Source organism: Harpegnathos saltator, unplaced genomic scaffold, assembly GCF_003227715.2.
Source record: "Harpegnathos saltator strain DR-91 unplaced genomic scaffold, Hsal_v8.6 scaffold742, whole genome shotgun sequence".
NCBI lineage: Eukaryota > Metazoa > Arthropoda > Insecta > Hymenoptera > Formicidae > Harpegnathos > Harpegnathos saltator.
The window spans coordinates 232,785-303,961 of NW_020230585.1; the positions used below are offsets into that span (position 1 = coordinate 232,785).

Below are 71,177 nucleotides of genomic sequence, written 5' to 3' on the forward strand. Positions count from 1 at the left end.
GAAGAAATAAACATCGAACAGCAGAATAGTTCAAATAAATAAATAACTGAAATAAATCAATCAACGAAATTAAGACAAGCCAATAGGCGCCAACGCCTGGAAGTTAGTCGCGCAATTATTTTTACGAGTTGGCTGGATCATCCTCCGATCTTGCCTTAGTTGGCTTGATCACTCCGATCTTGCCTTAGTTGGCCGGATCATCCTCCGATCTTGCCTTAGTTGGCCGGATCATCCTACGACCTTACCTTAGTTGGCCGGATCATCCTCTGATCTTGCTTTAGTTGGCTAGATATCTTACTTTAAAAAACTCTATAACTTCAGAACAGCTTATTCAAATTGGATAAAACCATAGTGCTTTGAAAAGGTCTGAAGAAAGACTATAAGAATATACAATATAAAATTGGGGGCTCCATTTAAAAAATCCGAGGTGACTTTGCCCTAACCTTGATGACGCCATCCAAGGTCAAATTGTTAAGATCGATAAATAGATCTTTTTCAACGCTACAACTTTGGCTGAAACATTTTTTTATAATGTGTACATTTTTCGAAATTTTCAGGGGTCTCGGGGTTTTTTCTTCACCCTGTATATACCTCCCCGTGGACGCCACCTTGTCGTGGTGGGGAGGCTTGAGTCCCTGAGAAGTACAAAGCTGTACTGGCGGGGGCTTCGGCCCCTGGCAGGTTCTGCCATGTCGGGGTGGTCTATACGGAGGGACCAGACTAAATGAGTCCAATATTCGTCTCAGGAGGGGCAGCTGCCTCCTGATGGCAAGAGCGGGACTGGGGGGGCTGCTCTGGGGTGGCCCGTTTCCGAGCGGTCCTGGGGCAGCCCCAAGTGAAAAACCCAAGAACGGGCATCCGAGCCCTGCAGCGCGGGCGTCCGGACTCGTTAGCCTAGCCTTATAGATAGGCATCCAGTCTCGGGGAAGGAAAACCTAAGGCAAAAACCCGGGCGTTCGGGCTCGTCAGCCTAGCTGAGGTACGTTTCACGTCCAATTTATGTCCGTATGTCTGATTTACGTCCGTGGACATAAATTGGATGTAACAAGGATGTCCTTATTTGGTCATCGGACCTGTAGGACGTCCGAAGTTGTGACAAACGTACGTCCTATGGACGTCTTTTGTAAAAAAAAGAGACATATAATGGACGTCCAGTGGACGTCCGTGTGCTATCTGGGATATAACACATGTGTTATATAATAGTTATGAACTAAGATCTTTATCAGTTTTCTTTTAATATGTATAGTCAAGATATGATGAGTAAAATAATTATTCGATAGAATTATAAATAAGATTATCGAATTTGAAATACCGGACGGAGCCACTCTCCCGCTTATATGTACTGTTTCCTATATTTAAAGTAAATGAAAACTGCTTATCTATTTCAAATATACTTCAACGTACAATTATAAAACTTTAAAATCAAATATCTCAGAAACTATAAGCGACCCCCATATAATTGTATTAGGAAAAGTCACTCAGAATTTCATCCTTTATAATTCCTTTATATTTCATCCTTTATATTTCAAAATGAAAAAAATCGGTAAAGTATACCCTTTTCTATACCAGGTATGTAAATATGAAACCGGAATTTTTGTATAAGAAAATACACGTTTATTGTATGAAAATGATAAAAAATATTTTATCCGAAATATTGCCCATCGCTAGCTATACATTTTTCCCACCTGTCTGACAATTTGTGGATGCCACGCCAAAAAAACTGTTGCTCTTTTGAGGCAAACCAGTCATCAAGCCATTTTCGTACATTTTCGTAAGAAGTGAAGCGCTGTTCAGCAAGTGCGTGTCCCATCGATGCAAATAAGTAGTAATCGGACGGAGCCAAGTCTGGTGAGTAAGCCGCATGAGAAAGTATTTCTCAACTAAACACTTCAATCGTTTCCTCGACCAGTTTGGCTGTGTGTGATGGTGCATTATCATGAAGCAAAATCACTTTGTGTTGCCTTTTTTGATATTCTGGTCGTTTTTCACGCAAATCTTGATTCAAATCGATCATTTGTTGTCGGTAGCGTTCAGTATGAACGGTTTTGCCAGGTTTTAGCAGCTCATAATAGATCAGACCCTTCTAATCCCACCAAACACAGAGCATTGTCTTCCGTCCATAGCGATTTGGCCTTGCAGTCGATGTCGATGGTTCGCCTGGAGTTACTCGTGATCTTTTACGCTTAGGATTCTCAAAATATATCCACTTTTCATCGCCAGTCACAATTCGATGGAGAAATGACTTTCTTTTGTACCTAGCAAGCAGCATTTCGCAAGTGGTTTTTCGGTTTTCCTGCTGTCTTTCATTCAGTTCATATGGAACCTATTTTCCCATCTTCTGGATCTTTCTCATAGCTTTCAAAGGTATGGAGACGGCTTCTCGTGTCACATTTAATTGATCCGCGAGTTGTTGTTGCGTTTGAGCGTCATCCTCATCCAACAATGCTTATAATTCGCTGTCTTCAAACTTTTTCGGTGGTCTTCCACGTTCTTCGTTTCTCACGTCAAAAATTAAAAGTTTGAATTTTCACATGTTATAATACGGAATATTTAGTTAAATACTTGTATTTTTTCTCCTGTATCGCAAATTGCACCGTGGCTAACAGAATACTACTTACAAACCGTCAAAGGAACATAGATCGAACGTCTACGTAACGTTAACAATGCACTCATCGATTCAATTCGTAGACACATGTATAAATATGTTTCTATTCCAATATGCATAATAATATCGTTTTAAGTTTCCTATTATATAAATATTTCTTGCACACTTTCCAAAAATATTGATTCTCTGTTTTTATATATCAGTTTTCCCAAATGGAAATTTTGATCCCAAAAATATAAAAATCCTAAATATTTATTGAAGGTTATAAAAAAAGCTTCGTATTACTTCGTCCTATGCCTTACATTTTTCGAAAATATATACCCAAGACTATGCGAATGTGTTGAGATCAGGTGCCCTTAACTGCCCTTTTGCAATATATTAGGTGTACAAATGAATAATCTAATTTTTTCAGCTCCATTCAAGGTTCATTTTAAAAGAAAGTAAATTAAATTGTTCAATCAAAGAATATATTGTTACAGTAGTGCCCTGACTTTTGTTAAGTTACTGACTTTTGGAAATTTAAAAATTATCAAATATCATTTAATATTGTAAGTTAAATATTGAAAAAGTTATCAAGTTTTCCTCAAATATCACAACAAATATTAAACAAATAGAAAAATGTTATAGACAACAGTTGTTCAAATTAATTAGTAGAAAACAGTGTAATAAAAATAGGGGTTCCCATTTAAATTTTTCAAGTTGATCTCCAAATGACCTTGAAGGTCATAGCCAAGGTCAAATTCAAGGTCACCATCAAGTCCGTTACTCGATTTTCTACAACTTTTGTATATTTAAAGTTTTTCATGGAAACTTGATCGTGCAAAGTTATTCGGAGGGTCCGGCATTTTTAAGACAGTCTGTATATTGATGGATTCGGCATTAAATGCTCTTTAATTTTTGTCCTTACAAAACTTAAAAATTTGCAAAGGTAATGAAGAGGAGGGAGGGGGAGGGGTAAAATATTGCATTTTGAAACATTTGAATAGACCGATAGAAAGAGTATAAAATACTGTAAAACTCGTCTGAAAGACTTTTTCATATACTTCATATTTTAAGAGATATTAAATAAAAACGAAAAAGCCCATTTTTTTCAAGTTTTGATCTCCAAATATCGAGATAAGCATATAAAAAAACGTATCTAATGTTTTTTGATGCTCTATAAAATATCCAATGCCCATCGAAATTAGTGAAGAACGGCCCCGATCCTTTCCTTGTCAGCGCGCAACAAGGCGATCATAATTAGTGATAACAAATTTCAGCCTAGCGGCTCCGCGGCCACGCGCAATAGGCCAGAATATCTCTAAATGTGGCCAAAAGTCAATATCCGCATTGATCTAAAATAAAGTTATTATTGTATTTAGAATGTTTGAAAATAGTTATAAGAGAAATGTTATGTTGATTGGATTTTGTATCTTATATATGTATTTGTTTTTGTATCAGTTTTATTAGGTGTACAAATGAATAATCCAATTTTTTCAGCTACATTCAAGATTTATTTTAAAAGAAAGTAAATTAAATTGTTCAATCAAAGTTGCTTCGGCGTTGCTTTCTATAACTTTTAGCCATCTTTCAGGCAGCTGATGAATTCCATCTCGGAAAAATGTTACGTCTTTGGACACGATAAAGTCGTCAAGCCATTTTCGGATCTTATCCACTGATTGGAAGTGTATATCGGACAAGACGTGTTGCATCGACCGGAACAAGTGATAATCGGATGGAGCAATATCTGGTGAATACGCCGAGTGCTGCAAGACGTCCCAGCCAAGACTCATTGTGGTGTCTTTTGTATTGGAAGCAAAGTGTGGCCTAGCGTTGTCATGCAACAATTTCACTGGACGTTCTCCTTTGCCAGGGCGTTTTCCAATTCTCCAATTCTTGACTCAAGCAGATTAATTGACGTTGGTAGCAGTCTGCAGTAACTGTTTCACCCGGTTCCAACAACTCATAATAAAGCACGCCCTTGATATCCCACCAAATGCAGAGAAGAACCTTCTTTCCGAAGCAATTGGGTTTTGCGACCGATTTTGATGATTCGCCGGGATTTACCCATGACTTTCTGCGTTTTGGATTGTCATAAAGTATCCATTTCTCATCGCCCGTAACGATTTTCCACAAGAAAGACTTTCGACGCTGCTTATTGAGAAGAGAAAGACACGCTGCCACTCGTTGAATTTTGTTGGTTTCAGTGAGTTCATGCAGAACCCATTTTCCTTCTTTCTGGATCTTTCCCATCTCATGTAGGCGTTTGGAAATCGTTTGCTGCGTTACTCCCAACTGTTCTGCAAGCTCTTTTTGTGTTTGTGCCGAATTCTCAGCGAGCAGTTGTTCCAAATCATCATTATCGCACTTCGGAGGGCCTCCAGGGCGTTGTTTGTCGATTAGACTGAAATTACCGTTTTTAAACCGCTTAAACCAAAATGCGCACACATCGTATGATACACACTTTCGCCGAGAAAGGAACAAATCGATTCGCACGCTCTTGCAGCATTTTTTCCTTGTTGGAATTCGTAAAGAATGCAATATCGGATAAGCACCTTATCTGTTTCCATTTTCGACTGTACTGAACTGAATATTTTTGAAGGTTATGTTGGGCCTTTCGCCAAACTATGTTCTTTTTAATAGCTATATGTCAACTGCATAATCACAAAAGAACGGGAAAATCTATTCAATTTAAAATTGATTTCACAACTGCTTAAAATAATTTGGATTATTCATTTGTACACTTAATAATAGGATGAAGTTACAAAATACATTAACACTTTTTTTCATTTTCTTTACTTCATCGTTCATATATTAAACAATTATATATTATTTTTTGAACCTTTAATTAACGAATATGATGAGCAAAGGTTAAGAATGAGAAATATATAAAATTGGAGAAAATAAAAATAAATAAAAATATATTACATTCTCTTTTATTGCATTATTACAAGTATATTAATCATAAGTACTACTCACTTCCGATTTACCATTCCCCGAAGTTCCACTTTCGAGAAAGAGCATTCTAAATTATATATGCTGCTAATGATATATATTTTAAGAAAAAGTTGCTACTTTTTGCTACTTTGGTACATAAGCAAACATATGTAAACAAGTCATCGCCTATATCTAAAGGCCCGTACTGACTTGCTGATTAACATCGCGGTGTAACAGTTTAAATTAAAAAGTCAAAAAGTAAACCAAAAAGCGGCCTGGTGGCTGCTCTCAGGTTTCTCTCTGTTCGTACACTTGATTTGCCGCTGCCGAAGAGAGCAATTCTTTCTTTCTGGCAGTATTTATACCCCAAATAGGTGTCCCTGTACATCGGAGACTATTTACCTATACGCATTTTTACATCGAGAGATGTCGCCAAATGGTCTATATCTTACAATGGCTGCATTCAGTAGACTCAACAGTTGGACAACATTACTAGATTTTCTGCTGAATGACACTGGCTGCGTTCAGTAGAACAAAATGATCAGTGAACGCTTAGTGATTATTGTCTGTGATTGGAGCATTCTTTTAGATTCTTGATAGACCCAGAAGTATTTACCAATCAGGAGCGAGAATCACTAAGCGCTCACTGATCACTTTGTTCTGCTGAACGCAGCCACTGTGCTCACTCGCTACATCTCAACAAGTTGAGAGGGCGGACACCATGTTTGGTAGCGGTTTTTACTTACGCTACCTGAGCGGAAAGTGTTACAAATCAATATGACGACGTCTAGTGAAAATAAGCTGATAGAAAAGATATATAATTATAAAGGAGAATTCTACAAGGTAATAGAAAATGCTCCATAATTGTCTTCAATCAGGTAAGTTAGGAATAATAAAATTTTACTTTGTAACGGTAACGCCTTCCCGGGGGAGGTTCGGTACGGTGCGATCGATCGCATACCGTCGCACCCGGCTCGCCGCTTCCGCGACGCTTCGCGCTCGCTGGTGCATTACTCAGGTGAAGGAAGGAAGAATGCTTGTAAGAAATGTGGACTCACGTTTCGTACGTTGAAATGTTTGGTACGCCCCGCGAGGCGACCCGTTTATTTAAAAGACGTTCTATTCTAAGTATGAGTGTATGTGGGCGGGCTCGTTGGTACGGTGTGGCGCCGACGATGCGCGTTCCTTCGTGCTCGTGATTCCCCGTTCAGCGAGGAACGGTTCCTTATCCGCGGGGTTCGAGAAGATGTCCTGCTGCCCCTTGGTGATCCGTTGTCCCCGGCTACAAGTCCTGTTGAGGACGGCTTATGCCAGTTGCTATCTAGATAGTTTGGAGATGGGTTATTCCGGGTGGCTTGCCGCGGTCAATACTGACGAACGAGCACTTTCATTTCTTCACACACCGAATGTAGAAAATTTGTCTGTGTCGGTGGCTAATTGCTGCCGACACCGACGGACGAGCACGGGTAAACTCCGCGAACAGAAACTCAGAAACTATTCTATCTCAGTGGCTAACTGCTGCCGACACAGTGGGACGGGCACTTACGACGGTGGTCCGATAAGTACTTAGCCTACAAAAGAAAAACGAAAATTTTGGAAAAGTGGCGATTTATTTCTCAACATAGTCTCCTTTTAACTCGATACACTTGACCCAGCGATACTCCAACTTCTTTAACCCGTCTGAAAAATACGTTTTCTCGAGGTCTGCAAAGTAGGCCTCCGTGGCGGCGATGACCTCTTCATTCGACTCAAATTTCTGCCCGGCGAGTGACTTTTTCAAGTTTGGAAACAAAAAGAAATCGCACGGGGCCAAATCTGGAGAATACGGTGGATGGGGCAGCAGTTCGTAGCCCAATTCGACCAATTTGACCGTGGCGAGGGCGGAGGTGTGAGCCGGTGCGTTGTCATGGTGGAAGAGCACTTTTTTCTTCGCCAAATGGGGCTGTTTTTTCTGCAATTCGGCGTCGAATCGGCCCAATAATTCGGCATAGTACAGTCCTGTGACCGTTTTGCCCTTCTCCAGGTAGTCGATGTAGATCACACCTTGTGAATCCCAGAAAACGGTGCCATCACCTTTCCGGCCGATAGGACAGTCTTCGCCTTCTTCGGAGCACGTTCGCCGGGTGAAGTCCACTGTTTCGACTGTTCCTTGGTCTCTGGTGTGTACCAGTGGATCCATGTTTCGTCGACGGTCACGAAACGACGCAGAAACTCCTTCGGATTGCGCTTAAACAGCGTCAAACACTGCTCTGAAGTGGTCTCACGGTTGCGCTTGTTGTCCGGAGTGAGCAAACGCAGCACCCATCGCGCCGACAGCTTTCTCATGCCCAAAATTTCATGCAGGATGTGACCCACGCGGTCTTTTGAGATGCCTACTGTCTCAGTTATCTCGCGCACCTTCAATCGGCGGTATGCCAATACGAGATCGTGGATTTTTGTCATGTTATCCTCCGTGGTAGCCGTTTTCGGGGCACCTGGGCGTGGCTCATCAAAAACCGACGGGTGACCACGTTGAAACTCGTTAAACCAATTTTTGACGGTCGCCATCGAAGGAGAAGAGTCACCGTACACAGCATCCAAGCGCTCTTTGATTTCGCTGCGCGATTTCCCTTCCAAAAACAAGAATCGAATCACCGACCGATATTGCTCTTCTTCCATTTTTCTAAAATCTGCGGACACGCCCGCTTCCACACGCGGTCAAAACAAAACTACGAGTCCGATTCGGCTGAAATTTCGACAGTAGCCGTCTACGAGAATGTACTATACGATAGTAAATTTCTCTTGCGATAGTGGCGCCATCGGGCGGTGAGGCTAAGTACTTATCGGACCGCCCTCGTATATTCGCGCGCAGAGATTAGAACACTATTCTAAGTCGGTGGTTAACTGCTGCCGACGCAGGCGGACGAGCACTTATATTCGCGAACAGAAATTAGAAACTACTCTGCGTCGGTGGCTAATCGCTGCCTGCGCAGACGGACGAGCACTTATATTCGCGAACAGAAATTAGAAACTATTCCATGTCGGTGGCTAACTGCTGCCGTCACAGACGGACGAGCACTTATATTCATGAACAGAAATTAGAAACTATTTTATGTCAGTAGTTTAATGCTGCCAACGCAGACGGGCGAGCGCTTATAAATCCGCGAACAAATACTTAGAAATATTCTGGGCCGGTGGCTAACTGCTATCGGCACAGACGGACGAGCACGTATAAATCCGCGAACAGATACTTCGAAATATTCTGTGCCAGTGGCTAACTACTGCCGACACAGACGGACGAGCACGTATAAATCCGCGAACAGATTCTTAGAAATATTCTGTGCTGGTGGCTAACTGCTGCCGACACAGACGGACGAGTACGGTAAATTCGCGAACAGATAGAAATATTCTATGCTAGTGGCTAACTGCTGCTGACACAGACGGACGAATACAGTAAATTCGCAAACAGATACTTAGAAATATTCTGTGCTGGTGGCTAACTGCTGCCGACACAGACGGACGAGTACGGTAAATTCGCGAACAGATACTTAGAAATATTCTGTGCTGGTGGCTAACTGCTGCCGACACAGACTGACGAGTACGGTAAATTCGCGATGCCGGTCGGTTGACGAGGCTCGGCGCCGGGTCTTGTAAAATTTACGTCCGTGGACATAAATTGGACGTAACAAGGATATCCTTATTGGACATTGGACCTGTAGGACGTCCGATGTACGTCCATAAGATGTCCTATGTCCGAAGTTGTGACAAACGTACGTCCTATGGACGTCTTTTATAAAAAAAAATGGACATATAACGGACGTCTAATGGACATCCGTGTGCTGTCTGGATAATAACTGTTTTTGATTTAAGTCAACTTATATTACTTTCTACTACTAATACATACGTCCATGATCTTAGGTTAGTTGTTAATATTTACAATAAATAAACTTATGTATATAAAAAATATTAAACTAACAATAATGACTGCTTAAATCTATAAATCAGCTTCCTTACTTAGGCTGTAAAATCAATATACAGGGTGTTTGATAACTGATCATGCAGACGAAAGTTGGAGATAGATTGGGTGTAGCCGAGAAGAAAAGTCATGTACCATAATGTCAAATTGCCAATAGTTATCGAGTTATTAATTAAAACATGTGAGCCAACGAGCGCGTAGAGAGCGGAGGGCGACCGCAGTAAGCACGTAGGTATTTGATACAGGCGGAGTCAATGAGTGACAGTAGGCGAGCGTGCGCGGCGAGAGGCAACGTAAACGACAAGAGACGCGCGACGAGGAGCGAGCGAGCGCGAACGACGAGGAGCGAGCGAGCGTGAACGACGAGGAGCGAGCGAGCGCAAGCAACAAGAGGCGAGCGAGCGTGACGAAGAGCGAGCCAGAGCGAACGACGAGGAGCGAGCGAGCTATAAGGAAAAAGCTATAAAGAAAAAGCTCGCTCGTTCCTCGTCGCGCGCGCTCGCCTCTTGTCGCTTACGTTGCCCCTCGCCGCGCGCGCTTGCCTACCGTCACTCACTGACTCCGCCTGTATCAAATGTCTACGTGCTTACTGCGGCCGCCCTCCGCTCTCTACGCGCTCGTTGGCTCACATGTTTTAATTAATAACTCGATAACTATTGGCAATTTGACATTATGGTACATGACTTTTCTTCTTGGCTACACCCAATCTATCTCCAACTTTCGTCTGCATGGTCAGCTATCAAACACCCTGTATATATTTTCAGTACTATTAGTAATAACAGAATATATAAAATTATATAAATTATATTTTATTAAAAAATTTGATTTATTGCAGATCCAAGTTTAATGGACCTCTATTTTAACGATTCCGATCAAGTTAATAAAGAGTCTGCGAACTTAATATCTGAAAACAATGAAACAATAGGTAATGTATCATGTTCTATTATTATAAAAAAATATATCTTAAAATATTCTGCAGTATCCCAAGTTCTATCTTCTCTCCCCCCTCAGTTATTTATTTCTCCATCACATCTCAAGGCCTTGATATTTACTGTCTGTACTTAAAATTTATAATTTATGTCACGTATATTATAGATTTTTAATATTGGGCAATAAATATTGGAACGCAGCCATTTTAATTATGTTACATTGCTACTTAGGAGTAATGATAAACATTAACTTTTACCACTTCATAATACTTAATAAACACGAAGTAATAGATACGTTACATTAACGTTATTATTTCTCACTTAATAGTGTAACTGTTACATAACACGTGTATTACATTGCTGAGTGAAAAATAATAACGTTAATGCAACATAACTATTACTTGGTGTTTACTGGATATATGTTATCTGAATAATGATAGAAGCTACAAAAATGTTTATTCTTACCCAAATAGCCAAACCTACGCGAGCAGATTTCAAACAGAGCCTGCTATCATAGTTTGATGGCAAATAGGCAACAAATTTAACGCAGAATCTGTTATATCAAATTATGCCACCAATCTGCGGTCAAATATGCGCCAGATCCTGCTGTCGGATATTTGACGGCAGATTTGTAGCAAAAACAGCGCAAGATTTGTAGTAATTTGACGACAGATTGGCGACAGAAACCGAGTAAATTTTGCGCGCAGACTCTGCGTGTAGTTTGGCAGCAGGACCTGTGCGGTTTCTGCCAACAATCTGCTCGCACGGCCTGCACGCAGGTCCTGTCGACAAAGCACGAGCCTAATGAGGACACAGATGGCTATGGTTTTGATCTGGAGATTTGATCGAAATTGGCGTCAATCTGCGCGCATTCTGTTAGCATTTTGCTTACTGGGTATTTATTTGCAGATGCCAACAAAGAAAATTTTTACTAGAATAATGAAAATACAAAACTTTTATTACATTTGTTTCAAGAACGTCACGAAAATTTTAGAGATCCTAAAACAAAAAAAGACCTTGTAGATTGAAATTGCAGTATAATTTAGAAAACACAACTACAAAAATGTAACAGAAGATATATTAAATAGAAAAATTAGAAATATGAAGAAAACATATCGAACAATCAAAGATAACCAAAAATTAACTGGTCGAGGAAGGATAACTTGGGAATATCTTGAAATATTTGAAGACATGTTTTTTGATGATAAAACAATCAGCACCGGACCAACATTATCATCTACACAATTACAGTAAGAAAGAAACTACAGAAAGAAAGAAATTACAATAAGGTAAGAAAATATATGAATGTAGAAGGTACTTTTAAATATAAAATATCCTGAAATTTTTTTACGAGTTGGAATTTTCAGAATTTACTAAAAATATTTTATAATTCATATAAACGATAACATATATTTCTTTACATATATATATATATATATATATATATGATATATATATACAGATAATTAAAATTTGGGAGACAAAACATATACATATATATATATACATATTTTTTTTATTCTTGCACTAATTGTTCCAAAATTTGCATAAAAGGTTAAAATGTAAAAAAAAATAATAACAATCAATTTAACAGGGTTCAAGAGAAATTGTTAAACAGAGGGCTTCAGTATCGTTTGATAATTGTGACTTGATTAATGTACCATCAAGAGATTTAAAGACACTGCAACATAATTCTATTTCTTTATCAAAAAATCGGTCTCCTTCCTTTGAAAATTATATCACACCGTCACTGTCTTCAAAAGATTCAAGACCGAAATGCTCCATATCACCTTCAGCAAACTCAATAGTTTCATCCATAGCTTCAACATCTTCATGTGATGCTTATGATTTTACATCTTTGACAGAAGGACATACTTCAAATTCTATTGATTCACTACCTTTAATGAATATTGATGACCCATAAGAAGAAGATGCAGATGGCAGATCCACCAAGATGCAAAACATATTCTATGAAAGATAGTGCTGTAAGGAATAGAGCTTTCTATAAACGCCGTTATAAAAATGAAGATATAGAGAGAGAGCATGTAAAAGAAATTACAGAATTAAAGAAAATATTTGAAAAAATAATGAAATTCAAGAAAATAGAAACAAACTTTTACAAGATTTACTCAAGAAATTGAAAACATCTAAATAGAATTTAAAAATAAAATTGATAAGGAAAAATAAGGTGAAATATAAAGATATAAAGTTAGAAAGATATAAAAATATAGTCTAAAAGTAAAAGAGAAGGTAAATTCCCAATATGGAGAGAAAATTTCTATAAAATGAAAATATATTATATTTTTTATCTCTTCTATATACAGGGTGTTAAATTTCAAACAACAGAACAAAAATCTCGAAAGCTATGGGTATTAAAAAAAACTAAAACACGTTTTCCATGATTTCGAAGGGGAAAGAGAATGGTATTATTAGTTTTTTATTTGGAGGGCATTTTCAAGGTCAGTTGAAAATCAACTTAATTTTTTTTAATGGAAAGCCCAATTTTTTATTATATCATTTTTTCTACCAATTAATTTTAACAACTTTTGTCTGAAACATTTTTTTATTTGCCTAATATTTTATGAAATATTTAAGAAAAGCTTGGTAACTTTTTCAATTTAATTTACGATATCTTGCTAACTATTCGTCGAAAGAAAAAATAGTATTAGACTTTTTCACTTTATTTACTATCAAGAATATATTACTATAATAGTGCCCTAACTTTTGTTAACTTACCGACCATGGAAATTTCAAAATTTTTAAATTAATAAAAGTTAGGATACTATTATAGTAATATATTCTTGATAGTAAATAAAGTAAAAAAGTCCAATTCTATTTTTTCTTTTGACGAATAGTTAGCGAAATATCGTGAGTTAAACGTTGAAAAAGTTACCAAGTTTTCCTTAAATATTGGGTGAAGTAAAAAGTTCTGTGCGTTTTTTCTCTTTATTTCGACGATGAAATTAACAAAGTTAGGATTATCGGATTTAGATCAAATATGCGCCATTTTGTTCGATAACTTTTGTCCATTTTGAAGGCAATTTCATAATTCCGCGATTGAAGAAGTCCTCGTCCCTATTGGTAAAAAACTCGACCAGCTCATTTTCACAAGCCTCTCTTGAGGCCAGTTTTGTACCATCAAGAAAATTTTGCAAATGCTTGAAAAGGTGATAACCCACACAGCACTGCAATATTGCAGCAATATTGAAGCAATATTATAATATCGTAGCAATATTACAAAATCACAAGATTATTATATAATATTCCAGCAATATTATCATAATATTACAGAGTGATATCAGATTACAATATCACTGGAATATTACTGCAATGTTACAATGTGACTATCGTATGGCAACATAGTGACAATATTACAACAATATTGCGCGATGATAAATCTCATTGCAATATCATAGGAATATTGCCGCTATATTCCAGCATGATAGACCACTACGTAATATTTCTGAATATCGCAGTAATACTTCAATGTGATATATCAATTTACAATATCGCAGGAATATTATAACAATGTTGCGGAGTGATATATCAGATTACAATATCAGTGAAATATTACTGCAATGTTACAACGTGACTATTATATGGCAACATAGTGACAATATTACAACAATATTGCGCGATGAAAAATCTCATTGCAATATCATAGGAATATTGCCGCTATATTCCAGCATGATAGACCGCTATGTAATATTTCTGAATATCGCAATAATACTTCAATGTGATATATCAATTTACAATATCGCAGAAATATTATAACAATGTTGCGGAGTGATATATCAGATTACAATATCACTGGAATATTACTGCAATGTTACAATGTGACTATCGTATGGCAACATAGTGACAATATTACAACAATATTGCGCGATGATAAATCTCATTGCAATATCATAGGAATATTGCCGCTATATTCCAGCATGATAGACCACTACGTAATATTTCTGAATATCGCAGTAATACTTCAATGTGATATATCAATTTACAATATCGCAGGAATATTATAACAATGTTGCGGAGTGATATATCAGATTACAATATCAGTGAAATATTACTGCAATGTTACAACGTGACTATTATATGGCAACATAGTGACAATATTACAACAATATTGCGCGATGAAAAATCTCATTGCAATATCATAGGAATATTGCCGCTATATTCCAGCATGATAGACCGCTATGTAATATTTCTGAATATCGCAATAATACTTCAATGTGATATATCAATTTACAATATCGCAGAAATATTATAACAATATTGCAGAATGATATATCAGATTACAATATCAGTGAAATATTACTGCAATGTTACAACGTGACTATTATATGGCATCATAGTGACAATATTACAACAATATTGCGCGATGAAAAATCTCATTGCAATATCATAGGAATATTGCCGCTATATTCCAGCATGATAGACCACTACGTAATATTTCTGAGTATCGCAGTAATACTTCAATATGATATATCAATCTACAATACAATATCGCAGGAATATTATAACAATGTTGCGGAGTGATATATCAGACAGATTGAATAAATCAGCATTATAAAGTGAAAAAATGTTAGAAAAATCGATATAAGATGAAATTCGTGATTTCGGCTGCAATGTTGAGTCCGCCATATTGAAAAAAAATTTAGAAAAGAAACTACCCACATATTTTTAAGGTACAAATGTTAATAACGCGATCTTTGTAGTTTCCGGTATAAAATAACAATTTTTTTTAAGAAATCAATGATTTTCATAGAAGACAGACTGAAGAAAATACGCCGTTTTGTTTAGATCTAAATGGTTAAATTGTAAAAAGCTTACCCGAAAACTCTTAAAAAAATTATTCCTGAAAAGAATTATTAGCGATTTCTTTAATATCTGTTAGCTCAAAGTTTATAGTCACGCTATTGACGGTTGCTGTACTCAGTTTCAGAATCCTTTACTGAATAAGACATAAAATTTTTTCGATTTGTGAAAAGTTCTTATTGAGAACTTCTATAAACATTATTCTTTATGCTATCATTATATTTATATTTCTATTATTGAAAATTGTCTTATATATATAGACGTTAATATTACATCTGTATTTTTATTATAAAAATGATAATGATAAGATACTGATTTTAATAAAAACTTTTTAGCAATTATGGTTTATAGTATCTTACAAATCTTATAAAATTTATGATTCTGAAGTTATGATTACCGAAAATATTTGCGTTTTGACTTAACAGATAAGCGATATATCAGACAAATATCACTGGAATATTACAATATAACTGGAATATTACTGCAATGTTACAATGTGACTATCGTATGGCAACATAGTGGCAATATTACAACATTATTGCGCGATGATATATCTCATTGCAATATCACAGGAATATTGCCGCTGTATTCCAGCATGACAGACCGCCACGTAATATTTCTGATTATCCTCGTAATACTGCAGTGTGAAACAATTTATATACAGGGTGTCCCATTTTAATGTCACATCACAAATATCTCAGAAACACTGCGTTAAATCAAAAAATGTTTGAGACAAAAGTTGTTTGGCTTGAAGGAGGACAAGAAAACGATAGCATTTTGTTTATAAATAGCGCCACTTTTGAGATATTCACTGACAATCAATTTTCATAAATGGAAATCCGAATTTTTTGTTATATTTTCTTTTTCTATCAATTAATTTGAACAATTTGCCTGAAACATTTTTTTATTTGGTTAATATTTTTATTTGGTTAATATTTTTTGAAATATTTAAGGAAAACTTGGTAACTTCTAACTTACGATATCTCGCTAACTATTCGTCGAAAGAAAAAATAGTATTAGACTTTTTTACTTACTATCAAGAATATATTATTATAATAGTGCCCTAACTTTTGTTAACTTATCGACCTTTGGAAATTTCAAAATTATTAAATTAACAAAAGTTAGGGCACTATTAATATATTCTTGATATTAAATAAAGTAAAAAAGTCTAATACTATTTTTTTGTCGACGAATAGTTAGCGAGATATCGTAAGATAAATGTTGAAAAAGTTACCAAGTTTTCCTTAAATATCTCAAAAAATATTAAGCAAATAAAAAATGTTTCAAACAAAAGTTGTTCAAATTAATTGGTAGAAAAAGGAGACATAATAAAAAGTTGGGATTTTCATTTATGAAAATTGATGGTCAGTGAATATCTTGAAAGTGGTACCATCTATTAACAAAATGCTATCGCTGTCTTATGTCCCCCTTCAAGTCAAACAACTTTTGTCTGAAATATTTTTTTATTTAACGCAGTGTTTCTAAAGCGTGGTCTACAATGGCCGTAAGCAATAAGAAGAAAGCGTGAACAGTAAGAAATGGACCAACTACAGTTGATTATTTTTGTCATAATCGACTGTGGTTGGTTTATTTCTTACCACTTACGCTTACTTCTTACTGCTAACTGCCATTGTAGACCACGCTTGAGATATTTTTGCGAGATTTATGCCTAGAACATTAAGTATTTTTGCAATATTGCTGTGATATTTATGCAATATTTCAGTAATATTCCTGCAATATTGCGGCAACATTTAAGAAATATTGTAGCAACATTCCTGCACGATTGCAGTAATATTTCGGCAATATTTTGCAATTTTATGCAGTATTGTGGCTATATTTCATAGGTATTCCTGCAAGATTGTGGCGATATTTCAACAACATTGTGGCAATAGTCCTGTGATATTGTGACAATATTCCTACAACATCATAACAATATTCCCGCGATATTTCTGCGAGACTTATGCCTAGGACATTAAATATTTCTGCAATATTGTTGTCATATTTATGCAATATTTTAGTAATATTCCTGCAACATTTCTGTAATATTCCTGCAATATTGCGGTGTTATGTGGGAATCGCTTGGAGCCAGGTCTGGGCTATACGGGTGCGATATAACCTCCCATCCAAGCTCTCGGAGCTTCTGGCGCGTCGTCAAAGATGTGTGCGGCCTGGCATTGTCTTGATGGAACACAACACCCTTCCTATTGGCCAATTCTGGCCGCTTCTCGTCGATCGCCTGCTTCAATCTGGTCAGTTGTTGACAGTGTAGGTCCGAATTGAGTAATTGGCCCGATGGGAGCAGCTCATAGTGGATGATTCCCTTCCAATCCTACCAAACACACAGTAAAATCTTGTTGGCCGTTAATCCGGGCTTGGCGATCGTTTGGACCGGCTCACCGCGCTTGGACCACGATCTTTTTCGCCTGTTGTTCTCGTATGTGACCCATTTTTCATCGCCAGTCACCATCCGCTTAAAAAATGGGTCAATTTCGTTACGCTTCAGCAAAGAATCGCAGGCATGAATTCGGTCCAAAAGGTTCTTTTGCGTCAATTCGTGTGGCACCCATACATCGAGCTTCTTCTTAAGACCAGCTTTATGCAAATGGTTCCAAACGGTTTTCTGGCTAATCTTCAGTTCCTGGGCAATGGAATAAGTGCTCGCATGCCGGTCCGACTCGACGATTTCCATGATTTTATCGACATTTTCGACGATTGGCCTACCAGAGCGTGTCTCATCTTCGACGTCCATATTACCAGAACGGAAACGTTGGAACCACCGCTTTGCTGTTGCATTCGATACTATATTGAGTCCATAAACGGCACAAACTTTTTTGGCCGCCTGCTCCGCTTTTTCCCTTTGGTTGTAGTGGTACTGAAGAATGTATCGAATTTCCTCTTTTTTTACCTCCATTTTGGAACGTTCTAACACACAACTGGCTTCACCAAACACAAAACTGTCAAAGAACTTTTTTTAAAGCGTTATGTCACCTTTAAGTCGCAGTATAGAATGACCAGATGCGACGTATACATCGTGAGATACGACCTCACTAAAGCCATCTAGCGGAAAACGCTCAAAACTTTTTACTTAACCCAATATTTCAAAAAATATTAGGCAAATAAAACAATGTTTCAGATAAAAATTGTTAAAATTAATTGGTAGAAAAAGAAGATATAATAAAAAATTGGGCTTTCTATTTTAAAAAATTAGGTTGACCCTCTACTGATCTTGAAAATGCCATCCAAATAAAAAACTGATAATGCCATTCTCTTTTCTTTTTGAAATCATAGAAGACGTGTTTTAGCCTTTTTTAATATTTTTCATAGTTTTCGAGATATTTTACCTGTTACATATGAAATTTAGCATCCTGTATTTGCGTAGTTACTTAGCTCGTAAAGACGTTTGAATTATATGTTTGTTTTATTTAATGAGCTTTCTAATTTTTGTCTTTTTCCTAAAAAATAATTATATATCGATGTTGGACACTTCTATGTATAGAAAACCAAAGTGAAATGTGAAGATAAAAAATATGAAAAATATTAAAATGTATAGTTAAAAAAGACAAAAAATATTGAGTATTTTTATACTCAAAATAAAATAAAATGGAGAAAAAGTACTAACACAAAATAGAGGAAAAGTGTAAATGTGAGATAGAGGAAATTCTTGACGAAAGTATATGTAGTTCCTAATATAGAGAGATATAATTTTTTTCTGGCTTATATATATATCTGTGCAATTATTTTGTTTATGTAAATTTTTGAATATTATTTTGTTTTATTTAAGGAGCTATTGATTTTTTGTTTCTTTAAAAAATTATATCTCTTTATCTCTTATGGATATTATTTTCTTATGTAGAGAAAACCAAAGTACAATATATAAATATAGAGTTCTGTTTATTAAAAATAAAAATATATATACATGTGTTAATATTATAAATATATTTAATAAAGTTTTATTATATATTTGATATTTCCAGTCTTTTACATCTTTATATGTATACACTTGCACTTCTTACTATACATTACGAGATAACTTACGCATAATTTGTTCGCGCTTTTGTATGGCAATTATCTGTGGACGTTCTTCGTTTTCTATATATATGTTTAAATTTTCTTCATTAGATATTTCTTCAATCACGTCATTGATATTATATTCATCCATCTCGTTTTGCATAAAATTGTGTGCAATACACAACATGCTGCAATTATTTTTTTTCCTAGATCCATATCCTTAATATCCAAATATTTCAAACGTCGAAATCTTCCTTTTAAAAGTCCAAATGTTCGCTCGATTACTGAACGAATTGAACTAAGTCTGGTATTGTATTGGGTGAGTGCAAAAGTTCGTGCGGAGTTTCAATAGATGGAGTTATAAGCGTCGTAAAGTGTTGTCATTAATACTTCCATCTACATATTATATAACGTTGGAAAGGTGACGTCTTTAGCTGTTATTAAAAAAAAAATCATTTGTTTTCATACAAACTGCTTCGAGAAATATTACTTTAAAAATAAGTATCGATAAGGTGCATTTACGGCATATTATGCTTTACGAGTTTCGGAAGGGAATAAACGTTGCCGCAGCCGTAAAAAACATTCAGGATGTTTATCAGGATGAAGCACCAGCTAAACGAACTGTGGAAAAATGGTTTGCTAAATTTCGGCGCGGAGAATTTAACCTTGAAGACGAGCCACGCTCTGGTCGACCTTCTGACATTGATGACGATGTTTTGCGTACTTTAGTGCTCAATAATCCGTGAATTTCAACAGAAGAAGTTGTTACAGCACTAAACGTTGACCGATCAACCGCTTTTCGGCGTTTAAAAAAGATGGGATTCGATTTGAAGCTCGATATATGGGTGCCCCATTTGCTGACCGAGAAGAACAAAATCAAGCGAATTTCTGCAGCCGTTTCTTTACTCGGGCGGCTCAATAACGAGTCGTTTTTGGATCGACTAGTGACGGGCGATGAGAAATGGGTCCTCTACAACAATGTTCAGCGCAAACGGACATGGAAACAATCAGGTGAGCATGGTGACGCAATGCCAAAGGCCAGTTTGCACCCGATGAAGGTGATGCTCTCTGTTTGGTGGGATTGCAAGGGCATAATCTATTTCGAGCTTCTCCCCGCTGGCGAAACGATTGATTCGGACAAGTACTGTCGCCAATTAACCAATCTGAATCGAGAAATAAAAGAGAAACGTCCGATTTTGTCAAATCGCAAGGGAGTCGTCTTTCATCACGACAACGCCAGATCACACGTTTCGAAAAAGACGCTGCGCAAACTGAAGATCCTGAAATGGGATGTCTTAACGCATCCACCGTATTCTCCTGATATCGCACCATCTGACTATCACTTGTTCCGGTCATTGCAAAATTATTTAAATGGAAAAAACTTTGACTCTTTGGAGGCCTTAAAAAACGGCGTCTCTTCGTTCTTCGAATCTAAACCGCGCAGTTTTTATGATCGAGGCATCCGTATGCTGCCAGAACGTTGGGAAAAGATTATAGAAAACGATGGAGAATATATCATTGATTGAATAAAGATTTTTGTTTGCTTAATCACTGTGTGACTTTTACTCACAAACTCCGCACGGACTTTTGCACTCACCCAATATAATGACTGAGCAACTGTTAAATGTCCTGTCTCTAAATGGTGTCATTAAATTGATCATTAACGGGTATGCAGAATCCCCAATGATGTGTTCATCGGTCAGCAATAATGGATTTCTTTCATTTATAATACGTTGATAAATTGTACTATTTCTAAATACGCGAGCATCGTGCATTCTTCCAGATAAACCAATAAAGCAATCAATAAATTTTCTGCGATGATCACAAATACCTATAATGAAAAGTAATCATTTTCGCACAAACTGGTTCTCTAAATTAGTAAGTTAATACATTTTATACGTTCAGTAAAGATGTACTTTGCAATATAATTGAATGGAAACTTTTTCTGTTGTAATAGTCATGTGCATTGTTTTTTAGTTGTTTGCATGGAATGTGACAACCATCAACTGCTCCTATTACTCCCGGAAACCCAAATGACTTCTGCTCGAATATCTGCCACATAAAACACATTGACTAATGTAAATAAAGACACAAGAATCACAAATTATTATGATTAAGTTTAATTTTAACTTTTTTTTATCCTTTCAACTTATTGCTAATAGTGATTTTAAGTATAATAATAATAATAATTGTTTACTTACATCTACATATGTGTTTTTGTAAATATGATTTGGCCATTGTATGTACACTGGCATCAAGTCAACAAGTACATCAACGATTTCTTTAAAAATATGATGTGCTGAACTTATAAGTATATTAAATCTATCTCCTGCTGCTAGAAAAGTTACTGGTCTGCTTAATAACCATATTGTCAATAATACTTTTTTTTGGAGAGGTGCATATTCATTTGCATATCTTGCAAGATGTTGTCCAATAACATTTGACAAATTCTATTAAATAAAAATAGAAGTACAAAATATAATTGATTAATCACTCCTACAAATAGTTATTCTCTAGATACATATAGCTATTCTCTAGAAAATTAAGTTTAGATATAAACTCATATTTGATATTAAATTGTACAAAATTCATTAACTAATTTTTATAATTGTTTCATGTATATAGTTGCTTACTTTGCAAGTTGCTCTGTTTATTCTGAACATTTCTTTAAACTGGTCCTATAAATCTAAGAATTGTTGCCTCAAAATAATGCAAATTACGACGTTTTATTCGGGCACGACATTTTTTTAAATTAAGGTTGATATTAGGTCTTATTAATGATTGTATAATGTTGTTTAAATTATGCATGGGTATTCCACCATCTTCCGCAAATAATAACATTAATTTAACAGCTATTGATTCCATTTTATCTGTATATACCTAAAACTTTAATTTTTAATAACTTTATTATCTATACATTATCCGCACATAGATTATATATTGTCAGATTATATATATTTTTCACTGTATTATTATAATTTACGTGTAAATGTACAATTCTGCTGTTAATCCTAACCTTATTCACTTTTCAACACATTGGAAGTAGCCATCTTTGGCTGCGTTCCGAAATTCACTGTCAGTACTGAAAATACATAGTTTGTGTCACGTATACCATAGAATTTCAGTGCTAGCAGTGAATATCGGAACGCAGCCATTATAAGTAGCGATATCGCAAACGGATCATTGGCCGCGTTCAGTAGAACAAAGTGATCAGAGAGCGCTTAGTGATTATTATCTGTGATTAGAGCATTCTTTTAGATTCTTCATAGACTCAGAAATATTTACCAATCAGGAGCGAGATTCAGTGATAAATCTAGTAATGTTGTCCAACTGTTGAGTCTGCTGAACGCGGCCATTGGGTGCATTCAGTACTACAACCGTTCACTGAGCGCTCAATGAGCTTTTACATTTGATTGGTATATTCCTTTAGATTTAAAAATATACACCAATCAGATGCAAGAGCTCACTTAGCGCTCAGTGAGCGGTTGTAGTACTGAATGCACCCATTCAGTGGAAAATTCATAGCGGAGTTCGATCCATCGGAAACTGATGTCTCAACTGTTGAGTCTACTGAATGCAGCCATTGGCTGCGTTCAGTAGAACAAAATTATCAGTGAGCGCTTACTGATTATTGTCTGTGATTGGAGCATTCTTTTAGATTCTTCATAGACCCAGAAGTATTTACCAATCAGGAGCAAGATTCGGTGGAAAATCTAGTAATGTTGTCCAACTGTTGAGTCTACTGAACGCGGCCATTGGGGGCGTTCACGACACTCAACAGTTGCGCAACTGTTGAGTAATTCGTCAACGTTATTGGTCTGAATGTAAGGATCTAACAGTAAGGACCAATAGTCATTAATCGCTCACTGAGCGGTTTTCTCCGCTGAACGTACCCGATGGGTGCATTCAGTACTACAACCGCTCATTGAGCGCTAAGTGAGCACTTGCATCTGATTAGTATATATTTCCAAATCTAAAGGAATATACTCAACTGTAAAAGCTCATTGAGCGCTCAGTAAGCGGTTGTAGCATTGAATGCACCCATTATGTGCAAATTTACAGCAAAAATCGCGCAGAGCCTGCAATACAACAGGGTCTGCCACCAATTTGCCGCTGCAAGCTCTGTACAGTTTTGCTGCAAATCTGCAGCAATTGTCCGATAGCAGGTTCTGTCGCATATTTGGCGATAGTTTGGCAGCAGGATTTAATATAACAGCTCCTGCATCAAATATGTTGCTTATTTGCCATCAAAAATTGGTAGCATCAGGTTCTGCTTCAAATCTGGTTACTCAAGTTTGGCTATATATACATCTACTTAAATATTAAATTTTCGCGAGATCACAGATAATAATTATGGTATGTGATATCTGATAATTATAAGACGAAGAGAATAACAAAGTTGTTCATTGAGGAAATAATTTTACTTTTCTTTGGATTTTATTATAGCAAATATCGTAGAAATATTACCGCGTTGAGGTTATAAATTTTACTAATTAAAACTAGAATCAAATAATGCTGCACTTAAAATACTATATATGATAATAATATTTTATGTTTTAGGCGATGAACATCGCTAGAGGAATAGGACTTGTTTTTGGTAGAGTGAATATACTAAAAGAACATTTATTTTCATCTAAAAATTTATTATATACAAATGTAGGAATATCAATTTTTCTATCTGGTACAGGAGATGTTATAGAACAGCATTATGAAATATTAAAGGTTTAATGATTATAATTATAACATAACATTTTTGAAATTTTTATATTATAATAACATTTTTATGTTAGGGCCAATGGGACAAATGGAGTTTTACTAGAACAAAAAACATGGCTATATCTGGTATATCCATTGGGATATTTTGTCATTATTGGTACAATTTCTTGGATATTAAAATAACTGGACATACGCTCAATATAGTTCTAAGAAAGGTGGTTATAGATCAATTGATTTGTTCACCTGTTTGTATAAGTATATTTTTCCTAACATTAGCTATGTTAGAGAATAGCAATCTAGCAAAATTGAAGGAAGAAATCCAAGCAAAAGCACACAGACTCTATATAGCTGAGTGGATTATATGGCCTCCAGCACAAGTTATTAATTTTTATTTCCTTCCTACACGATATAGAGTACTCTATGACAATATGATATCTCTTGGTTATGATATATACACAAGCCATGTAAAATATAACACGTGAATAATTAACAATTAAGTTGACTAGTTGAATTTACAAAATTATCAACATGAAAATAATTTAAGTAATAAATTAAATAAAATGACCATTACTTACAGGTTTTCCCTTGTACTAAAATTCTTATTTTTATATTAGAATTATTTCTTGTAAGGACTAATATTAATGATACATTTGCCATGGTATATTTAATTTAAGATGCCTTATATGTATTGTAATTTAAAACTGAGTTTTATAAAATTGCAAATTGTGTGAATTACAAATAAGATATAATATAAATAAATTAATATTATTTTTGTTTATGCTCTATTTCTAAAATAGTCCAAATGAAGTTTCATGTTAATACACATTGTGATGATATGCAATTGTTTCGCCTTATAAGCATGATACACATGTTCATTTAATTTTGCTGACCATTATTTTTCACAAACTATTACGTATGATTTACGAAATCTTGTTTTCTGCATGTTAATACTGCTAATATTTCTTATTTTTATAAAGATAATTTTATTTGTTAAAACATTCCATCATGAATGCCGATAGGTACTAATATAGTGATAAATAATAATAAATTACGAGCTACCAATTTCCAATCATTTGGTACTGCATATGGTGCTAGTACATGCGTCAATCTATGAATCTGAAAAGCAAAATTTCCATTAGACAATATATATTTGCAGTTACAATCACATATCTTAGTAATATGGGAAGCAACTAGTATTTACTTCATGACTAGCGCAGATGAAAATAAACGATGTAATCAATAAATTTAATACTGGAAATCTCGGTAACAATACGAGCACTCCGTGCGAATCTGCCGCCAGCCATATGTGACCCTGTGCAACTAAAGTTTCCAAACTTATTCTACCTAATCCAGCTAAAAGTGCGGAATGTTTTCCACGTAATGCCAACGATGCGTTTCGTAGAGCGATATATCCTATAATCTACAATCAAATAATAATTAGATACACAACTAAAAGTACAATAAGAAAAGAAGTTAGGTGATTTACCGGAATAAAAGCGACGTAAGAGTGGATTTCTTCACACTCTGCGACGGAATGGCACAAAATCGTGAAAGTAGTATATGCTATCAAGGAAACTAATGCCAATAAAGAAGATAAAGCTGTACCCGGAATGTGATCTATTCTTTGAAGAGCTACAAGACCAGCTCCGAAAGTCAAGCCCCAAGCCACGCTGTATCTATCGACTCTCCAGCGAGACCACCATTCGCGAATATCGTCATCGGTCGTCACGAATAATGCCTTCCATGGCCTCGTGACGAAAACTTTCTCAAAGAACACCTGCACTAATGAAGTGCGTTATATTTAGAAATTCTGATGCGTTCTAAAGATTTCCTATTACCTCTGACATGTATAATATGGTGATTATCGACACAAGTCCCAAAAGCTTCAGAGCAAAGTACAGCAAGACTCTCGGACCATATTCTGCCAAACTTCCTGAATATATTCTGGGTGGCAACCAAGTCAGAAAGTAAATAACTAAAAACCAAAACGATACCAACGGTACAAAGTGATAGAATTGATATGGTCTATTCATACAAAGGCATAGTGATACTGTCAATAAATTTAGTCTGAACATGACCTGAAACATAGAGGTTAGTTTTGTTTCTAATAAAAAAAAAAGAAAACTTTAATGATATAAAATACACAATTTTTCTGATACATACTCTAGCAAATCTGACAAGAGATACATCACCAGTTTGCCAAAAATAACAAAAGTGCCCGTATCCAGACAAAAATAAGTAAGCTGAGTTAATTAATCTTAAGTACATGTAAATGGGTAAAACGTTTTTGGCACCAGTAACATGATATATGAGTACAACCGCTTGCATCAAACCTCTCCATTCATCTGTTTGTTCTCTATTTAATGCACTTGGTCCTCTTTCACGATCTTCGGTGAAAAATAATCCAAGGGCCAAGATATACCCAAGTGGTAACCAAAAGCTGAATTCGCTATAATATTTATTTTCCTTCATGAAAAAATTTGTTCTGTGAATAAAATAAAAGTAAATGAAGTTATTGAAAAAAAGTTATATACAGAGAAAATCGCAAATTCAGTCAAACATGCCATTACTTACCTGTCACATAAGTAAAAATATGCTAGTATAATCGAGAAAAGAGCCAATGACATGATGAGAGTATACAAATCTTGCATTTCAGACTGTTTAACTTGAGTGACTTCTGAAGCACCTTCTTCCTCTGCATCTTCTGTTTCTTCCATACTAACATGAGAATAGAACATTTCCGAACGATATTTGCAAAATTTTCTGTATAATCCCACTGCTCCTCCTATTGTTATACTATCGCAAATTATCATACTTATTTTCTTTATAAAGCACACTTTTAGCATACAAATAAATAAGTATAATTTTTTACCATAATGCAAGTGCAGACAGACTTAGTAGTTGCAAAGTGGTTGCTGGTTCAGGATAGCTGCAACAACTGCCATCATCAAAATTCATATGGTCATTGCAATATGTGTTTAATAATATCTGTATTTTATGACGAAGTGATAATGGACTTGCTAAATAGCCATCTGGACTTTGTTCAAGGACACCTGTACCTACTAGTTTACTGCTTTGCCATATATAAGCCTCACTATGGGACAGTATCTGTATGCAGCAATTATGAAGTATTCAATTTTTCCTTTGTGATAACAGAAGAATTAGATTACATTAGCAATACCTTCTCTGCTGCTTTGTTACACGAATTGATTTGTTTGTTATCCAAACTTGATAATTGTGAAGGCAGTCTTTCTTTGAGCACAGGATCTTGTAACATCCACAGAAATTGTGATCCCTTCTTAGCCAAGAAATCTACTGGCTGTACTAACCGGATCAAACCAGTGCTGTATTCTGAATAAAGTTGCGTATCACTGTTATTGTTCATCAGAATCACAGCTGCAGCAGAACCAGCAACAATTATACTTGGTGCATCTGTATTCTGTAATATGAAAGATATATTAAATTCGGATGTTCCATCTATCTTAGTAATCTATCTTAGTAATCTTGTACAGATGAATTCATATTATATAATATATAATGTTACCATCCAGCCTCTAAGATCCATTATCATAGAATTATCAAGTTGTGGTCTCCATAAGAATTGTACATTTAACTTAAGTTGTCCATCATTAAAGCCCAAATCTGAGTTCTCAGGTAATTCTATAAGATCTGATGCTTTGCCATCAACAATAAATTGTGAGACAAAGGACTTATACAATTGTCTTACTCTAGCATCACCAATGAATACAAAATGATTACGGTGACCCATGAAAGCTAGATACCGCATACATCTTCTGCTGTCTCTGTGTAAAGATATTAAATTTTTATTTTATATAAAAAAGTACTTAGAATAATCTAAAAATGATAATCTCACGTTTGTGTATAATGGTGCATCATACATCCATAAGGTTGCCATTCTTTATCTCCTTTATATCTACCTTCTGTTAATAACCATTTGCAAGAATCACTACCTGTGAATATGAAATAAATTATTATTTTAATTATTTAAGATGCCTTATAAAGCTTAACAGTAATTCAAATTATCAGATAATTAATATTATATATTAAAAAAACATCAATGTTAAATAAAAAAACTTTCTGACAATAATATATGTAATAAGTAAAGAAATCACTATATAATAAATTAACTCAATATTTTTACAGTACCATAAATGAGATATATGACTCCATGATAAATAATAAAACAGACAACAAGTGCAGTAGCTAATTTCTTTGCACTTGTTACTGTTATAAGACTAATGAAATGTTCTGCTGATGTCATAGGCTCTGTTTTTCTTTCTCTCTCTTTGTTGATTATACTAATAATGTAAGAAATAACAAAGATAAAATTATTTGTATTCTGGAAATTATATTGGTTATGCTATTGGCTATGTTCCGGTATTCACTGCTAGTACTGAAAATATATAGTTTATGTCACGTATATTATAGATTTTCAGTGCTGACAGTGAATATCGGAACGCAGCCATTATTTACACTTATTTTATAACGTATTCGACTGGACCTGGGTTAACCCACGCTGGGTTAAATAGACCCAGCTTATTGGTAGAACATGTACTATATAGTATATATAGTTCGACCAATAAGCTGGGTTTATTTAACCCAGCACAGAGAGAAACCTGAGAGCGGGCATGGCTGCATTTACAGCGTTATGGAAAAGTTGGCTGATCGAAGCGCCAACTGGGTCCATTTTCCATGGACATGAACTATTAAGCCAATGTCCACGATTTGTCGGTATTATTCCGGTACTATGTCCATAATTATTCGGTTCTGTGCTATGTTCACTAGCGAGCTAGATTAGTTAGATAAAAACGAAGAATCGGTCTTCGTCTCACCACCAGCGAATAGACAATCGCGACGAAGCGAGCCAGCAGCGATGTTATCGTAAGACAGACGTCGCCGTCCCCCCTTTTACCCCCTTGTTTTCCTTTCCACATTGTTTTATATTCATAATTCGGGAAGAAAATAATTTCGAGAGTTCGGACGATTTCTAGTAATGACGCGACAGAGATAACGCGCGGCCACATTAATTTGTCATGACTTTTATATTACTTATAATTACATAAACGCCCATATATGCAAATTATAGATAATTATTGCGCGTATGTTTTAATATTGTACAATATGGCATATAATAACAACAACTTCATTTCTTGCAGTATTTTTTTAAGATCTTCGTTGAGGTCGTGAATTAATTATTTTCTTCATCAATCAGTTTTCTGCAAAAATTAAGATTTTTTAAATAAAATATAAAATGTTTCTCTTCTCTTCTCTCCGAAGAGTTAATTAAAAAATATATACTCTACAGAGTCAACTAACAAATGTGTAGTCAGAAGAGTCAATTCAAAAGTGTACTCCGAAAGTCAATTTAATAGCGTATTCCGAAGAGTCAATTTGAAAGCGTACTCTGAAAAATCAAATTAATATTGTAATCCGAAAAGTCAATTTATAATAGAATATTTACTTCGATGATTCAGCTAAAGAAAAAAACATTTATTTATTATTATATTCAAAGAATAATATTTAATTTATTATTTATACTTATCTTATTTATGTTTACCCTACATATGCTTCTTTGAATTAAAAATTTAATTTGTTGACTGATTCAGATTCAGATTTGTTAAAATATCTCTTATGCGCAACTATTGAACAGGTAGTAAAATAACTTTTTTTCTTTATGAATTTTATAAACTTTTCACGAACATAAAAATTGAAAGATTCTCAGAGAACAAATAACTTTTCTTGAACATTTAAATCAAAGGAAAATCTTTTCCTATTAATAAAGAATGATTAATTAATATCTCACACGAGAGGAATCTTCATCCTTGAAATAACCGCGTGATTTTGCTTTTAGAAAAGTATAATATTGATGTAATAGTAACAAATGCTACCCAATAACGGTGCAAATCTTAAACGTTTTTGAGAAATGTAGTTTGAAGTTTAGTCTTTTCTGTTAATGTCGTTATAGCAGAAGAATTATTAATTTGCTTCAGTAGCGCTGTGGATCAGGCTTTGTGATATGAGCGTAGAGGTTGTTCAAGTGTGTTATTTTTACTATCACAGGGAGAACTATGTAGAATGTATAATAATACGCAGACAAATTCTTTACATAATCATACTTATTTCTTTTAGCATGAATAAAAATGATCAATGCTAACGTGATAAGTGTATATCGCAATTGTACGTGTACGCAATTGTATTTGTTTACATTTTATTAGTGTACATACACACACACGTACACACGTATACCAATAATGTCAAAACCGAACAATTCGTGAACATTTTTTATTGATCGCAATTGTACGCAAAGACGAAAGAGAAGTACACGGGTCTCCGCGGGTATCTCGTCATATTAATTGTCTATGAGCTGATAAACAATTGATCTCCGGTATTTACAAGTTACGCTTGTCCGCAGCTTGTTCGGTTTTGATATCATTGGTATCAGTGATGCGAATTTGGTGACGGGCTTGCTCGAGGATTCTCCTCCCCCTCCCCCATATACGCGCACAGCCAGCTCGGTCAATCCTCGTGAGCCACGCGATCGGCAATTGTCGACGCGCCGAGCGAGCGAGAGAGAGAGAGAATATCATTCCCTCCTTGTCGCACTCGTTCTCGCTCAGCGAGCGAGCCTAATTCTTTCTTACCCATAATCTGAATCTGAAAGGCGCGATTGTCTCTCTCTCCTTTCCTCTCTATGACAATACTGAAAAGTTTTGTCTACTCGGCGCACCGAAATTATTACAAATAATATTTTATTATTAATAATATTATTATTTGTAATATATATTATTTGTAATATTATTATTTGTAATTTTATTTGTAATTGTATAATAATGTTACAAATAATACAAATATTAGAAATAATACAAATTTTATTTGTAAAAATTTATATCATTCGTAATATTATTTGTAATAATATTAATAATATTCGGCGCCAAGAAAATGAAATATATTTTATTAATTATTTTGCGGAGTCGGGCAGGTTCACAGATTTGATTATTGAATTGTTTAATAATATTTTAAGAATAATTTTAAGTTATACAAGGATGTAGTATGAAATATAAAAGAATATTGTAACAGAATCAAGAAGTACGAAATGAAACCTCTTTGCTTTTATTATTGGGTGAGTACAAAAGTTCGTGCGGAGTTTGTGAATAAAAGTCACACAGTGATTAGGCAAACAAAAATCTTTATTCAATCAATGATATATTCTCCATCGTTTTCTATAATCTTTTCCCAACGTTCTGGCAGCATACGGATGCCTCGATCATAAAAACTGCGCGGTTTAGATTCGAAGAACGAAGAGACGCCGTTTTTTAAGGCCTCCAAAGAGTCAAAGTTTTTTCCATTTAAATAATTTTGCAATGACCGGAACAAGTGATAGTCAGATGGTGCGATATCAGGAGAATACGGTGGATGCGTTAAGACATCCCATTTCAGGCTCTTCAGTTTGCGCAGCGTCTTTTTCGAAACGTGTGGTCTGGCGTTGTCGTGATGAAAGACGACTCCCTTGCGATTTGACAAAATCGGACGTTTCTCTTTTATTTCTCGATTCAGATTGGTTAATTGGCGACAGTACTTGTCCGAATCAATCGTTTCGCCAGCGGGGAGAAGCTCGAAATAGATTATGCCCTTGCAATCCCACCAAACAGAGAGCATCACCTTCATCGGGTGCAAACTGGCCTTTGGCATTGCGTCACCATGCTCACCTGATTGTTTCCATGTCCGTTTGCGCTGAACATTGTTGTAGAGGACCCATTTCTCATCGCCCGTCACTAGTCGATCCAAAAACGACTCGTTATTGAGTCCCGAGTAAAGAAACGGCTGCAGAAATTCGCTTGATTTTGTTCTTCTCGGTCAGCAAATGGGGCACCCATATGTCGAGCTTCAAATCGAATCCCATCTTTTTTAAACGCCGAAAAGCGGTTGATCGGTCAACGTTTAATGCAATAAAACACACAAGGCCAATAATAATAGGGATATACAGAGGCACTGCAAAACCAAATGATCCAAATATATTTTTTGACAAATTTATTGTAGATGTTAAGAGAATATTTGCCAACGGAAGTATAAGTCATAATGATAGTAAGATACCATTACAGTTAAGATGTTTTATAGCTGATGCGCCAGCTCGTGCTTTTATTTTGAATCATCGAGGCCATACATCCAAACAGCCATGCTCCAAATGTAAAGTTAATGGCCAACGATGTGAGGGACGTTATACTTTTCATGGTATTGATCATTCTTTTTGTACCGATGAGGAATATATCCGTAATTTAGATGAAGGTCATCTAAAGGTCATAAAGAAAGAAAAAGTCCATTGTCAATGTTACCGATAAGATTGGTTACACAGGATCCATTTGAATATATGCACCTGGTGTGCCTTGGAGTAATGAAGAAATTGTTAGTGAATGCATGGGTACATGGGAAATACTCAAAGTTTTCGAAATTATCTGCAAAATCTATTTCTATTATATCTGCACGAATGAAAATACTTAGAGCATATTGTCCATCTGATTTTGCACAACTTAGATCACTTGATGCATGCACTAAATATAAAGCGACAGAATTTCGACAATTCTTTCTTTATACAGGTCCTATTGTTACATACGATATTCTTAATCAGCAAGTGTACACATACTTTTTATTGCTTCATGCAGCAATAAGGATTTTAGTTTCAACGTCATCGTCAAAAATATACCTGAATTTTGTAGAAGTAGCGTTGCAAAAGTTTGTTGAGAGATGTGAAAATATGTACGGTTCAACATTCAATTCCTGCAATATTCACGGTCTCCTTCATATTGCAAATGATGTGCGGCAACTAGGTCTTCTTGATTCATTTTCTGCCTTCCCATATGAAAATAATATGACAATTTTCCGAAAGTATTGTAGAAAACCTGATCTTCCTCTGCAGCAAATTTCAAATAGAATGGCAGAGATAGAAGCAAATACAGCAACTGATTATTTGAGCACGGATTCAGCAGTCCGCGTGTTCATGGAGCATAACGTAGGCCCTCTTCCACGCTTTCTTCTTTCAAACTCTTGCCAATATCGTAAGATCATATTTAATGGAATCTTGCTCAGCTTAGACAAACATAATAATTGCTGTATTTTGAATGATGATTCTATTTGCATTATTGTCAATATTTTAGTAGTGGACAATTCACATCGTTTAGTAGTAAGAAAATTTTTGGATGTAAATAATTTTTATGACGTTGGTATTTCTTCTTTTATACTGTACATCTTTAAATGTTCCACATTAGATAATAATATTTTCTCTGTACATATAAAGGAAATCCATGCAAAGTGTTATAAGATGCCTTTTTGGAATTGCATGTCAGAAAATGAGAATAGTAGTAACGATGACAATTACTTAGAATATGATAAATATATAATTTCTGCTATTATATATAATGATAAAATGTAACAAATTCTTATTTCTTTCTTTCAATGTTCTCTCATTATTTCAAATTTATTTGCTGCTAATAATAAGCAAACTTTTTTTAACCAAGTGCATATTTTTTTAACTTTTTAATTGAACTAAAACTATTTTATTATTTTTTATTTTCAAAGTTTTTATTTTCATACAATAATTGTTGCATAAGTTCTCTTCTATGTGGAAAAGAATAGTTTACTTTACTGAAATATAAGATTTATAATCATAGATGACTGCAATTAATTAATATAATTATAAATATATAATTTGACATGTTTAATTTCTATATAATATAATTATATAGGAACTAAACTAAAAGACATAAAAATGAAACAAGTAAAACACACACACACATATGTATATATATTTAACGTACTCAGTATATTTTTATGCATTTTCTTATATAGGCTGCGACACTTCTTTCGAAGCGCCGTCAAACCGCCGTCAGTCCGTGCGCCGCGGTCTTGCACCAACCGGATGTTGGGCGCCAGGTGCAGCGGGCTGCACCACTCACTAACGCGAAGTTTACCCGCGGCGCGCGAATCCGCCGGGTCCGGTAGCTCGGGGTTGATTCGAGTCGGCAGACGGGAAGGGTTCGTCGGAAATCGGGAGGCGGAATACTCGAAGAAGGAAATAACCAAAACGGCCTATTTGGCGAGACTTAAATTTATTCGGTAATACCGGAAGACGGTAACCTCCGGCTCCTCGCGATACGGTACATCGTTTCCGGTCGCTCCTACGCGAGGTCGATACCGCTCTTCATTTACAATGCGTTTTCACGGGACGCAACACTGGACGGTACACCGGAAAAACAAATGGCAGGTGGACGGTCTTACAGTGACGGGAACTTCTCGGCGGCGTGGTCCTCGATGATTGATGGGTCGGTCGGTCCGGTCACACGGTCAGCGGCAGCTAGGTCCTCTCCGGGATCTTGGCCTTCGAGAATGCACGGCCCTCCTCCACTTTCCGGTAACGGTCAACTCTCCCAATCTCCTTTCTCCTTCGCACGCGGCACACAGCTCCTTTTCTGGCGAGCGACGCACAAGTCTCTCTCTTTTGCGAGCGGTACACAAATCTTTTCGTTTTGCGAGCGGTACACCAATCTTTCTCGTTTGCGGCCAAAAGTGAATCTCAATCTTTTCTTCGAGGCGAAAAACTCAACTCGTCATCGAGAGAGAAAAACGGATCTTCCCGTCTCTCGTTTTTTTCCTGTTATTCCTTCTTTTCTTTTTCGTCCGGGAATCCTTCCGCAAATTCTGTTGACAATCCGCGGAACGGATGCCCTGTCTCGCTCGCTCTCTCTCGGTCTCTCGCTCTCTCTCTCTCTCTCGCTCACGGTGTCTCACGAGCGTGACTCTTTGTCTGTCTAGCCGTTGTTTTTGACTAGCGACCCATGTGTCGAGAACGTGCTCGACGGTATATTGCTGCCTCGTCCGTGTTGTCGGGTTAGCCTATGGAATAATACACGGCAGCGGTAATCATTGCGGAATTACGATAAACTTTCTGCGACGAGACGAGAAACGAGCGCATTCACCTGAGCTGGCCGCGCCGGGCGGTGAGCGACGTCCTCGGCATCCTCCCTGGTCCTCCTGTCCGGGTGGCCGGCTCGGGAGGTCCATGGGCACAAATCTTGGGGACGCGCGACCGTCGCACCTGCACGCTCTTATCTCTTAGGGCTAATTACTTTGGGGGGGGCGGCAATTCGGCTTCCCCCCCCCGCAAATCTCGCTCACGGACCGAGGGTTTCTCTTGTGACGGGCGCCCCCACGGCCGCTACGTCACAAGGCAAATGGACCGTCCAAAACGATCCATAATAAAACCATCGAGATATCAGACTACTTCTTCTGACGAGTCACCCCGGAAGAGGTCAATGGATACTGCAAGGAAACAAAAGGACATTGGCAAAACCTTGGAAGAGGATATAAGGGAGTTGAGAGGAATTCTTCAGGAGAATTCCTCATATAATATTCATAATATTAATAATGATATTAATAATCAGACGTACACTCCTCATACGCGGAATACAAACACACATACCCATTCAAACGCAATATCTACCCCAATAAAACTCTACACAATATGTAACATTGCAAATATCTACACATACAAAATCACAATATACACCCATTCACATAGAACATGCATCTACAACGCACCGATATGACATGTCTGAAAACAGCAGTAATATATTAAATAAGTTTCAGGTTCTTCCTTCAAATATAGACAAGCGCTGTACTGCAGCATTTCAATAGATCAACGATGATAATGGACAATACCGGTGTATACAACATTAATTTTGCAAATATATTGAATTATTTATTCATGTATATATCATATTAAACAAGTTTTCGTTCAATATAGTTTTTGGTGCAGCAGCGCCAAGAATTTTTGTATTAAATATTTTTTATTGCATTGTTATAATAATTAATTTGTTATAACAACAAGTAAAATAACCATGTAACTCAGTATTCTAATAAATAATGATAAATTTTACTTGTAAAAATTTATGCCATAAACATTTTTTGTAGCTAGATTTTTCTTGAATAACAATGACCTTTAAGAAGATATTTTTTTTTAAATATTGGACACTATTAAAAACGTGTTAAATTTTTATAGTACGATATAATTTTTACTTTTAAAAGCTTATGTACATATATATCTTAAAAGAAAAATAATTTGATATGTTTTACTTGTAAAAACTTATGTTATGTACATAATATATATCTTAAAAAAGGAGATAATTTACATTTGAGATTTCTAAAAATATTAAGTATACAATAATCATATATATATGTTAGGTTTCTCAGTTGGCGCTACTGTTCTAATATATCACTTCTTTTGTACAGTAGAATAGTGTTGTAGAGTTTTATTATAGTTATAAGTTTTACTTGTAAAAACTTATATTATGTACACATATATGCCTTAAAAAAATAATTTGAATTTAAAATTTCTAAAAATAACACAATATGTGTTGCGCTTGTACTTGGCGCCTTTTTTTACCTTTTTGTTTAAAAAGGTAAGTTTTATATAAATTTTACTTGTAAAATCTTGTTATGTATTAAATATACAATAATCATATATATATGTTATGTTTCTCAGTTATAACATACATACATTATATTATATTGTCTTATATTATGTTACATTATTTTATATATACGTCACGTACATATACCATTAATATATGTCATTAATTTATACTTACTTGTTAAATATCTTCACCTAATTTGCGTATTACCTGCACCACTTGAGTTATAAATTGTATCAAGCGGTCCTTATAATTGAAGGGCGATCACCCTGGACGACGAGTCAATAAACATCGGTATTGATTTTTCAATGGCATAGCTCATCACATCGTCTGCTCAGCATCAGCTGACCGGCAATCAAATGACGTGCATCATAACATACTGTGACGCATACCAACAGTATTCTCACCTTTTTATGCCTCTCCCTTTCCTTCTTCTTGCCCGTTCTCTTTCTCGCCTGTTCCCTCTCTTTTTCTCTCTCTCTTTCTCTCCCTCTCTCTCTCCCTCTCCCTCTCTCTCTCCCTCTCCCTCTCCTTCTCCCTCTCCTTCTCCCTCTCCTTCTCCCTCTCCCTTTCTCCCGTTCTCTCTTCCGTTCTCCCTCCCGTTTCTCTCCCGTTCTCTCTCCCATTCTCTCTCCCATTCTCTCTCCCGTATTCTCTCCTGTTCTCTCCTGTTCTCTCTCTCTCTCTCTCTCTCTCTCTCTCTCTCTCTCTCTCCCTCTCTCTCTCTCTCTCTCTTTCGCTCTCGCTCTCTTTCTCTCTATCACATATTTTCACCTCCTGTATTCTAGCAATATTCTTCTCTCTCTTATTCTCTATCGCTTGCTCACTCGTACTCGCTGCTCTTTGCTTCTTCAGCACGCTCGTAGCGCCCCTGGTGTCGGGAAAGCAATGTGCACGCATAATCCCACTCCTTTGCGTCCGACGTTTCTTTCTTACTGAATCGAAATTTTCCGTGATTCAGACTTTATCTTAAAATGTCTCCACTTAGAGACAACGTACACAAAAAGCACAAGAACACTTTTCTTCCTATTTTTGAAAGCCGATTCGATTGGAACTAAAAAACCTCCATCGGTTCAGCCATTGCTGAAATATGAATATCTCACCTCGTTTCAACTCGCAGTTTCGCGTAATATAGGCACTATAGGTGTGCCTTGCGCCGTTCGGGCGCAACTTCGTTACGCTTAAACTTGGCGCGAGACACTACCGTGCCTCTTGATATATGTTACAGAAGAATAGGAAGATAAATTCATTATACAAACAGCTTTTTCTATGTTTTATGAAGGAGAATGGACACACAATTCAAAAAGAGGTATATATTATATATAATTAGTATTTATTGCATACATTTTTTAATTAATACATTTGTATGTGTTGAGTGCGCGAGTGATCGCAACGAGACGATAGAAAGCGATGTTTGCTGAAGGAAACCGGGGATCGGAGCGGCTAAGAAATGTCCGCCAGCAGAGAATGCGTTAAAGTCACTTTAATGACGACAACAACGAATATATACAAAACAACCATACAAAAAAAACGAATGTTAGCGCCGTCGCGACAGATGCAGCGCGACACGATTCTGCATGGAAACGCGTAAAGCAATTGCTCCGTGTACCGTCGTGCAGACTGGGCAGCTCGCCGAATTAAAATGAAAGACCGCAGTTTGCGAAGAAGTCGCAAACGGACAAGGCCGAAATATTCGACCCCGAAATCTTCTCGACGACGAACAAACGAGAGAACGAACGAGCGAACGAGAGCGAGCGAACCAGCTAGCGAACGAGCGCGAGGACGAGCTAGCGAACGAGAGCGAGGACCACGGAGAACCTCTTTTTATTAAATTCTAATCCGTTGTCCCGGTAGATCAGGTGGGCCTTTTGCATTGGCTCCTGCTAATTCAATCGCCGGCAACGAATCGCAACGGAAATTGCCACCTTATAGCTCGGGCAACCCCCTGACGCGCCACAGGCGATCACTTGATAGCTAAAGCCGCGATAACACCGTACGACACGCGCTAAGCACGCATGTATGTGCGTGAACACGCAGATACGCAAACCAGACCGTGTCTGCCGGTACGTTGTTTATGTTTTGGCCTTTTGTCTTCGAACAGCTGACATAAAGCCTTGGCAACACCGTGTCCACGACGGAGCCGACAACGTGACTATTTGCACCTATGCTCTCACCCAATGCTTTGGCTGCAAATCTTTGTCTCAAACAGTATGTATATACATAAAATTTATATATATAAATATTGCAGTGCATTACATGTATAATGCATTTGCTTCATACTTTAGTATTACCGCATGAATCGGCAAGAAGGATGTTTACTCTTTCTCCAACCTGATTCTATCCACGTTGCTGGCAAAAAGTGGATTTCCTAAACTGTACGCTATAACTGTACACTGTTTTTTCGTCCATTTACGGTGATTTTTCACAAACAATTCGTTAAACTTCGTGTCATTTTAATATAAACATAGTATTGTTATATTTTTATTGAGTGGTGCACTCAACAACTCAGAGCGCTGCCAATGGTCCACTTATTTATTTTAAAGATTCATTGAATTAATAGTTGCGCTGTTCGATACTGCATCGAAAATATATGGGAAAACCATTTTGCAAACAATTGTGAGTACATTCGAAGATATAATAAGCAAATAAATTACCTTCTCAGTAGACTGTATATTTATTAATGCATTGTATATCATTTTAAATATAATATTGCTCTAAGGGTTTTCTCATTCAGCGCGGTGAAACAGACATATTTGATAAATCTTTTTTTCGCACAGATAGAAGATTTTACGGGTGTAATTGTCTTTGGGGATTGTTTAATACTGTTTAAGGAATATTTGTAAATTTAGAGGATATTTCAGTGAAAACAAGAAGGTTCCATTTCGTACCTTCTTGACTCTGTTACAACACTCTTTTATATTTCGTTTTACATCTTTGTATAACTTAAAATTATTTCTCAAATATTATTAAACAATTCCCAACAACAATCAAATCTATGAACCTGTCCGCCTCCGCAAAACAATTAATGAAACATATTTCATTTTCTCGGTGCGGAATATTATTAACATTATTATTATAAATAATATCATTATTAATAATAAAATAATGTTATTTATAATAATTTCGGTGCGCTGAATAGGAAAACTTATCAGTATTGTCATAGTCGCGCCCGCGACTTATAACAGATGCTTCCAAACCTGCGGTTACTGATTTTGACGAGCTTTGGCAGAAATGTAGTATAGGCCTAGCAAAAGATACTGTTAACCGGAGACGATGCAACACTCAAGCATTTGAGAGAAATTATAAATTGAAATTTCGCGATTTTAAGTTTGCTCCGTTATTCTAACATTTGCAGAGTTATTTCCAAATGACGGCGTAAGGCAGCAAACTGTGCGCGGTGCTGGTACTCGCCAGGTTTCGTGTTCCCACCTAGCTATGTTTTGTTATTTTTTTTTAATTTATGTTTTTTTTACTCTTACGAATAAAAATATATTATTGTGTCCGAGCCACAAGGTTTGTGGCGGCGTCCGTTGTCCGTGAGCCTTAGGCATCTGATTTTGACAACTGAACAAAGATTGTCTGTGTCCGCTCTTTTGACTAAGCGAACAAGAGGCCGGGACGGCTCAGCACTGAGCGCGGGGTTGGTCGTAAAAGGAAGATAATCGTCTTTTTGGTTTCTCGTGGGATCGGTCCTCCTTTTCCTTCCTGATAAGCGTCGACGTTCGTCGAGGCGCTGGGAGGCCAGTGCTCGCCAGTTCAAACGCGAGCACCACTCGAACACACGATCCCAATTTTTATTATATAAAAATAATACAAATAAACTTTGACAAGTGCGATTGCTATGATCGTACGCGGCACGTCCGCTCGAATCGCAATGCGTTGAGGCCGCACTCGTAGTTCGTACGATGAGGTCCGACCGAAGCGGTCGAGCAGCTGATTTGATAACCAAACGAAAAATGGAGCGGAGCGAGTTGAAAAATTACTTGCGAGCGGTTTCGCGTGAAGAAAGAATCTGGTCGAAGCGAAGAACCGAAAAACGTTCGTCACTTCGGTCTCACATTTATTTTAGTTTTTTCCGTCGCTCGGAGAAGATATGGTAACCGCTATTGTCGAAAACGTGACCATATTTGGCAGTCACATGCGGACCAAACGTGACAACAACAACGCGGTGCTCGATAGCAAACATGCACGGCGTTCTCACGCGCGAGTCACGCAGGATGTCTCGTGATATCGAGAATCCTCGATTTTGTCGACACAAAGAGCGGCGCCTTGGCCGGATCGCAAACAGTCTGGACGATGGAAAATCGATAAGAAGTAAACAGCAGTTGACTGAGAGTCTCTGGCTGTCATCGTAGACAGACGCGAGAATTGTAGATCAGAGAATTATTTTTGTTTAAAGCTTGAGTGAGCTGCGCTCACTCAAGCTTTAAACAAAACTATATAGTAAAGCTTGTTATTCTTGCGCGAGTGTTTTCATTTACCTGAGTGCAAGCGCGAGTGCGAGAGTGAGCGCAACAATATATATTACAGAAGAATTGAAAGATAAATTCATTATGCAAATAACCTTTTCTATATTTTATGAAGGAGAATTCTCGCATTATAATTCTTATATATTATATTTTCATATATTATGTTATTTATATACTTCAATATTTATATAATACGCGTTTATATAACATTACATATATATATATAAATTTTATGTATATACATACAAATGTATTAATTAAAAAATGTATGCATTAAATACTAATTATATATAATATATACCTGTTTTTGAATTGTGTGTCCATCCTCCTTCATAAAACATAGAAAAGGCTGTTTGTATAATAAATTTATCTTCCTATTTTTCTGTAACATATATTTTTATTCATAAGAGTAAAAAAAATATAAATTAAGAAAAAATAACAAGACACAACTAGACGCGAACACGCAATCTGGCGAGTACTACCACCGCGTTCAGTATGTTGTGCTACACCGTCACTTGGAAATAGCTTTACAAATATTAGAATAACAGAGCATACTTAAAATAGCGAAATTTCAATTTGTAATTTCTCCTAAATGCTTGAGTGTTGCATTGTCTCCGGTTAACAGTAGCTTTTGCTGGACCTATACTACATTTCTGCCAAAGCTCGTCAAAATCAGTGACCCCAAGTTTGGCAGCAGTCCAATTCAATTCAATTCAATTCAATTCAATAGATGGCTCTGAGCAAATTGGGTACTGATCCAACGCCACTCTCTCGGTATAAGTTAGACAGGATACGGTGTATGTCGATCACAATGATTGACTGGTCTCCTTTAGGAATTTTGCAATTTTCGCATAGCTGGAGATAAATTTGTTGTTGAAGGCTGAGTTAACGACCTCATTACTGTTAACAATATCTCCCTTATGATAAAGTTTTAATAACAGTTGGTCTGATTTTTTTGCAAATAAGGGGCGTCTAAAGAGGATATGATCCACATCTCGATTATACCATCCACATAGACAAGCAGTATCCTCTATATTGAGTTTCTTGGTTAAATGCTCCGTAGTGCTAATATGATGCGATCGTAGCCTTGCCATCAAGGTGATGGTTCTTCTTTTGACGTGGTTCAAGGTAGCGAACCATGGTTTGGTGGCCAGCTGAGAAACTTCAGTTCTATATTTAACGCCTTTGTATAGAAATTCATTTTCAAGAAGCTCCAAAGCATTCTCATGAAAGTTCCTCTTAAAACCATCAATAGAGTCCCCCAGGGATGGAGATGTACGCAGTTCATTAGGTGGTTCAGTACTGCGTGCTCCGAGTCCGGCAAGAGCGTCTGCCAACTCATTGCCAGGAATGCCCCTATGTCCTGGTGCCCAGAATAAAGTGATATCAAGTCCATTAGCCGAAGCTTTCCACAGAGCAAATTTAATAGCTAGAATAATACTAGCGGCTTTTCCCTCCAAATCATCTGAGCCAATTAATGATATTAATGGCATTAATGATATTAAGAGAATCGGTAAAAATACCTGTTTTTATGAAATTCTCACCAGAGACAATATTAACAGCCCAAAGGACAGTCAATGCCTCAACGTAAAAGATATTACTGGAATCAAAGGAATGGATGGATTCACGGAATTCAGAAGACGGGATGTATACCCCAAATCCAGCCTTCCCACTCTCAAGGACTGAGCCATCGGTGTACACCTCCGTGGAAAGATTTAAATCACGAATAATGCCACAAGCACGTCTATGCAACCCGTTAACCGAGATACACTTATTATTGGAGTCAAACCAAAGATTGCCATTGCTCCTATTGAATCTCTTGATTTCATCAAAGAAATTGACATTAATGTTAGGACGAAAAAATCTAAGCTTAAAGGGATATTCAAAGGAAGAGGGAAAAGAGTGATTTCTCATTATCTTAAGAGAGTCCTGATATGTTAAAACTTTAGACAGAAATGTCGGGACAGGGGTCAACTCATTACGAGCATTACATCTGTCAGAGACAGACACACCAGTCATCGACAAATCTAGTCAACGGATTATTCGATAAAGTACAACTTTTGACAAAAGTCTTCATTTCCAAGAACCTCCACCGGAAGACAAGTGGCCACTCAGCAGTCTGATCCAGTAAAATATTATAGGTAGGGGTAGATCTCACAAGACCCAGAATTATACGGACACAACTATACTGAATCCTGTTCAATTGCACGATCAGATTCCTAGGAACTTCCGTGAGTACAATGCCACCCCAATCTAGCATTGACCTGACTGAGCTTTTATATACCGTTAATAGAGTAGCGGGGTGTGCATCCCACTTGATCCCAGCAAAGGATTTGATCAGATTAATGCGCTTCTGACCCTCATCTTTAATCTTTTTGATGTGAGGTTTCCAAAAAAGATTTGAGTCAAACACGAACCCCAAAAACGTAACATAGGGAACAGGAGGAATGATAGACTCCCCTAGTTGCACCTACAAACGATCAAAATTGACGATGGACTGCAGTGTATGAAATCTCTTATGCTGATCGAAAATACACCAATTTATCTTCTCAGTAGAGATACTTAGATCAAGTCTTGACAGGTTAACATTGAGAATTCTAAGATTAGCATTTAAATACCTCGAAATAAAATGAATATCCTTATTTTTGGTAAACATAACAAGATCATCTGCATATGCCATTATCTCAACTGAATCATCTAAGACAGAGTGTATGTTGGCTATGTATAAATCGAATAACAAGGGATTAAGCACTGATCCTTGGGGGAGCCCCAGGGAGCCAGTACGTGACTTTAAAAAGTGCCCGCCAAAATATCCAAGTATGTTGCGATTTAATAGCAAATGTGATATGAATATAATAATCTTGTAAGGAATGCCAAGATCCTCGAGGATATTAAGCAGCTTAAGTGGATTAACATTATCGAAAGCTCCTTTGAGATCTATAAAGACCGTACCGATCATCATCTTATTTAAAAAAGCATTACTTATAAAAGCCTTCAAGGCTAAAACACTGTTGGCATATGACCGACCTCTTCTGAATCCGTTTTGGTAATGCGGTAAAACACCATGTTTTGGTAATGCGGTAAAACACCATGTGCTTCACACCACCATTCCAGTCGATTTTTAATAAGACATTCAAATATTTTGAGAAAGGAGTTAGATAAGGAGATAGGACGTAATTTAACAGAATGAGGTTTGGGAATAAAGACCATATAAAAAAGTTTCCAGAAAGGAGGATAAATAAAGAATTTAATAAAGAATTCATTAAATATTCTAAAAATGGCATCAAAACACCATTGCGGAAGGTGCGATAATATTCGAAAAGAAAGAAAATCGGGTCCCGGAGCTTTATTCTTTTTCTTTTTAAGATTATGTTGTACTGCTAAGCTAAATTCATCCTCACCAAAATTCTCCTGAAGGACTTGACAGTCATGATGATGATTGATGTGCGGCGATGAGCAATTCAAGTCTTCATTTTTAATGTTATCTCTAGTAAAAGATGACGTTACAATACTAGGATGTTGTCTAGTCACAGTATCTTGAGAAGTTTTATTAGCTATTTCCAAGCATTTATCAGATTGTTCGAAGTTATTATTAGAAATTGATTTTTTCTTTTAAACGCCGAGACCAGGTTCCAAACTATTTTAATATCCATATCTTTGTTCAGAGAGGAGCAGAATTCTTTATACTTTTGATCACGAATTAGTCTAAGCTGTTTTTTAACAGACTTACATATAGCGTTATATTTAGCCAAGTTTTCTCCAGTAAGATGTTCTTTATATTCATGAAACGCATCAATCTTTGGTTTGGTAATTTTGGCACAGTTCTCATCCTACCACGGGGAAGAAGGCCTACGCAAGTATCCCGATTCCCTCTTAACACGTGCTCCAGAAGCACAAAAAGAATCTTTCGTAAGCTTAACAAGATCTTCATATGCAGAGACTGGGCTTATGTTTCCTCCTTCTTGCATGAAATCTTCATAAAGAGAAGAGTTGTTTATATGTGCATCAAACGCTTTCCAGTCAACTTTGGCAATGGAGAAGTGTGATCTATAAACAAATTTGTCAGGTATTAAGTCAGAGAAGGAGATGCTAATAGGATAATGGTCACTACCATGTGAATTATCTATAATGTCCCACTCAAACGTGTTGCACAGCGATGGCGAAACTAAAGTAATATCAATGGCGCTAAAACTGGCCATGTCAACAGAGTGCCAAGTTGGAAAGCCATTATTGCATACACTAAACTGCGAATTAGAAATAGCATCATAAAAGTCGTTACTAATGCGATTAGGAATACTAGTATAATTATACCACAGAGGATGTTTATAGTTAAAATCACCAGTAATAATAACCTTGTCACAATTATCAAAACAAGTTAAAATTTCCTCCCACCCATTCTTATTACAGGATGAGTCAAACAGATTATTATTAGGAAGGTTGTAAAACGACACGAGAACTAATTGTGAATTATTGACAAAAAAGCGGATAGAGCAGCAATTGATATTATATTTATAACACAAACGTTCTAGAGCATCTTTGAAAAAAGAAAATTTAATATCACTTCGACAGGCAATGGTAGAACCTCCCCCCATCGAATTGCGATTGTGAGTTACTAACTGAAAATTAGGGATGTTGAAGATGTCCGAGTCGCTAAGCCAAGTTTCCGAAAAACAAATAAACTCGGGAAGAGATTCAAAAGAATTGAGCAAGACAATTAGGTCATTAATAGAACGACCTAGCTTTAATAGAACGACAATTCCATTGCAAGATATTAAAGAAAATTCCCTTTGGTCGATTTTGGTCCATAGAGCAAAAGAGTAAAAGGCAAAACTGTTTGAACATTAGATTAAAGAAGAGGCTAGGAATGAGAAGGGTGCAAATGAATTTAATAAAATTCCTGCGGTTCGCCGTCAGGAATATCAAGATGATGCTTGAGAATAAGTGAAGAAACTAAATCAATAACACGAGAAAGTTGTTCAGGATATCCAGCAATAGAGAGACTAAGTTATTGATTTTTTTTAGATGATGATTGGAAATTAGTCTGGAATTCTCTAAGATAGCAATTAAACTCTAAAAGATAGTCAATTTTAGCATCAGGGTTGAACTCACTAGTATATATGTTACCCTCAGGAATAGATTGGGGAGCGGTTATTTCAGAATGTTCTTCTTGTGCAGTGGAAGAAACAATTGTTGGCGGAGTCAAGGAAGAAGGAGGGGCTTCTTCTAAAGATTTGTCAGGGGGCTGAATAGTGCCTCTTACAGAAGGTTGTTTGATCAAATCATACCTTTTACGTTTTCGGCCTGTAGGCTGTTTTGAGCGACTAGGTTCTGAGCTTATATGGCTCTTATCTCTGTCAGGGGCATTCACAGCGATCTGAGGCATAGCGTTACCTTCATTCTCAAGAGTCCTACCCAAAGTCTGCTCTGTAAACCAGAGTATGAAGTTCCCAAAAGTAGGTAGATCATTTCTTCTGTCAGCATCAATCTTATACCAGTCATCAGGTAGACGTGAACCAACTTGCTTATGAAAGTTGAGTGCATCGCTGGGTCCTAGTCCCATCTTAGCCATAATCACTTTCAGATGACGACATTCTATAAAAACAGGACAATTAGAGTCACTGGCACTATGATTTGTAGACGTTAACTTGTTCCTTATGCAGTTGTTACGTCCTGTAGATTTAATTAGTAAAAATTCTTTCCTCTCGCGGATTTATATTCTCCTAATATAACTATAATAGGAATATATACATATATAAATATAAATTAGGAAACAGACCCATTTGGCGAACAGCCGTCGCGCCAAATGAAAGGCGATTCGGGAAAATTCCATAACAGGAAACAGTGCCCTGTTGTAAAAATCTACGTTTTCGTTTAAAGTTTATATCTGGGTAGTGTTCGCCAAGTGTGTCCGTCCTAGTTATAAAAATTTGAAACTCCGCGCTAACAAACCTTCAGTAAAACAAAGCAACACACAGCATTCCTGCTCTAAAACTTGAAACTTACATCTTCCCAATCCAAAACCATATGTGTCTACCCTATCAGTCAACACTATCAGTCAACCAACAAAGCTTACTTCACTGATAGTCATAAAATCTGATCTCAGCCTTTGATTTACGGCATTTTGATTTTTCCAACCGGCCACTTGTATACATTTCTCTATCTCAAGAATCCACCACCTCCACGCTTGTCGCGCCTAATTCATTCAACCAATCATATCATATCCACCTAAAACTATGAGACACCCACGCTCCACCCTTTAGCCCTTCCATATTCATATCTCCAAAAACTAACTGTCTCCTCCCACGATGTCTTTTAACTTCGCTAATGGCTGAGACTTTTTCCCACTAAGACCAATTCACCCCTTCCTCAAAGGCCATCTCTCTACCCACCCTGATAGCTTCTGCCTCCGATTATCACTATAAAAACCGCGGTAATCCGCCTCCGCGACCCTACTACTCTGAGAGACAGAAGAACACGGAAACGAAAAAGCTCAAACTCCCAGATATTCAAAACTCAGATATTCAGAACTCGGATATTCAAATCTTGAGCATTAGGATTCAGATTCAAATCTTCATAATTCCAGTTCATTCAAATATTTAGTATTCAAATATTCAAGCATTCGGATTTTGGAAAAAGTGCTTCCTCTTTATATAAGTGAACGACTATTTGGTGCCTCAATCGGAATATGAATATTGGAAACGACAACACCTACGCAGATCTGCGCCATTCTCACTTCTGCTTGTGTCAACTCATCCTGAATCAGTAGTAAGTTTCATTTTCTTTACTTTATCTTCCTACTTCTATTTTATTTATTCCACCCTTGAACTTTCTATTCATATTCGTTCCCTTTCCCATCCCTTTCTTTTTCCATTTCATACACACACACATACACTCATTTATCTAAGTATAATTGTCATGTTCAAACCATTCAATTACATCATTTTGGGTCGCTATTCATCTTAATAAACCTGTAAAAATTCAATCCGCACCGTTATATCCTATTATTAATAAATTTGTTAATTCAAACCGTGCCATTATATAATTTTGTCATCTTTATTTTAATAAATATGTTAATAGTTATTATCACCAATTAATTTCAAAATCATCCCACCTTCCAACAGTCAACTCATGGTCCTATCCCCGGTAAAAGGACTCGCGTCCTTGACCGAAAAACGGATTGCTCGTCGTACGTCTGTGACCGAGTAAAGGGACCCGTCGGGTCCCTGACCCGTTCACTGGCACGCGGTTACGAACGAGGTTCGCCTTACTCGCGAACGGAAAGTTGCGCTCCTCCTCTAGGACGTAACACAGTTGATGCACAAGGGATTTCGCGAGATGCAGCTCTCAGTGTCATGGTCTCTGGAGGCACAGTTGCCACAAACCCTGGCCTTCACTCCTCCCCTGCACTGCATCTCAAGGTGCCCAAAACGCTGACAATTAAAACACCGTTTCACTTTTTGAATGTAAGGTGTCATTCTAATTTTCTTTCCCATATATAGAGCAGCAGTAAGTTAGATGTGATTTTTAAAGGTAAGCATTAAAATATTGGAATTCTTTCTGTTAGAGTGATCATTATTTTTGGGATCCAAACGTTTCCCAGGCAGAAATTTAGCATTAATTAACTTAGGCCATGTCTCGTGCCAATAAGGGGGAGGCAACAAGTTATTCAAAATCTCCTCTTTAGTTTCAGATGAATCAATATCCCGTGTGATGACCTTAACCGATACTCGGTAATCAGGGATATAAGCAGACCAAGTAGTGCCCGAAACAATATCTCGTCCCAGCTTTATTAAGCAAGTGACGAAGCTATTCGCAGTGGTAGGATCCGGAAATGTGACCGAGAATTTATGAGTACCGAGATTTTTTAGATTAAAGGTAAACTTCCATAAGTCCGGTACCACCTTGTTCAGTAGTTTGCCAATACCGATTTCACTAAGATTTTTCCTATGTTCTTCATCACGGCTATCAGAAATTTTCTCAAAATGCACCTCAAAGAGTCTATGAGCGTGTCCGTCATACAAATTTTTCAATAATTTCTGTAAATATTCTGGAGAAGTTGCGCCGAAGGTCTTAGGCTTACGTACATTATCCAGTGTAACAGTATCATTAGTCGCATGAGCACTCGAGTCCTCGCTCAGGGTGTTCGGATTTTGCTCTGTAGTAGAATCCATATCAATCTCCAGGAGAATCGAGTCCGTTTCTTTGTCCATATCGGGAAAGCGGTATTCAAAATGGCGGGAAAAAAGTGCGTAAGATGTTTATCAAGAAATTTGCAATCCAAAATCTCAAGTTCAATCCGAAAAACAATTCACGAGTGAAGCCAAGGCCGTTATAAAGATAATCACCACCGAAGAAAGTACGAGAAACGTCGTGAAAACGACTGATTTATTTTCACGAGAAACGAGCTCAGAAAGAACGACACGTTACGTTCACATCGACCGCACGAATCTTTGGCAGCAGCCCTTGTCAGATTATAGCCCAGAAAGATCTCGCGTCGCTGAGCGAGAACGAGAGCGAGAAAGAGGGAATAATATCTCTCTGTCGCTTGGCGCGCCGACGATTGCGCGTGGTCCACACGAATAGACTGAGCCGGCTATGTGTGCGTGCGTGGTGGGGGAAATCAGAAAAGAGTCATGGACATTGGCATCGTGGTTCATGCACGGTTGTGCAGAGGGCGTTTCACACTGGGCACGGCTAGAGTGCCTCTAATCAGAGTGGCGACAAGTTGGGAGGTCCGCCATGTTTTATCGAAATCGGGTGTGTTCAGACATACGCCGTCAGTACTGAAAATCTATGAAATGTACAATTTATGAACTGACCGTAAATATCGGAACATAGTGCAAAAAGTAACACAAACATTCGTATAACCTGTAAGCGTTTGACTGTTTATATTTTCGTTTTTATGGTTTTTATAGTTTCGTTAATTATTGCAAAATGGTTGGATGTACCATACCATTTTGCAACAATTCCTCAGAAAAGGGATATATTCTGAAAATAATCCCGAGAGATGATGAACGTCGACGACAATGGATAGAACGTATAAATACAAAGTATAATTGGACGCCAGCGTTACGTTGCGTTGCGTTTGCAATTTAAAAATAAACGTAAAATTGTATTACCGAATCGTAAATTCTATGACAGCAAGTCCATGGCGATGCATCATTCGTTCAAATAACTGCAAATCTATATACGTCTATTAATTAAATTATAGTTCTAAGTTTATTTAAAGTTTATTGCAAGTGTGTTGCAAGTTTATTTAAAGTTTATTTCAAGTTTGTTTCAAGTTTATTTCAAGTTTATTTCAAGTTTATTTTCAGTTTATTTAAATGTACTTACAATAATTGTGCAACATGATTACAATGTTTTGTGCAATAAAACACTATTCTGGCATTAAATAATACTTTGTTTACGCACCATTTGTTTATTTTCATTTATGTATTTGTTAACAATAAGTATCATTGTTTTATATGTTACTGTGATAATATGTTTTCCGAAAATGCGAAAAAACTCGTTTAATAACTGGCGGGAACGGATAAAACATGGCGGACCAATGAAAAGAGATATTCAGGTGTCGTCACTCTGATTAGAGGCACTCTAGGCACGGCTAGAGTACCTCAAGTCAGAGTATGGACACCGTCCGCCATTAACAGGGAACTGTTGCGCGCCACATTCAAATTAATTTAAATATTCTAAACGCAGATAAGTAAAAAATAACGAAAAAAAGGTTATTTACATATAAATACACAATTTAAATTAATATTTAATCTTATGAAAAGTCTCTAATCTTATATAATCAGATTGAGAATAATCTTATAGAATTTTCGTAGGTTTTCACTTTGGTTATTAAAATATGGACTGCTAGTACTAAGTAGAGTTGAAGTGCTATTTTAAATAACACGGCAGTCATAAATTAACCACATAATTATACCTTTCGTGTATCTATTTACAACTTTATACACATTTTTATTTTTTTTTATTGATTGTTAAACTTATATAATTTCTTTAACAAGAAATATTACTTTAAAAACTACCAAGTAGTATGTATAATATATAATATATAATGCAGATAAATGATTTAATAAAATTTGCAGCAATAATATAAATACAAATCCCAAAATAGATGAGTGTTATAACTAATACAATAGTTTTTCATCAAGTTATTCAAATTCAATTTATATACAATTATTAAATGTGGATTTTTTAGTAAGTCTTTAAAGCCCTAGAGGAAGACTCAAAAGATATAGGATTTTTATTCACTGAAACCATCGCAGGTATTAATTCTCTGATCTTAGAATTTCTTTACATGAGTGTCCATCAATGTCTGAAAGAAATTTTTCTTTAATATCTCATCAGTGCATGTTACATAACATTAGGCCGTTTTTCACAGACCGCAACAATATTTTCATATAGTAACTCCTGTATATGGACCTGAAATTTCTTTTTTTTTTGGTGACGCAGGGGAAATCCATCATGGATACTCCCGACCCTCGGAGGGGTTGGGGGTTATGTCGGACTCCTACCGACTAAAACCTCTGCGGGATGCCTACCTGTCGGACCGGTAATGTGAGGAGTCAGGGGAACAGCTCCCGCATTCCCTTCCCGACACCCCGGCCCCAGGACTCTCTTTCGGGAGTCCCACGCCACCTGTTACCGCGCCCTGTTCCGCGAAGGGAATCCAGGGCGCGGTCGGTCTAATACCGACCGGTTGGCCTTCTGGTCTCACCTATAGGGGAGGGGGCATTCGCCTTCACCCTTTACCCCCCTCTCCGTTAGTCGGGGGAAGGTTTCTGAGGGAGTGGGCCCGTCTCCAAACGAGGCACCACTCCCCCCTATCCCTGCATGTCCGCGGCGGTGGGGGATCCATCTTCTATGAAGAAGAAGAGCCGGATCCCCCCTGCCGACGGAGGCGGGCCCGAGGCGGCCGAGGAGGGAATGGACCCCTACTACTCAGGGGTCCTTCCTCTTCCTCAGCCTGTGCCTCCTCAGGCCCGCTACCTAAGTCCCCCCCCATTGGGCGCCGACCACCCCGTCGCCTTCTGCGACGACGGGTTTGGCGTGGTCGGCGCTCCCTCTCGGGGGCCTCCTTCTTGGACACAACATCCCTGCAGAAGGAGGCCGCCGCTTCCCACCCCTCCTCGCTCCCGAACATGGTCTGAACTATGCGCGGGAGCAAGATGTCCCCCACTGGACACCCCACCGCCCCGGCCAGGACTCGGCGCTCCTCACTCCAGGCTGGACATGCAGCCAAGGTGTGGAGCGCCGCGTCCATCAGGACGGGGCAATGGTGGCACCTGGTGGTGAGCTCCTTCCCAATCTGGTGCAGGTACTTGCCAAAGCACCCATGGCCCGTCAGCACCTGCACCAGATGGAAGGATAGACCGCATCCCCTCCTGCCCGCCAAATCCGGCAGGCAGGGGCGGACAGTCTCAGTCGTCTCGCGCCCGTATCCCCGTGGGTCGGACAAAATGTCCCCCCACTTCTCCAGGGTATGGGCCACGGCCTAGGATTTTAAGGCTCGCATGTCCCTGGCCGTTAGGTCCCCCTCCTCGCGGAGCTCCTTGATCCTCCAGTAGAGGATTCGCCGTTCCTCGGCGAGGAGGACCTCGTCGTCCCTCACCGTTCCACAGGAGGGGACCCGGCCAGGGTGGTCGCCGCCATGTACGATATCGTGCGCTACGCCCTGATCGCCCGGATGTACAATGGCCTCAGCGCCTGCCGCATTCGGCGTATGCCATCTCGACAGGCGCTGAGCTGGGGCGCCCATATTGGCGCCCCGTACAAGGCGATCGACAGTACCGCACTCACGTACAGGCGGCGAGCTCTCCAACCTGGACTTCCCAGGTTGCGCAGGAGGCTGGCAACAGCCAGCCCAGCCCCGCGCACCCTGGGGGCCAGTTCCCTAAAGTGCGGGCCAAACTCCCAACGTCAGGCCGAGATACTTGATCGTCGGCCCGACGCGGATGTTAACACCGCGTCGGGCCGACCAGGACCCGGGTCTCCGGCGGCGCCCCTCGACTGCCGTCGTGAAAAAACATGGCTTCAGTTTTCTGGGGCGCCACCTTGAGACCCAGGTCCGCGGTGGTTCTCATCACCGATGCCACCATCGTTTCCGCGCGGAGGCGGGCTTCCCCCAGCTCCTCCCCCCGGCCGCCACTAAGGTGTCGTCCGCATAGCAGACAACGTGGCAGCCCGGGGGGAGCGGAATGCGTAGCACCCGATCGATGTTCCATAGCAGGGGGCTGAGAACCGACCCCTGCGGAACACCGCGTTCCATCACGCGTCGGCCTTGGACCCCGCCCTCCTTCGGGAAGGCGAGGTTCCTGTCCTCGAAGTACGCCGCCAATATGTGCCGGGGATAGATGGGCACCCCGTGGTGCTCGAGGGCCCGTCCAATCTCCGGCCAAGGCAGGGTATTGAAGGCGTTTTTGATGTCTAGCGACACCGCCAGCAACACCCCGCCCTCCCTCTCCACGACCGTCCCGGTCAGGTCCTGCAGGTACTGGATTGCATCCAGCGTAGACCTTCCGGGCCTGAATTCATATTGACGGTTGTGGAGATTCGGTCCCTTTGAGGACAGGTGCTGGATAAGGCGGTCGGCAATGATGCGTTCAAGCATCTTTCCTGCCTCGTCCAGCAGGCATATCGGCCTGTAGGCCGACGCGCTCCCGGGTGGCTTACCCTTCTTGGGGAGGAGGACCAGTTTGGCCTTTCTCCATGCCGGGGGGAATACCCCCTCCTTGAGGCACCCGCTCATTACGCCGCGTAAGGCCGCGGATAGGTTTTCCTCGCCGAGGGCGAGAGCCCAGGCTCGGCCAGGGATTCCATTGGGGCCGGGGGCTTTCCTTTTACTACCGAGTTTTCTCCTGGCCCTGACGAGCTTCTTCGGTCCCACAGCCACTCCCTCCTCCCAGTCTCCCTCCTCCATTTCGGGGGGTGGAATCTTGGGTAGGCCCCCTTCCATCCTCGGGAAGAGAGTGTCGAGGAAGCCCTCGAGGGCCTGGCTGTCCACCGTTTCCGTTGGCGGGGGCGCCCAAGGGCGAATCTTACCCGTCGCCCTCTTATATGGGCGCCCCCACGGATCGTCGTCCAGGGAGCTCGTCAGTTGCTCCCAGGCTGCTCGCTTAACCTCGGCGATGGCGACTCGGAGGGCCTTCCTGGCCGCCAGAAAGCCCTCCCTCACCCTCTCGACATCCCCGCCTCTTCGCCGAGCCCAGTAATAGTACCGTCTGGCCTGGACGGAGGAGTCGCGGAGTTTCGCAATCTCCTCCGTCCACCAGTAGGCGACCCGACGGCGGGGGTGGCCTTGGGGCATCGCGGCGTCGCACACCGACGCCACGATACCCACTAGTTCCCCAGCCCCCTCCAGGGGGCTGAGGGCCCACTCACCCGGCTCCTTCACGAGGTGCCAGGTGGCCACGAGGACGGCCGCCTTGAACCTATCCGCGTCCAGTCGACTGAGAGCCCATCTCCTGGGCAGGGGAAAGTCCCCCTCCCTGGGGCAGCGGGGGGCCCGCACCCGTGGAGGTCTGGGGAGGTGGCGGGCCCACACAATATACCGATGATCGGACAGTGTTTCACCCTCCACCTCCACCTTCCACTCCCGGAATAACCGGGCGGCCGAGGGGGTCGCCCAGGTCAAATCAATGACCGACTCCCCCCTCGGCCGCACACAGGTGCTAGCCGACCCCTTGTTCATCAGCAAGAGATCTAACCCCGCTACCCAATCGATAACCGCTTCGCCCCAGGGGTCCCTCTGCCGGGGACTGCAACCCCACCCTTCCGAGTGGGCGTTGAAGTCCCCGGCAATGACGATGGGTCCGGGGTGGCACCTTCGTACCACCTCCCCGATCCCGTCTAGGACCCCCATGATACGGGCGAGGTCTCCCAGTCCTTGACTGTTTCTTCGGTGGTGGAGGTAAACCCCCACCACCGTGATGGGCCCACAGTCGACCATGGACCTGAAATAAGCAGAAATTAAAAAAAAATCATATAATGTAAAAATATGGTTAAATGAATAAGATACGAATTATATGTTTTTAATATATGTAGAAATGTTTTTATTTTGTAATATTGTGCATTGCAACACTTTTACTTGCAGAAGTACAGTTTTGTTTTATAAGCGGTATCACAGACATATTTTTTAGTCTTACAAGGCTAAATTTGTTAATAATTTTTTGTTTCAAACTATGACAGTTCGGGATATTAAAATTTAAATCATTACAACAATTAACATAGAAGTCTTTTATGTCTAATGATTTTGATCGCAGTTTTCCATAATAAAAACGAAAAATTTTCTCTATATTTAAAATAAAATTAAAAGTCATTTCATTCATAAAAAACAATGTGTTTTCTTTAAAACATCGCGCTCGTGTTATTTCCGCATACGAAAATGTAATCAGATTTGTATCACCCGTTGCATTAATGCAGTTATCACAGACTTTGCATTTACTTTTTATTTTATATATTACATGTCCTCCTAAATGATACAGACAATTTAATGTCATATTGTTAAAAACTACATTTTTATTAAAACAAATTATATTTGTACTTATAATTGATACTTGATTATTATTTGCATCTTTGGCGTTTTGCGGTGTTTTCTTTATTTTTAGCATTGTGTCTAGAAATTCTGAGAAGAATTCTCTGTCATCTTGCGTAACTGCTTGTTTCTACATTTTTCATGTATTGCATGATTGTTATAAATTTTAAATCCGTTTTAAATTGCACTGCGTTCGGTATGACGTGTTTACTGCGTACAATGGAAAATAAATTTTCTAAACAATCTTGAGAGAATCTTCCACAAGTTAACACAGTTAACACAAAGTCAAAGCCTTCTTTATCTAACAAATATTGACTAAGTTGAGTAATTGAATGAGTTGAAATTAAAATTCCCGTTTGAAACGGTTTCCATGTTCCTGATCTGCCAACTTTTATTTTTGAAATTACGTTAATCACTTGATGAAGAAAATCCATCGCTGCTTCAAATTTTACAATGTCACGTTTTCCTAAAGCTAATTGCGGTGTTCGCGAAGTCACTAATTTGAACCATTTCGTTATAAAATTAACAAACCATGCTGTTGTTATAAAACTATATTTGCCCGTATTCTTGCCTACAAATTTAATGCTGTTGCAACATAATAGTTTAGTACGTTTGTAGCACTACTGATCTTCATTTTTTGGAAATGATTTTATGTGTCGAATAATTTAAAATTTAATTTCGGAGTTAAGTTCAATCCAAAACTTAATGTTTCCTGTGCAGTGTATAGATCTTTTATATCGGAAGCTTTGACTTCGTTGCTTGGGAGATTATACATTTGTACTATTTCGTCTGAAATAATGATAATATTATTATTTAAAAGTCCTTGATTAAAATTTTTAAATGCATGCACGCAATCATGGAAAAAATAAAGATTTCGAGTTTTATCATAAGGATGTGTACAAAAATTTGTAACTTTACTAAATTTTGATAATCTTATTCCAAAAGACTTCCACATCCCTATATTCGCAGCTCCCATGTCACTCGTAACGCTGTGAACTCGTAATCCTATTACTTCAGCTTTATTAATAATTTCACTAATTATTGGATTCAATTTGTTTTCATCAAATGTGACACCGGTAAAATAATACGCTACAATCTGTTACCATCTAATTGCTATTCCAGCCAGCATAAAGACTAAAGCGTGAGTTGCAATATTCTTTTCATCATTGTGTTTACCCAATGTTGCATAACCTACCATGGTATTTGTTGAAGAATCAAATACTTCAGAAGGAATTATACTCTGTGACGTGGTGGCCGTGGGGGCGCCCGTCACAAGAGAAACCCTCGGTCCGTGAGCGAGATTTGCGGGGGGGGGGGGAAGCCGAATTGCCCCCCCAAAGTAATTAGCCCTAAGAGATAAGAGCGTGCAGGTGCGACGGTCGCGCGTCCCCAAGATTTGTGCCCATGGACCTCCCGAGCCGGCCACCCGGACAGGAAGACCAAGGAGGATGCCGAGGATGTCGCTTACCGCCCGGCGCGGCCGGCTCAGGTGAATGCGCTCTTTTCTCGTCTCGTCGCAGAAAGTTTATCGTAATTCCGCAATGATTACCGCTGCCGTGTATTATTCCACAGGCTAACACGACAACACGGACGAGGCAGCAATATACCGTCGAGCACGTTCTCAACGCATGGGTCGCTAGCCAAAAACAACGGCTAGACGGACAAAGAGCCACGCTCGCGAGACGCCGTGAGCGAGAAAGAGAGAGAGCGAGAGACCGAGAGAGAGCGAACGAGACAGGGCATCCGTTCCGCGGATTGTCAATAGAATTTGCGGAAGGATTCCCGGACGAAAAAGAAAAAGGAATAACAGGAAAGAAACGAGAGACGGGAAGATCCGTTTTTCTCTCTAGATAGAGAGTTGAGTTTTTCGCCTCGAAGAAAGGATTCAGATTCGCTTTTGGCCTCGAACCAGTAAGAATTCGAATTACCGCTCGCAAAAGGGAAATATTTGTGTACCGCTCGCAAAAGAAAGAGATTTGTGTGCCGCTCGCCAGAGAGAGATTTGTGTGCCGCTCGCCAGAGAAAGATCGGTGTGTCGAGCGCAAGAGAGAAAGAAGACTAGGTGTTCCGCGTGCGAAGGAGAAAGGAGATTGGGAGTTTCGACCGCTACCGGAAAGTGGAGGAGGGCCGTGCATTCTCGAAGGCCAAAATCCCGGAGAGGACCGAGCTGCCGCTAGCCGCGTGACCGGACCGACCGACCCGTCAACCATCGAGGATCACGCCGCCGGGAGGTTCCCGTCACTGTAAGACCGTCCATCTGCCATTTGTTTTCCCGGTGTTCCGTTAAGTGTCGCGTTCCGCCCAAAACGTCTTGTATACGAAGAGCGGTATTGACCTCGCGTAAAAGCTGCCGGAAAGGAATTCCCGTGTACCGTATCGCGAGAAGCGGGAGGTTATTGTCTCCCGGTAGTACCGAATAAATCTAAGTCTTGCCAAATAGGCCGTGTTGGTTCTTCTTCTTGTTGCGTTCCGCCTCCCGATTTCCGACGAACCCTTCCCGTCTGCCGACTCGAATTAATCCCGAGCTATCGGACCCGATGGATTCGCGCGCCGCGGGTAAACTTCGCGTTGGTGAGTGGTGCAGCCCGCTGCACCTGGCGCCCAACATCCGATTGGTGCAAGACCGCGGCGCACGGACCGACGGCGGTTTGTCGGCGCTTCGAAAGAAACGTCGCAACTCATTTCATCCAGTACGAGCATATAATGTTTATAAAAATCATTTTTGAAACAGGCTACCTTAAATTTTAGAAATACAAAAATTTCATCTAAAATTCCGCTGTTAAATTTTACGTTTTGCAATCGTCGCCTTAAAGTCCGTAAAGAAGATAAAAGCATATGATGCAGTAATTCTTCATATTCAGAACGACCACACATAAATTGGAATCTCAATGCTTTCTCTATAGTTTATTACTCCAAACTGGTATTTTTTTATATTCCCCCGTTAATAATTTAAATTGTTCAGCGTTTAATATTTTACTGCATGCTTTTGTTAGACTGCTTTGATTTATATTCACTTTTTTTTAAGGCATTTAATAACATTTTTTGCATTTTTCAATTGTGCCTTTACTTTCTTGTGCTGTTGATGTAATTTGGTAAATTGTTTTTGTAATTTTTCAAATTTTTTATGAAATTCTGAGTTATCATCGCAATTAGACGTGCTCGGTCTTATCATTCGTTCTTCCCTCTCCGATGTATCTGCATTATTAGAGTCTATTTTATTTTCGATGTCGTGGTCACTTATGTTATCCTGTGACATGTTATCCAATATTGTTGCATCTTCCTCAATAGCTTGATTAGCTTGAAAGTTGTGCTCTTTGTCATTAGAATTATTAACGGCTCGTTGATTTAGGTTGTTCTCAATAAAAATTAGATCACCCAGAGCTTCATCCAGTTCACTTTTTTCTGTAACTATAAAATTTTATTGTAAGTATTTGTTGGGAAATGTTGTTTGTGTTTGCCGGAGTTCACCGCATGGAGTCTTAGAGGCCTTCTATAATAAACAATTAGTCAAACCATAAACAAATTGACCAATCACAATCGATTATTTTTAAAATTATTGACTGTGGTTGGTTAATTTGCTTACGGCTCATAATTAATTGCTTATTGTAGAAGGCCTCTTAGCTTTACACACTACTTTTAGAAATTTTGTAAGATTATAATGTAATAATACAATGATAGAAAAAACCGCGAAAATAACAAGAAAATAAGCCAAAGAAATTTATTAAAAGAAAATTGCTGTTCTAAAATCTCAGACCACGTGTTTGCTATTATTAGTGCATTAATTCTTGACATGAGTTATTGGCCCATGATCACAAGTGGAAATAGTAATAAATAAAAATTATCTGTATCTCCAAATAAAGTTGGTACTGCATTTCTTTTCAGTTTTAATAAATTGTCCTGACGATGACTTTCCCACAAAGGGGCAAAATGCACCTGAATATTAATATTAAATACAAATTTAAAAATTAGTTCAATAAATATCAATTGATTATCTTTAGTAAATAATATTTGTTTAAATAATTATTTGACAATTATATATCTGACATAACGCCGAATGTTTAGTTGGCGTCCAATTTTCTCTGTTCATATTGGCTATCTATATTGCACATCTTTCTGAATCATTCAATGGAAAATACCACATCTTAAAATGTATTTTCCACGAGTTGGAGCAATTGTTTGCTGCACAACTGGGCATTTTACACTTCTGTAAAGCAAATATTGTCAAAGCTTTTTTATATGTATGTATGTATGCATGTGAGTTTAAGGTTAGGATTATAAAGTTAAACATACGTGGTTCAAGGTTAAGTATTGTTTCGTATGGAAGAAGCGAGTGCGTGAACTCGGTGTATAAAAACAAACTCTCGAGATAATCTAAATTTCACGCTTCTGGAAGTTTCTCGAGAGGATGCCGTGATTTGCAAGAAGCCGTGCTTCCAAATAATGCTAATATCGACGCTTCGATGTCACATTACGAGTTGTTGTTGTTCCATTTCTTATGAACAGCTAACAATGTAACCTAGTTGGCCGAGCCTAGCTCGTGTACATTCGTCAAAACAATAGCATCCAATGCTGATTGGAATACTGATTAAAAACTCGAGCACAAGACATTTTTTTCTTCCATGTGACATCGAAGGACGGTCGTATTCGTTACTCTTCAAGTCTGAACGTGAATTCAGATTAAACCAATCCCGCTCGAACACGGTTGGTTTTTCGCGAACTATAAATATTAAGGCTAAGGCGATCCGAGGAGACAACGTCGTCATTCTTTACACAAGTTCGGTACACCGCAGCACTAAGTTAGGAGTCTCCCACTCTCTATACGGATTCTCGCAAGAGACTCACTTTTTTTGTTGATTATTAAACAAGCTGTTTTTAAGAAAACAAATCTAGTGATTTGAACCTCCTGTACCGTATCCAAACGCATTTTATTGCAACTTTCTGTCGCGTGGGAATCAGCGACATTTTATTGCACGTGTCTAACGTTCACCACTTTGCAACCGATCAACGAAGAGCTTCTGTTTAAACGCAGCGAAGAAGCCATTATCATCATTTAATTCGAGGCAAGAAGGTAACGTCTGATACAAGTATTGACTAAAAAGTCGGCTTAATTATTAATAATTTACTTAATAATAACAAAATTTTAATATTAAATATTGTATGTAATAAAACTTACACAAAAATTCCGCAGAAATATCATCTCCAAAATGTATGCATACAATGTGGTACTGTGCGGCACGCGCTCATAGATATAGAACCATGCCCACGAAATAGAATGTTTCTTCTACTATTTCCCTGTTATATATGGCGGTCCAAAGAACCAATAAAAAATCGACTAATGATGTCCATACTCTGACTTGAGGTATTTTAGACACGGCTAGAGAGGGTCAAGGGAGAGTGTGGCAGATAAGGCGGAAGTCGCCATTTTGAGAACAATCAGATGGAATGAAGTGCGGTTTTCGAAAACGTATATATATTGTAAATACGAGAGAACATTATATATGCTGGTAAATTATACTTTTTTAATTGGAAAAATATTAAATAAATACTCAGTTATTATTTTGTTTATAAAAATTTTTTTATTTAAAAAATTATGTTTACACTAAGTGGTATAAGAAATATATTTGTCAAAAAATGTGATCGATTGACTTCCATGAAGCTGATAAATGATTAAAAGATATATGACACATTCCCCCCCGTGGGCGCCACCTTGTCGTGGTGGGGGGACTTGCGTGCCCTGGTGATGTACAGAGCTGTGCCGACGGGGACTTCGTCCCCTGGCAGGTTCTACCATGCCGGAGAGGTCTGTACAGAAGGGCCAGACTAAGAGCGTCCATAATACTCCTGGATTGGCAGCTGCCTCCAGGTTTTATCCAGGGTCTGGAGGGTCTCATTCGTGGGGCCCAAAGGACCCTACAGCGCGGGCAGAGCGGGCTCGTTAGCCTTGGCAGGCAACCGGTCTAGGGGAAGGAAAACCCCGAAATCACACCCGTGTTGCAGGGGCACTGCTTTTATGGTGATATGACGACTAAGGAAACAAACGCCCCGGTACTCGAAGCCGTGCCCCGGCGAGAGGGTAGCATCTTCAGACGGCGCGCGCCAGGCGCCATCTGAAGATGCTACCCTCTCCATGAAAGAAGGAGGGCGTACTAGGTGGCGACGGGACGCCGTGCGTTCGGGACCTGCATCTCATTTTTCGTTCCGAGGAGAGAAAAATATCGAGAGCGCGGTAGTTGCTAGACCGGGAATCGAACTCGGGTCTTTCGCTTGCCGGGCGACTGCTCTAGACCACTGAGCTATCTGACGCTCCACGCTCACGACACTCTCCCCTCCCCAGATAACGTTGAGAGATGTCGTTCGGAAGCGACATCTCTAGTGCTATCCCGAGCGCACGGCGACTACAGAGAGAGGCATTGTTACTTGTACCTAGTGGTACAAGCTGACAGTCTCTCAAAGTCAAAGGTTGCTATCCTTTTAAGACCTGCTGTCCATGTATGCCGGCCTCCACCGTTGCCCCTCCTTATCCGGTGCAAATAATAGAAATAAGCCCCGGGGTCGACGCCATATTTTGGCTGCCCCCGGGTGCTTGGACACGTTTTGCAACGCGCCGAAGGGGGATCCACCATGAAAGAAGGAGGGCGTACTAGGTGGCGACGGGACGCCGTGCGTTCGGGACCTGCATCTCATTTTTCGTTCCGAGGAGAGAAAAATATCGATGCTACCGCTCGCAGGGAGGCTCTCCAGGACCGGTTGAGGCCGAGTGTGGGTCGCATAGACCCACTCTCGGCCTTCGCCGGCCCCAGGAGCGCCAAAAGAAGGAAGCGCGAGGCGGAGGAATCCGCCTCGCAATTGTGGCAGGGCAGGGAGATGCACTTCCCTCCCCCCGAGGGCGTTAGTTCCCATCGGGGGGAGGGGAGTGCAGCTCCCTGCACGCGTGGGGGAGGGGACGCAATGTCTGCCACGCAACGATGGGGGCAGCTCTTCCCGGGGGAGGAGTTCCTTCCTATCGAGGACAAAAAGCCCTCGGCAGGAGAGGCTTCTCTCCATAACGCGCGGGAGGAAGAAGCTAAGGGCGTGCGATCCGGGCGCCACCAGTGGGGCCTTCCGCCCGTGCGGAAGCCTGCTGCGAGGGAGGCGTGGGAAAGGGATCTGGCCGAGCGGGCCCAGGACGGTATTGATTACGTCCGGTTCGGGTAGATCCCTCTTTAAGGGCCGCCAAGGACTACGGCAAGCACTTGGAGGACCTGAACGAGGATTTCAGAGAGAGCCTCCTCTGTATAGAGGAGGCTCTCGATGATTACAAGAAGAAGGCGAGGGAGGATGGCCCGGATGGACAACTTGGGGCCCTGGAAGTGCAAGTCCGGGGCTTCAAGTCCGAAATCGCCCGCATTGGGCGGCTGCTGGAGAAGCTCTTGCCTTCTCCAGCAGCGGCAGCTGCGGGCAGCGGGGCCACTCTCTCTCGCCCCCCTCCGCGGCAACCGGCGGCCGACAGGGAGGAGCGCGGCGGGTGGACAACCGTGTCCACCCGCAAGGGGAAGGGTAAGGGAGGGAAGGGTGCGCGGCCTGACCCTCCTTTGCCAAAGGGTGGAGGTGTTGCGAAGAAGGCGGCACCTCCTCCCAAGGGAGGGAAGGCTGGGGGAAGGGGGCCCCGAAGAAGGGACCCCCTTCCGCCCCTAAGAAGTCACAGTTGAGGAACCCCCCGCGCAACCCGGTCGTAACAGTGACCGCGTTGCCGGGGGGTCCCTCCATTACGGAAGTGATGGCCAAAGCCAGGCTTCAGGTCGACCTACAGGAGGTCGGCCTGGAGCCTGACAGCTTTAAAATAAAAAGGGCCAGAAACGGGGGAGTGATCCTGGAGGTTCCTGGCCAGGACGGTCGGAGTAAAGCCGACCGCCTGGCTAGGGATCTCCAGGATGTCTTGTGCGGGGACGCGGTGGTCTCCAGGCCGACGAGGAGGACGGAGCTCCGCCTCGTCGGACTGGAGGACTCCGTGACTAAGTTAATGGTGCGGTTTTGAAGGCCACAGACTGTCCCCCGGACGATCTCCAGATCGGAGAGATCAGGTGGTCGTCCGGGGGACTAAGGGGGTTTAGATCAGGTGCCCGCTGGCACCGGCCCAAAAATTAGTCGCAGCCGGGGGACTCGTGGTAGGGTGGGGGAAAGCCCAAGTCAGGGCACTGGAGGACTGGCCCCTCCAGTGCTATAAATGCCTACATTACGGTCACATGGCGGCGACCTGCCATACCGACAACGGTCTGGCAGGCCGCTGCTTTAGGTGTGGAGGGGCCGGTCACGTGGAGCAGGGGTGCACCGCGGATGTGTGTTGCCCCCTGTGCCAAAAAGAGGGGAGGGAAGCCGGCCACCGAATGGGTGGCCGTGCCTGTAGGGCGGTCCCCCGGACTGCTCCGAGAGGGGGAGTACCTCCTCCTCGCAAGAGGAGGAGAAAGAAAAAGAAGAAGGCGGCACGCGGGGGGCTGCGGCTGATGTTCGGTTCCTCACCGAGGGGGGCGGTTTGGGGGGTCCCATTGGGACCCCCACGCACCTTTCCCTCCCGTGGGTGTCACCTTGACGTGGTGGGGAGGCTTGTGCGCCTTGATGAGGTACAGACCTGTGCCGGCGGGGTTTCGACCCCTGGCAGGTTCTACCATGCCGGAGAGGTCTGTACTGAGAGGCCAGCCTAAGAGCGTCTTTATTCACTCTCGGAGGGGCAGCTGCCTCCGAGTTTCATACAGGGACCGGAGGACCGTAGTTGTACGATCCAAAGGACTCTACAGCGCGGGCAGAACGGGTTTGTGAGCCGGGTGAAGGCAACCGTTCTAGGGGAAGGTAAACCCTGATTGCAAACCCATACTTGTCAGGACGTACAACCTGACACGATTGCGAGGGGCCAGGGTGCTTCGGCATTCTGGTACAGGGGGCTCAGGCATCCCCGGCAGACCCTAGCCTATTATACTGTAATCCTAGGTCATGTCTCTGGAGCCGGGGGTCTTGCCTTAATTGGCCGGACCGCGAGGCGAGTCCTCTATGAAACACCACGTAATCCTACGGTTGAGGCATGCCACGCTTATGGGATGAATGGCAGGTGCGTGACCTGTCGCTAGTGGTTCCTCACCTTGGGCACCTGGCGAACCCAGGGGACAAGCTAGCCTTGTGACGGTAACGCCCGCGGGGTTCGGTGCGATCGGTCGCCCACCGTCGCGCCCGGCTCGCCGCTTCCGCGACGCTTCGCTCGCCGCCGCGCCGGTGCGTTACTCGGGTGAAGGGCTAGTTCAAGGTAGCTTCTCGGAAGAAATGGGTGTTCGGCGTTTGATGTGTTAATCAGTGTGGTGCGCGAGGCACCCTGTTTATTAAAAAAAAACAAAAAGATTGGTTTCTGTATATATCATATATATAGATGTATCTAGGCGGGTTCGCTGGTTCGGTGTCGCATCGGCAATGCCCGTTCCTCGGTGCTCGTGATTCGCCGCTTAGCCGTAGGGACGGTCCCCTATCCGCGGGGTCAGAGGGGATGTCCCGCAGCCTCTTGGTGGTCCGATGTCCTCGGCCACGAGTCCTGTTGAGGAGTCCTGGTTTACGCCAGTTGTTCTCTCGATAATTTGGAGATGGTTTTTCCGGGCAGCTCGCCACAGTTACAGTGACAGACGAGCACGTTCACTTCCTCACACGCTGACTGTGAAAAATTTGTCTGTGACGGTGGCTAATTGCTGCCGACACATACGGATGAGCACTGATAAATTCGCGAACAGACACGTCGAAAATATTCGATGTCGGTGGCCAATGGCCGCCGACGCAGACGGACGAACACTTATTCTCGCGCACAAGAACTTAGAAATGAATCTACGTCGGTGGCTAATTGCTACCGACGCAGACGGACGAGCACTTATGAATCGCGGAACGGCGGCTAATTGCTGCCGTTTGGTCGGAAACAGATAGTTAGAAATATTCTGTGTCGGTGGCTAACTGCTGCCGACACAGACGGACGAATACGGTAAATTCGCGAACAGAGACTTAGAAATATTCTGTGCCGGTGGCTAACTGCTGCCGACACAGACGGACGAATACGGTAAATTCGCGAACAGAGACTTAGAAATATTCTGTGCCGGTGGCTAACTGCTGCCGACATAGACGGACGTATACAGTAATTTCGCGAACAGATACTTAGAACTATTCCGTGCTGGTGGCTAACTGCTGCTAACACAGACGGACAAGTGCGGTAAAGTCGCGATGCCGGTCGGCCGACGAGGCTCGGCTGCCGGGTCTTGTAAAATTTCCCGGTGGTTCGGTACGGTGTGGAAGCTTTACTCACCGGCGGATGCCTTGCCTTCTCGTCGACTTATCTTCGCGATTCTCGCTGGAGCTCTCCTTAGTAGCTGATCTGGTGGACTCACTGTCTCTTACGGTCTGCCTCGATCTCTCTTCGAGAGCGGGTTTTATACCCTAAATTCCTCTCGACGATCGGTGGCCGATAATCGGGGGATTAGTTCCCCCCGATTTCCCGGAAAGTCGCGCATGCGATTTTCGCGAATTACCCCTTTCTGGGGGGACCGATCTTCCCCAACCGCTTCGCAGAATTCGGCTTTTTCCGGCGGTATAGCGGGTTGCCGCGGCATAGGTGTTGCCGGGCGCTTGGCGATGATTTCTCGCTATCGTGTGACGATCGGTGGTCGCCGTCACACGATAGTAACGGGGGGGAAACTCCTCGTTACAGCCTTACGGTAAGGGGTAAGGGGTAAGGCTGTACACGGATGCGGGGGCTCTACCCGGGGTCGACGACCCATTCCTGCCGCACTCGTGGGACTCAAAATGGATTCCAGATTAAAAACAAAACCCAACGAGTCTTCGGACTCAGAGTCTTTGGGCTCACGGTCACTAATGGCCGGGCGTAGCAGCCCGTCCATGGACCAACCACCCGTCTTGGGTGATTTTTCAAAGGTAGGGAACGGGGTGATAGTGGTGGATGTAATCTGCCAGGCAGGCGCCTCCTCCCCTCCCCCCGGGGAAGATGAGCAAGCAAACTCCAGGGGGCTAGCCCCTGGAGGGTCGCTTATAATAATAGAGGACCGACTACCGTCCTCGACCCAGCGCCTCCCCGACCGCAGGGATGGTGCGGTGAGCTCGTCGGGTAGGACGATACGAGCGGCCACCCAACGAGGGAATCATAGAAAGCCAGGGTCTGGAGGCCCAAGCCCGATTCCGGCAGCAGGGAAACCTGGTCCCCTCTGCTCCAAGAGGGTACAGCAGAGCAGAAGTCGGGAGATTGGGACCTCAGGGCCTGCGAGGGCTGAGGGGGCATCGGAGCGGGCCACCGGGAAACCGGTGGTCCTCTCTGATGTCTTGCTCTCGCAGGGCTCGAGAATCCCAGTCCCCCGACAAAAGGAAAGACAGCGGAAGAGGGCCAGAGAACCGGCGAGTTCCAACGGGAGCACAAGCAGTGGCTCATGCGTCGTCACCGAGGGCCCGGCGCTCGTGCAGGTGAAGAGGGGTCGCGGCAGGCCCGTGGTCACTGGCTTGGGCGTCGGAATTAGGGAAAGAAGGGCGGCGGAGGAAGAGGAGAAGAAGGAGAGGGAGAGGGCCACTGGAGAGGGAGGTCATGGCCATAATGGGCGGAGGAATCTTCCGGTCCCTGGGAGATAAACGTCCAATGGAAGAGGTCTTCCGGGACAACGCTGCAAGGGGCCTACTGAGAGAGGCCAAGGTAAGCGAGCTGGCTTCCGAGGTAGATCGCGCCCTAGGCACGATTCGGTTGGTCTCACGAAGGTCCAACACCCTTAAGGGGACCTTCGTGGGAGCACTGAATCGTGCCGTGGGGGTCTCTGAGGCCGTGCTCACCACGTTAATGGCCAGGGTGGCCAATAGAGAGGGGGATGGCGACATAACCCTGGCAGAGAAGGAGGCGGAGGAACTCCGTGAGGAGCTCAGGAGGATAAAGGTGGAGAATAGGCGGCTGGCGGAGGAGCTGGAATCGACGAAGCGACTTGTCGCTTCGCCGATTCCTATGTCTCCTCCGGCGGCTGCCTCCTCTCTATTAGCCTTGCCAAAAGGCCGGAGATCCACCTATGCTGAGGCAGCGGAGGGATCAACATTCTCGGCTACGATGAGCGAGGAAGGAGAGGGGGCTAGGAAGGAGGGGGAGAGGAGAAAGAGGTACAAGAAGAGGAGGAGGATGGCCTCTTCCTCCACTCCCATCTCCACTAGGACAGCGGGGAGGGAGTAGGGGGAGTTTCAGAAGCACCACCGGTACTGGACGACGTTATGGAGGTGACAAACGAAGCTGCACCCCCCCCTGGCAAAGAATAAAAATGCCGTAAAGGAGCTGGATGCCGACTTGTGGGCCCGGTTCCCGGACTGCGGCTGTGGGGCGAAAGTCATTCGGCTAAAAGCCGTTATCGGCCGCCTGACAGCTGTCAGTCCGGGAGATGGGGTAGCTGGGTCGGCGGGAGTTCCGCCCACCCTCTCTGTGGGACCAAGGAGGGAGGAGAAAAGGAAGGCCCCTCCCAAGGAAACGAGGATAGTCCCTGAGGTGCCCAAGGGAGGACAAAGGAAGAAGGAGAGGAAGAAAAGGAATAAGAAGAGGAAGAAAGTCAGGGACAGGCTAAGAAGGGAAGAGGAGGAGAAGAGGGCCAGAGAGGGAGGAAGAGGAATCGCGGCCAAGGACCTCCTGGAGGCGGGACTGGACCCGGCGCAGAGGGCACTGAGGTGGGCGCTATTTCCTGGCCAGGGGCTAATGGGAATGTGGTCCCAAGTGGTCGGGAGAAAGGAGAAGAAAAAGGAGGAGGCGAAGACGAAGGTCCCAGCTGGCCCTGTGACCCCCGCTTCTAGGACTAAACCTGGAGGGAAGGGGGCAACAATGGCGGGACGGGGCAGGCCGAAGCCGCCGCGCTCGGCGGCTGTCACAGTTATATGCCCCGAGGGCGATTATACCAAGTTCATGGTAGAGGCCAGGCGCCGTATCATCCCGGCGGACTTGGGAATTAAAACATCCCTAAGGGTCCGCCGGGCCCTGAGCGGGGCATTGTTGATAGAGGTGCCTGGCCTCAGCGTCGGGGCATCCGCCGACTGGCTTGCGGATGAGCTCCGCAAGCTGGCGGCGGAAATGGGCCCCGGTTTTCGCGTCCAGAGACCGGTAAAGGTCGCAGCACTGCGACTAGCCGGCCTGGACGCGACAACCGGGGCCGATGAAGTGACGGCCGCCGTTGCCCGCGCTGGGGGATGCTCACCTGGGGAAATATCCCCAGGTGAGATGAGCATCACCCAGCGGGGAACTGGCGCAATGGTGGTGTGGTGTCCGTTGGCGGTGGCCGCGAAGGTCGCCGCCGCGGAACGGGTCCTCGTTGGGTGGACCCGGGCCGGGGTGACGGCGCTGCCCGCTCGCGCAGTACTGTGCTTCCGGTGCCTGTTACCGGGGCACGTGCGCGAGCGGTGCACCAGCGCCGTCGACCACAGCGATCTATGTTATCGCTACGGTACCCCCGGCCACCGCACCAAGGGGTGCCAGCGGGCGGCGAACTGCTTCGTGTGCGCGGAGGCGGGCAGGCCCTCCGGTCATAAAATCGGAGGGCCTGCCTGCGGTCCCCCCCCCCCAGGTAAGAAGAGGAAAGGGCAGAAGAGAGGAGGACCGGTGGAAGCGAGGGACATAAAGGCGATGGGAGCCCGGAACGTCGCCGACACACCAGCTCAGCCAACACCGGAGCAGCCAAGGAAGGGGAACGAGTCCCCTTCCCCAAGGAGGGACCCGGAAAGGGAAAAGAGTACCGGGGAATTACCGACTCTTACCCCAGCAGGAAACCAGGAGGACCAACCGCCCAGCCAGCTCGATTGGGAGCCGGAAACGGCGGAAGGTACACATGGATGGAAGGAGGAGCCATCTGTAGCAACCGGAAGGAAGAGGAAGGGCAGAGAGGATCCGGACCCCACGACGGAGGACACGGAACAAGAGGACTCCAAGGTGAGGAGGGTGGAGCCTACGGGCCCACCCCCAACAACCATAGAAGAAGGGGAGATGGAGGGAACGCCACCCACATCTCCCCATGTAGTCGAATCCTCCTCATACTCCCGAGAGGAACGAGACGCACAGGTAGGAATCCCCCGCCACTCCGCGGAAGTATCTGCTGATGGGGCCACCACAGCCGAAGTCTCCCCCGGGAGACGGCTCAGCCGTCGGAAGGTGACCAGGGGGTGGCTGAAGTAGGCAGCCCGGAGGAGGCGTGAAAGGCATAGCCTTCACGCCACTCCGGGCCCTACAGGCCAACGTCGGCCACGGCGCCCGGGCTCAGGACCTCTGTCTACAGAGGATGACTGAGCTGGGCGCCGGGCTGGCGGTGGTCACCGAGCCGATCTGGATCCCGGTTCGCAGTGCGAACTGGTTCGGTGGTCCAGACGGCTCGGTGGCCTTAGTGGCAAACCTTGCGACGGGGGCCCCACCTTGTACATTCAGGGAATCGAGGCCCTCGTACGTGGCAGTCGATTGGGGGCCCGTCACTGTGGTGGGGATATACCTTCCTCACCGCAGAAATAGGGCCGGTCTCGGTCGTCCCGCCCCGATTAAGGCGGTCCTGGACAGGGTCGGGGAAATGGTGCGAAGGTGCCATCCTCGACCAGTCATAATTGCCGGGGATTTCAATGCCCACTCGGAAGGGTGGGGTTGCAGTCCCCGGCAGCGGGATCGCCGGGGGGACACCGTGATCGGCTGGGCGGCGGGACTGAGTCTCATTCTAATGAATGAGGGCTCAGAGAGCACCTACGTGCGGCCGGGGGGGGGTGGAGCCTCGGTCATTGACTTGACCTGGGCGACCCCCTCGGCCGCAGGGTTCTTCCATGAGTGGAAGGTGGAGGCGGAGGGGGAAACACTGTCTGACCACAGGCATATAGTGTGGACCCTCCGCCTCCCCAAACCCCCCAGCAGGTGCTCACCCGCCGCCCTGGGGAGAGGGAGTTCCCTCTCCCCAAGAGATGGGCCCTCAATCGGCTGGACGCGGATAGGTTTCGGGTGGCTGCCTTGTGGCATCCTGGCACCTGGAGGAGGTGCCAGGGGGGCGGGACCCCGACCCCTGCAAAAGGGCCATGGAAATAGTGGGCATCGTGGCGTCGTGCTGCGACGTCGCGGTGCCCCGATCCCGCCCCCGCTCTCGCCGGGCCACGTACTGGTGGAGCGAGGAGCTGCGTAAGCTCCGGTGCTCCGCCATAGCGGCCAGACGGCTGCTAACACGGGCCCGGCGGGATGGTGGGGATATCGTAGGGACGAAAAGGGACTACTTCCGAGCGAGGGAGTCCCTAAAAGCCGCCATCGCCGAGGCAAAGCGAGCGGCCTGGGAGCAACTGGTGAGCTCCCTGGACGACGATCCATGGGGGCGCCCTTATGAAAGGGTGACTGGGAAGGTTCGCCCTTGGGCGCTCCCGCCGACCGAACTGATGGACCACCAGGCCCTCAACGGGCTCCTAGATGCCCTCTTCCCGAGGGCAGAAGGGGGCCCACCCGTGATCCCTCCCCCAGAAATGGGGGAGGGAGATTGGGAGGAGGGCCTGGAGGTCAGTCCAGAGGAGCTCGCTGGGGCCAGGAAGAGGCTCGGGGTCAAGGGCAAAGCCCCTGGCCCCGACGGAATTCCTGGCCGCGCCTGGGCCCTCGCACTCGGCGAGGGAAGCCTATTCGCGGCTACGCGTAGGGTGTTGAGCGGATGCCTCAGGGAGGGGGTATTCCCCCCAGAGTGGAGGAGGACCAAGTTGGTCCTCCTCCCCAAGGAGGGCAA

General features: G+C 41.4%; 6 protein-coding genes and 1 long non-coding RNA gene across 12 annotated transcripts; 2 read left to right on the forward strand and 5 right to left on the reverse strand.

Moving 5' to 3' along the window:
• Positions 1-17,552: 17,552 nt before the first annotated feature.
• LOC112590180 (histone-lysine N-methyltransferase SETMAR-like) lies at positions 17,553-18,134 on the reverse strand. The gene has a single exon (XM_025305976.1). It carries the CDS (start codon positions 18,132-18,134, stop codon positions 17,553-17,555), a length of 582 nt encoding a protein of 193 aa, XP_025161761.1.
• A 2,600-nt stretch (positions 18,135-20,734) lies between these two features.
• LOC112588044 (protein ALP1-like) lies at positions 20,735-22,305 on the reverse strand. The gene is made up of 5 exons (XM_025305977.1): positions 22,248-22,305; positions 21,865-22,117; positions 21,433-21,681; positions 21,148-21,283; positions 20,735-21,062 (listed from the first exon to the last, which is right to left on the reverse strand). Exons 2-5 carry the CDS (start codon positions 21,892-21,894, stop codon positions 20,794-20,796), a joined length of 684 nt encoding a protein of 227 aa, XP_025161762.1. The 5' UTR covers positions 21,895-22,117; positions 22,248-22,305; the 3' UTR covers positions 20,735-20,793.
• An 828-nt stretch (positions 22,306-23,133) lies between these two features.
• LOC105191815 (mpv17-like protein 2) lies at positions 23,134-24,779 on the forward strand. 2 transcript variants are annotated; one of them, XM_011155477.3, is made up of 4 exons: positions 23,134-23,587; positions 23,792-23,953; positions 24,022-24,162; positions 24,233-24,420. In XM_011155477.3, the coding sequence occupies exons 1-4, from the start codon at positions 23,585-23,587 to the stop codon at positions 24,245-24,247; spliced, it is 321 nt and encodes a 106-aa protein (XP_011153779.1). In that variant the 5' UTR covers positions 23,134-23,584; the 3' UTR covers positions 24,248-24,420. The 2 variants fall into 2 exon arrangements, with proteins under 2 accessions (XP_011153779.1, XP_011153777.1); XM_011155475.3 differs by having other exon boundaries at positions 24,022-24,779.
• A 97-nt stretch (positions 24,780-24,876) lies between these two features.
• LOC105191814 (N-acetylneuraminate 9-O-acetyltransferase) lies at positions 24,877-28,493 on the reverse strand. Of its 5 annotated transcripts, XM_011155471.3 has the most exons (12): positions 28,442-28,493; positions 28,115-28,266; positions 27,822-27,918; positions 27,492-27,750; positions 27,129-27,386; positions 26,820-27,055; positions 26,522-26,743; positions 26,111-26,432; positions 25,786-26,025; positions 25,434-25,724; positions 25,149-25,367; positions 24,877-25,063 (listed from the first exon to the last, which is right to left on the reverse strand). In XM_011155471.3, exons 2-12 carry the CDS (start codon positions 28,227-28,229, stop codon positions 24,938-24,940), a joined length of 2,385 nt encoding a protein of 794 aa, XP_011153773.1. In that variant the 5' UTR covers positions 28,230-28,266; positions 28,442-28,493; the 3' UTR covers positions 24,877-24,937. The 5 variants fall into 5 exon arrangements, 3 of the variants coding, with proteins under 3 accessions (XP_011153773.1, XP_025161763.1, XP_025161764.1); XR_003114044.1 differs by lacking the exon at positions 28,442-28,493 and having other exon boundaries at positions 25,553-25,724; positions 28,115-28,399; XM_025305978.1 differs by lacking the exon at positions 28,442-28,493 and having other exon boundaries at positions 25,149-25,360; positions 25,553-25,724; positions 28,115-28,398.
• Positions 28,494-31,818: 3,325 nt separating this feature from the next.
• On the reverse strand, positions 31,819-32,752 carry LOC112590183 (uncharacterized). The gene is made up of 3 exons (XR_003114046.1): positions 32,667-32,752; positions 32,060-32,256; positions 31,819-31,957 (listed from the first exon to the last, which is right to left on the reverse strand). It is a non-coding gene; the product is annotated as an uncharacterized LOC112590183 (long non-coding RNA).
• LOC112590182 (uncharacterized) lies at positions 32,281-32,941 on the forward strand. The gene is made up of 2 exons (XM_025305981.1): positions 32,281-32,790; positions 32,880-32,941. Exons 1-2 carry the CDS (start codon positions 32,292-32,294, stop codon positions 32,891-32,893), a joined length of 513 nt encoding a protein of 170 aa, XP_025161766.1. The 5' UTR covers positions 32,281-32,291; the 3' UTR covers positions 32,894-32,941.
• Positions 32,942-44,139: 11,198 nt separating this feature from the next.
• Positions 44,140-46,545, reverse strand: LOC112590181 (uncharacterized). Its single transcript, XM_025305980.1, has 2 exons — positions 46,184-46,545; positions 44,140-44,945 (listed from the first exon to the last, which is right to left on the reverse strand). The coding sequence occupies exons 1-2, from the start codon at positions 46,465-46,467 to the stop codon at positions 44,729-44,731; spliced, it is 501 nt and encodes a 166-aa protein (XP_025161765.1). The 5' UTR covers positions 46,468-46,545; the 3' UTR covers positions 44,140-44,728.
• Between the last annotated feature and the right edge of the window lie 24,632 nt (positions 46,546-71,177).

Bases quoted from the DNA above. Each gene is read 5' to 3' on its own strand.
- LOC112590180 (XM_025305976.1), bottom strand. From the start codon at position 18,134: ATGGAGGTAAAAAAAGAGGAAATTCGATACATTCTTCAGTACCACTAC.
- LOC112588044 (XM_025305977.1), bottom strand. From the start codon at position 21,894: ATGTTCAGAATAAACAGAGCAACTTGCAAA. The intron at 21,682-21,864 runs GTAAGCAACTAT...TTTATTTAATAG, and splicing joins TAAACAGAGCAACTTGCAAA to AATTTGTCAAATGTTATTGG. The intron at 21,284-21,432 runs GTAAGTAAACAA...TTTATGTGGCAG, and splicing joins ACAAAAACACATATGTAGAT to ATATTCGAGCAGAAGTCATT.
- LOC105191815 (XM_011155475.3), top strand. The intron at 23,954-24,021 runs GTTTAATGATTA...TTTTTATGTTAG, and splicing joins AGCATTATGAAATATTAAAG to GGCCAATGGGACAAATGGAG.
- LOC105191814 (XM_011155471.3), bottom strand. From the start codon at position 28,229: ATGACATCAGCAGAACATTTCATTAGTCTTATAACAGTAACAAGTGCA. The intron at 27,919-28,114 runs GTACTGTAAAAA...TCATATTCACAG, and splicing joins AGTCATATATCTCATTTATG to GTAGTGATTCTTGCAAATGG. The intron at 26,744-26,819 runs GTAAAAAATTAT...AATTTGCGATAG, and splicing joins CTGTCTGCACTTGCATTATG to TATAACAATAGGAGGAGCAG.
- LOC112590182 (XM_025305981.1), top strand. From the start codon at position 32,292: ATGTTACCGATAAGATTGGTTACACAGGATCCATTTGAATATATGCAC.
- LOC112590181 (XM_025305980.1), bottom strand. From the start codon at position 46,467: ATGGCTAAGATGGGACTAGGACCCAGCGATGCACTCAACTTTCATAAG. The intron at 44,946-46,183 runs GTATGATTTGAT...ATTTGTTTATAG, and splicing joins ACAGGCCGAAAACGTAAAAG to ATCACACTTCTCCATTGCCA.